General features: G+C 41.2%; 6 protein-coding genes and 1 non-coding gene across 9 annotated transcripts in view; 3 read left to right on the top strand and 4 right to left on the bottom strand.

Moving 5' to 3' along the window:
* Positions 1-5,088: 5,088 nt before the first annotated feature.
* On the top strand, positions 5,089-9,083 carry LOC111217173 (endosialin-like). Its single transcript, XM_022738928.1, has 2 exons — positions 5,089-5,977; positions 7,288-9,083. Exons 1-2 carry the CDS (start codon positions 5,542-5,544, stop codon positions 9,033-9,035), a joined length of 2,184 nt encoding a protein of 727 aa, XP_022594649.1. The 5' UTR covers positions 5,089-5,541; the 3' UTR covers positions 9,036-9,083.
* A 1,162-nt stretch (positions 9,084-10,245) lies between these two features.
* On the top strand, positions 10,246-22,482 carry dpp3 (dipeptidyl peptidase 3). Of its 2 annotated transcripts, none has more exons than XM_022738911.1 (19): positions 10,246-10,492; positions 12,307-12,465; positions 12,636-12,780; positions 12,904-12,993; positions 13,202-13,339; positions 13,748-13,822; positions 14,051-14,141; positions 14,403-14,533; positions 14,876-15,006; positions 15,390-15,448; positions 16,693-16,887; positions 17,048-17,160; positions 17,266-17,358; positions 17,673-17,735; positions 17,912-18,036; positions 18,669-18,789; positions 19,737-19,916; positions 20,491-20,653; positions 21,604-22,482. In XM_022738911.1, exons 1-19 carry the CDS (start codon positions 10,350-10,352, stop codon positions 21,744-21,746), a joined length of 2,358 nt encoding a protein of 785 aa, XP_022594632.1. In that variant the 5' UTR covers positions 10,246-10,349; the 3' UTR covers positions 21,747-22,482. The 2 variants fall into 2 exon arrangements, with proteins under 2 accessions (XP_022594632.1, XP_022594633.1); XM_022738912.1 differs by lacking the exon at positions 10,246-10,492 and adding an exon at positions 10,725-10,780.
* On the bottom strand, positions 10,384-10,465 carry trnas-gcu. Its single transcript has one exon. It is a non-coding gene; the product is annotated as a tRNA-Ser (tRNA).
* A 91-nt stretch (positions 22,483-22,573) lies between the features above and the next one.
* LOC111217165 (ras and Rab interactor 1-like) lies at positions 22,574-27,552 on the bottom strand. The gene is made up of 6 exons (XM_022738913.1): positions 27,428-27,552; positions 25,955-26,158; positions 25,695-25,809; positions 24,936-25,008; positions 24,631-24,722; positions 22,574-24,212 (listed from the first exon to the last, which is right to left on the bottom strand). The coding sequence occupies exons 2-6, from the start codon at positions 26,156-26,158 to the stop codon at positions 22,954-22,956; spliced, it is 1,743 nt and encodes a 580-aa protein (XP_022594634.1). The 5' UTR covers positions 27,428-27,552; the 3' UTR covers positions 22,574-22,953.
* Positions 27,553-27,999: 447 nt separating this feature from the next.
* Positions 28,000-36,339, top strand: LOC111217171 (RNA-binding protein 4-like). Of its 2 annotated transcripts, none has more exons than XM_022738922.1 (8): positions 28,000-28,076; positions 28,730-28,909; positions 29,904-30,088; positions 30,390-30,572; positions 30,693-30,802; positions 31,060-31,353; positions 31,449-31,672; positions 31,958-36,339. In XM_022738922.1, exons 2-8 carry the CDS (start codon positions 28,749-28,751, stop codon positions 32,445-32,447), a joined length of 1,647 nt encoding a protein of 548 aa, XP_022594643.1. In that variant the 5' UTR covers positions 28,000-28,076; positions 28,730-28,748; the 3' UTR covers positions 32,448-36,339. The 2 variants fall into 2 exon arrangements, with proteins under 2 accessions (XP_022594643.1, XP_022594644.1); XM_022738923.1 differs by having other exon boundaries at positions 31,449-31,654.
* A 4,081-nt stretch (positions 36,340-40,420) lies between these two features.
* On the bottom strand, positions 40,421-63,711 carry LOC111217105 (phosphatidylinositol-binding clathrin assembly protein-like). Its single transcript, XM_022738823.1, has 18 exons — positions 63,539-63,711; positions 55,109-55,251; positions 53,269-53,344; positions 52,714-52,816; positions 51,919-52,012; positions 51,718-51,829; positions 51,088-51,194; positions 47,750-47,835; positions 47,143-47,245; positions 46,455-46,588; positions 46,072-46,169; positions 45,712-45,825; positions 45,563-45,593; positions 45,245-45,386; positions 43,741-43,764; positions 43,281-43,337; positions 43,005-43,124; positions 40,421-41,189 (listed from the first exon to the last, which is right to left on the bottom strand). The coding sequence occupies exons 1-18, from the start codon at positions 63,666-63,668 to the stop codon at positions 41,175-41,177; spliced, it is 1,689 nt and encodes a 562-aa protein (XP_022594544.1). The 5' UTR covers positions 63,669-63,711; the 3' UTR covers positions 40,421-41,174.
* A 4,648-nt stretch (positions 63,712-68,359) lies between these two features.
* The window catches only part of LOC111217183 (ras-related protein Rab-32-like), an 18,768-nt gene continuing 17,075 nt past the window's right edge, over positions 68,360-70,052 (bottom strand). Inside the window, exon 4 of the mRNA XM_022738945.1 lies at positions 68,360-68,522. Coding sequence (XP_022594666.1) covers positions 68,361-68,522 — 162 coding nt within the window. The 3' untranslated portion in view covers position 68,360. The remainder of the gene's footprint in view (positions 68,523-70,052) is intronic.

The following is a 70,052-nucleotide window of genomic DNA, read 5'->3' on the forward strand; positions in this document are numbered from 1 at the left end:
CTTCTCACTGTTAATGCATTTACCATTACACACACACACACACACGCACACGCACACGCAAATGGCTCTCTCCTTGGAGAAATATGAGTGTATCATGAAAGATTCTACAAAAGAAGTGTAGTATGTATGCGTGCGTCTGTGTGTGCATGTGCATGGCTGTGTCTATGGAAAAGCTGAGCCTATCATCTGGTAAAGGAATAATCTGTCAGGAATTATCCTCTCCCAGCGCTCTCTCCATCTCTCTTTCTGCCTCTCAGCAGTTTTTTTTTTTTTTTTTTTTTTTTTCAAACCTTGACAACCAGGGTTTCTGTTTGTCTGAGGTTTGTTTACACGTATATGATTCTTTCATATATTAGTGTCACTCCAGCTTTTACTTGTCATGTTGCTTTTTCTTTTCTTTTTTTTTTTTCTCCAAAGCTGAAAAATGTTTTGTGGACAGCTAGAGCTTAGTCACTGCAGTTTCCATCTGCAGCCATGTTTGTTTTAAACTTGACTCCATACCGAAAAATTCAGTAGCAGCTGTTCACACAGTGGTATTTATTTCCCCTTTTTCCATTGTATAACAGATTAAAGAATGTCATGTGAGTATTCTTATAAATGAGAATCTCTAAATGAAGAAACTAATGAGATTTCCCGCATCCTGCCCATGCACTGAGGGGTTGTTATTCTGCAATCTGAAAATCTGAGTTGTTTTTCTGAAACTGCTCAGTAGATAATGGTATGGGGCTGTGTTTGTACTGGGCAGCTCCCAGTTGTGAGCGTGAGTGAGAATGAACATGAAGGAAGGAGAAAATGGCTGAAAAGCATATTACCTGGTCAAATAAAGGTTAACTTGTAAATCTCTTGTCATCATAGCTATTTAGAAAGCTGTGATGCAGGGTTACCAACAAGCTTACATCTGAAGTGTCCAAACATTTTTAGTTGATGGGCTTCAGGAACTGTAGATCTCAGCTGGCAGGAGTTTACTCTCTCTGGATTGAACAATTAGACAGCGATCCCCAGTCTGCTCAGATGTTTGTGGTGAAGATTTGTTGACAGTCTGGGTGTGGAAGGAGGGCATTCATGTCTGCTATGAAAGATGAAACATATGGACCTTGTAGAAGAAGTGGATAAAAGTATCGTCTTTTTCCTCCAGTCCACAGAAATCACCAGGAATGCCTACACTCCATTATTTAACCACAAGGCCGCAGCTAATTGCTTCAGTGTGTGCATGTGCATGTGTGTGCGCGTTTCAATGTGTGTGTGTGTGTGTGTGTGTGTGTGTGTGTGTGTGTGTGTGTGTGTGTGTGTGTGTGTGTGTGTGTGTGTGTGTGTGTGTGTGTGTGTGTGACATAAGACACCAGTGGTTGGGAAAAATGAACAACTGACGTGTCCTGCTGTATTTGATATGGCACAAATGCTTCAATAGGCCTGAATGGGGCGAGTTTATGCTTCACTGACCCAAGACAGTGAGGAAACAACAATTTAGTTTCCTTGACATCACTGGGGAAGTTTGCTGACCTTGGGGCCAGCAACAGTCCTACTTATTTTAAGAGAAGAAGAAAAGGTTTTCTTTTAATCATCTTAAGCAAAAGCAGGGAAAAGTATGACACTTGTAAAATGAATTACTTTCCAGGCTGTTTGTCCTTTTGTGAGTTGGCCTATTTACATCCACGCACTTGCATGCAGGAGCAGAAATATATATTTCCATATATGCAATTGGAAAATAATGTCTTACAGTTTATATTTTGTGGAATACATAAAATAACATGATTTATTAGTTTGCCAATGGTTGTTTTTTGTTTATAGGGTAAATATATTTCCATTCATTTAACACATTTGTTCAACAAAACATTTACTAATAAATCCATGTGCACTCATGACACAAAGCTAAGGTGTTAAAATACATACAAATAAATACGTGGTTCTATTTTTTTCTACCAGTGCTCCCTGCGCACAGCTGGAAGTTACCCAGTACAAACACAGTCTGATCTGTTGGGTGTTAAGGGCTCCTCAGTAGTGCTAAGGGAGATCAGGAGTCAGGGAGGGGCAAGTGCTTCTCTTTCTCTTTCCCCACCCAGATTTATCCTGCTGGTCCGATTTTAGCTTAAAGTTACGGTCTCACAGAGCTGCTGCTAGCACGGCTGCAGGCACTTAGGTCGCATTTTAAACGCTGTATCCAACAATTTCTGTTACTTGAGCGACAATCCAACATTTGCACAAACGTTGGCCTGGTGCACAGAGGTGACAGAGCAGACAAAGTTTGTTTGCGAGCTCTCGTCTTCTTTTGCGCTACTATTTCTGAATACTGCCCAGGATTGACTGTCTGCATGTTTGCTGTTATCTCCACATTTAAATGGTTATTGCTGGCTTTTCACTCTGCCTTCCAGCGTGGCCATCTGTAAACATGTAAACACTTCCTTTCCAGCATGGTTGAGCAACACAACTTTGCCCTGAAAAAATGTGTCATCGATCCAGATACCAAAGGTTTAGTGGCCACCAAAGAACATCAAATCAAGAACAGCTACTGGGCTGCGTGAGTGGTTGAAGTGTGATGGAGAGGCCAAAGAGCTGGAGTGTACAGTTCAGCTGCTTGGAAGCTAGAAGTTGAGAAAGAATTAGAGCCAGTAACGATATGTGGCAAGTGGCTAGGAGTCAAGGAGGTAGAAGGTAGTCTGTGACCAGGGAGGTGGAGAATATAAAATCAAGAAATCTGTATGTTCCATTAGAGGTCTTTGGGTTGGAGATAGAGCAGCTTGGAGGTACTGTAAGTAGATTAATGCGAAAGGGGGGAATTGGGGAGAGCAGGACTATGGAAAGGAGAAGTTTTGTCTGTTCTATCAATTACATTTCTGGAATGTGCTTCTGGGGGCGTGGCTGTCTGAGCAGGAGGAGGAGTTAACCGGGCTGAATGATAGAATAAACAGACCGAGAGTTGAGGGTTTGGGGTAAAAAGCAGGCGTTCTGGGGGGAGAGATTGCTGACTCGGGAGCCCGGCTAATGAGACTTAAAGAAGAGGGGGAGAGGAGTAACAAGGAGATAAGAAGAGGGAGGAGAGCAACAAGAAAAGAGAGGAGGGACGTGAGGGATGAAAGAATAACAAGGAGAGGAAGAGAGGAGAGGAGGATGGGGGTAGTCCAAGAAAAAGAAAAGCAAAGGAAGACCAGAAGAGGATGAGGGATGAGGAGGAGGAGGAGGAGGAGGAGGAGGGGGAAGGAGGTGGGGAACAAGACCAAAAGGCTCTTTAGGTTCTCCAGGATCCTGAGGTTTGATGTTTGTTCTCCCTCTGGTTCCGATAGTTGTTACATAACTGGAAAAGACTGCCGAACAGTTAGACTGTATATATTCTGTCTGCCAAAACCAACACGCCACAGCCAGCCGACTCATCTGCTGTACACAGGGAGAACACAGGCTTGGACACACTCACTGGCTGTGGCTAATAACTGATTCAACGACATATACAGCATGACTTTTCCATCCCATCATCCGTGTATTAAAGAGGCTACGGCCGCTGAAATGTTGCTGTCATTTTTAAGGCTGCGTTGAACAGCAGCGGTCCTGGAGGAAAGTTGCAGCTTATAATAACGACACTAAGCTGCCTCAATTGTGCTGTCACACTTTCCAAAGAGAGGAAACGTGATGAGCATTGATGTGAACTTCTATTGTTTGCCCAAGCACTTTTCCACTCATGTTGCTCGGGATTGTTCAACAGTTCAGCTTGTTTGTGTGCGGTAGACCTTCATTTACAGTCTCTCGCCCACTTGTTTGTCACGGGCAAATTCAAATCTGTGACATTCCTGTTTGAACCCCCAAATCACACTAATTGGCTACGTTTAATATATATAGTTATGAGGAAAATGAAAAAGATCATATTTTTTTCTTTTTCTTTCATTGACTTTGCACAAGACGTACCATTCATGGCGGACAGATCATGTGACGGCAGTGGAGGTACCCCTAGTCTACACCCCTGCTCCCCAGCTACCGAGAGGTCAGGCTGATGCACATCTGGCATTTCCTGTTTCCTCTCCTCCTCATGCCCCCGAGTGGTAGCCACACACACACACACACTGAAGAACACTCATGCATACAATTAGACATCTGTGCCCATACAAAGTTATTGTATACCAGTGTAAGAATGAACGCACGCACACACATACACATGCACACAAACACATTTATGCAGGGTCCAACAGGTATTCCTGTTCCATACTCAAATATTTCCATTGGGCTGTAAAAAACTTCCAGCTGGTATAGACTTGGTAGAAAGACAAAAAGAAAGAAGGGGGGCGGTTGAGAGAAAAAGAGGAAACAGAGTGGGTGATGTAAAGACAGGGATGAAGAAAGGATGAGATTAAAAAATAGAGACACAAAAACAATGAGAGCAGAACAAGAGAGACAGACAGAGAGACAGAAGGTGGAGGAGAAAAAAGAAGAAGAGGGGGGAGACAATCTTTGCATCTCACAGAGCTGACAAACACTTTCCACTCCTGTGGATGCTGTGCAGCATGCTTGAAGGCTGTGTGTGTGTGTGTGTGTGTGTGTGTGTGTGTGTGTGTGTGTGTCTGTGTGTCTGTGTGTCTGTGTGTGTCTGTGTGTGTCTGTGTGTCTGTGTGTCTGCAGCCATAGGCAAGATGGGGGGACAGAATGGTGCCGTATGGTTTTCATAACTCTCTGAGGGTTTTCAATTCTGCCGCCCCCCCAACACATACACACACACACACACACACACACACCACCACCACCACCACCACCACCACCCCACCACTCCAACCCCTCAACCCCTCCAGCCTTCCCTTATACACTCGCACACTTTACCAGCCCCCTCTTCCAAAAACACACAATTCTTTTTCCTCTACGTAGCCTCCCCCCCCTTTCCACCCTCCCCCATCTTTCTCTCTTTCTGAGGTTCAGTCACAGAGCCAACTTTGCAGAGGCAAGAAAGCCCCAGCAGGATCAGATACAGGAGAAGGTTTTTGTCACTGAAATTCATCAGATTCATGATGGACTGTATTTAACACTTTTGGAGTTAACTGAAGGGCAGATTGCTCCATTCAACAAATTTTGAGGTCTGGACTCCACTGGTACTTCACTGGACTTTATTTTGGACCTGTATTGGGCTCAGCTGGACTTTCTAAGAGATTCCACTGGACTGCATTGGCTTATTTTAGTTTTATATAGTATCTTGTGAACTCCCTAACCCTAACCCTGATAGTTTGCTGATGAATGGAGTTTGATCGACTTTGCATTGTAGGGTTATTTGTCTAAAGGCTTGGGCAATCTGAGGTAAATTAAGGTAATTAGATGTCAGTTTTGGACTCGTCTGCTTCAGATTACTTTGAATAAAAGGTCATTTAGACCAGATTATTTATTTAAAGACACAAACAGGATAGAAAAATTCAAGGGCGGCAAGTTGCACTTTGTTAATTTAATTGAAGTGGGAGAAATTGGGTCAGGTTTGTTTGCATAGGAGGTCAGAGAAGACAGTTACCTTCCTCGATTTGGTTATTTATTTTGATAGACAGGTTGGGATACTCATTTGAATGTTGGCCTAGTTTAAAACTCATGTCTTGGTGGAGGATGCAAAAGACCATCAGGAACAGTAGCAGCTGCAGCAGCATGAGTCTCCCGTGTGTCCTGTGGCTGCTCATGGTCTGTCTGGCTCCTGGAAGCCAAGGCCAAAGGCTGAGGGAGACAGAGGCGGAGCAGCCGGCGGCCAGGCTTCAGCTGGCGGAGAAAGATGCACTCTGCCACCCGGAGGGATGCTACACTGTCTTCCTGCAGAAGAGAACCTTCAGGGAGGCTGGGCGGAGCTGTCGGGAGCGAGGTGGGACCCTGGCAACGATGCATACCCACGAGGCAGCGGGTGTGGTCCATGAGCTCCTGTCGGCCATCGAGGCACAGGGGAGCAGGTTAAGGTTTCGCCTGTGGATTGGGCTGCACAGACCTCCGCGCCAGTGTTCGTCCACCCGGCCACTCAGAGGATTCGTCTGGGTCACAGGCAAAGTCTCACCTTTTTCACATTTCATCCTTCACTGTTCCTAATATTGACTTCCATCACTATATCAACCATTTTATTGGATTTTTTAATAAGTGGGCTCAAATAAAATGTTCCTAAAATAGAAAAAACTACCTAATGGTACATTTTGTCTTACAATTAAGCATTTAGGTTTCTGACTATGATCTAATGGAAAATCTATGGGCCAGCATTACAGAGGCTAGATGTGGTCAGAAATTCATTACTTAGTTAATTACCTTCTCGACTAAATTGGTTCTGGAACTATTTCTAGCCAAAAATGTAACCTCTCTGTCAGACTTCGGTACCCGGGCCAGCCCCCAGAGCTCTGCACTGGATGGTTATTACATTAACTGCTTTTGTTTCACAGAGACGGAGCTGGCGCGACAGTGGAAGTTCAACCCCCTTTTGACCTCACTGCTACCCCTCAACCTGATTTAGTCATTACACAAACCTCGCCTGTTAAAAACCAGATGGGTTTTTTTTATCACTCAGTGTGTCTGCCTCTGTCTTCACTTAGAAAAGACATTCAATTTACAAGAGTTATGTGGTCAACTTACCTGTTTTTATCCTCTATCATCATTTAAATTATTGGTTTACCCAGAAAAAAAAACTTGCCATGCAGATAGTTTTGGTATACATTGCTGATATTTCTACCATTACACAAGTACAATGCAAGTGAATGGAAGTTTGTATGTGGTGCTCACAAGTTTGACTAATTACATTCACAATATTCAGCAGTGGTGTGTCTTTCAAGAAAAACTTCCATTATAACCTTGGATAATCCATTGTGAGTTTTGTGGGTCAAGTGTGTTAATACAGTGAATGATGATAGAGATACGCTCAATTTGCTGCAAAAAAAAGTGTAGTGTTAACTATGGGGCTAAATGCCATGTACATTGTGTGGTCTGCCAAAAGTTCAACAAAAGAGCAACTCGACACTTATTGCACCTTCACATTTTCTCTACTCTCACCAATGGAAGCAATAGAGGGACTATAAAATAATAATGCTACAAAATAACTGGCATTTTAAAGCCCATATATGCAGGCAAGTCCTAGTGGCAATATCAAAAAAGCCAATGCATCTGACAGCAATGTATACTACTACACGCCCACCCCCAAATGAATGAAACCCTGTGTAATGAATGAAGTTTTATTCTACACATGACAGAACATTAAAAAAGCAAATAAAAAATCAGAAGAGACATTTCAGACAGTTAAAAATAAAAGAGGAGAACTAAAAAGACTCACTTTGTACTTTTACTGACCTGGTCCTTGTCTTTATTTTCAAATAGGAGACCAGGATGGCCAGTTCACCAACTGGCTTCGTGAAGACACCCCTGGGACTTGCGCGGCCCCTCGCTGTGCGGCCATGACTGTCTACACCTCGGAGAGCGGCCGGGAGAGCAGCGATAACTTCCGGTGGATCGATGGCTCCTGCGCGGTGCCGTTGGATGGTTACGTTTGCCAGTACAACTACAAAGGAATGTGTCCACCACTGGAGGACGAGGGTAGAGGCCCAGCTGTTTACACCACCCCGTTTCACCTTGTCAGTGCCCTGCTGACCCATGTGCCCTATGGGTCTGTAGCTGCTGTACCATGTCCTGCAGACAGCTCGGACCCAGATGCTCCTGCTGAGCAGACTGTACTGTGCATGGAGAGAGACGACGAGACAGTGGGCTGGTCCAGGGATGCCCCCCTCTGCTCGTCCGGTTCAACTTCACAGAACCAGGACTGGTGCAGCGAGGACCATGGATGCGAGCAGTTCTGCCAGAACACAGACACAGACTACTACTGTTACTGCTCCGAGGGCTTCACGATAGATGAGGATGGGTACAGCTGCAAGCCTGACCCTCTCAGCCAAACTGACCCCCCTGAGTTATCCTCCGACTCCGCCGGTCCCACTGACCAGCCCCACATCAATCAGGTCTGTGTGGATATGGGTTGTGAGTATAACTGTGTGGAGACATCTCGGGGCATGCGCTGCACATGCCCCCCAGGCTACCAAATGGGCCCAGATGGCCGCAGATGTTCTGATGTAGACGAATGTCAACAACAACCATGCCCGCAACTCTGTGTCAACATCCCAGGCACCTTCCACTGCACCTGCCACTCTGGGTACCAGCCAGATGATGAGGGCGAGTGCGTGGACATCGACGAGTGCCTCGATGAGGGCAGCTGTGAAGGCACTTGTGAAAACACCGTGGGGTCCTTCAAATGCCTGTGTAACCCTGGGTACGAGTCGGGCACTGACGGAAAGTGTGTAGATGTAGATGAGTGCGTGGGGGAGTCGCCCTGCGAGCAGCAGTGTCTGAATTATATGGGTGGGTACCAATGCTACTGTGACAATGGCTATGACCTGCAGTCAGATGGACTTAGCTGCCTGCCTTCGCCAGATGATGAAGAATACTCCACCCTGACCCCTGACCCCAGTGACTCCGCTCACATACCTGATGTGGACCCTAACCATGACATGCCCTGGTCCACCTCATTCACCCCTGACCCGAACTTTGAAGCTGACACTAACTTTGACGTTGACTGGCTTACGGAAGCCCCTGAGGGACTCTCTCCTGACATGGCTCATGGGCGAGACAATTATCTGAACCAATGGGATGACCTGTCACCAAAGCAATATCAGACAGCCCCATCCCCAACTCAAAAATATAACACGGGCAACGAAATTGATAATGAGGCTAAGACAGGAGGTAGGGAAGTTAGTGGTGGGGTGGAAGCTGAGACTGCAAACGGGTCAGCCACCGGGACTGGGGAGGGGGAGGGGTCTAAGATGGAGAGTACAGAGGACGTCAGCGGCACAGCGGACGTAGAAGATGGCTCTGCTGAGGGCAAACGGAAACACGACAAGAGCTGGCTGCTGGTGGCCCTGCTGGTGCCGCTGTGTGTGTTCCTCGTAGTGATGCTGGCTCTGGGGATCGTCTACTGCACCAGCTGTGCTGTGGACAAGAGCCTGAGCTTCTCAGACTGCTATCGCTGGATACTCCCCACAACGCCTCCTGACAGGAGGGACGGCAAAGCCCAAGCATGAACCCTAAAATAAACAAACGTACACACACACACACACACACACACACACACACACACACAGATGTGTTGAACGCCCAGATGTCTGTTAACATTTCTCTTGTGATGGAGGACTAGTCACTGAAACTACCATTTGGATGGAGTACAGCTGACTGGCTCTCATCAAGGAAAACTTAATACTTCCTGTTGCACACCCTTTGTAAATAATTCACTCTCTCATCATGTTTTTAAAATTCAATAAAACCAATAAACTGATGAAATGCTGTGTGGTTTGTTAGCCTATCTAAGTTATAAAAGGAAATAGTGCCTAACTAGGGCGATGAACAAATAGAAGTGTGTGTGGAAAGAATGCGTGGCTATGATTTTATGGCTCCGTGTGTGTAAAAACAAATTAAAGACTTGATTTTCCTAAGCCAAATTTTCACTTTCAATAACAATAAAAAAAGGGGGTGGAGTAGAAAGAGGAGGACAAATGCACTTCAATTTTGCATACTGTTGCACGCCAATTTTGATAGCTTTAGAATTTAGAGTCTGGTCTGTAGTGAGTCATTCTCCTTTCTGTCTAGTCTTCAGGACATACTATTAAAAATCATGACAGTAGTAAAACAAGGCACTGAGGTCACATTCAGAGAGAAAGGACATAGGGAAGAAATGCTGATGGGAGAAATCTGACAAACCTAACACTGTGAAATGGGCTTGTCTATAAGGTCCAAATCGACAGGCATTGAAAGAGTCTGCTCTGTAAATGAATGTACAGTAGGTAACCACATGCCACCTTTTACAGAGGTGAGATCTGTCAGCTCAGGCTAACTAACATGAACCATATTTCAGAGAGAAACTGTAGCCAGGATCTCTGATGCTATTGTGTTTTACTAACAGGTGTTTCTATTATATTATTCTACCCCATTTATGTCAATGAGAGTGGGCTAATTAACAGAAACCCTTCTCTATATAATGCATTACTGATCAACAGCACAACAGACTAAAAATTGAATCAACACTTGAATCAAAACTGTTTCAACAAAAATTGGAAATTATAACCTTCATAAAGTTTAACCTAGGTGTACTTAAACTGCCAACTGAGTGTGCTGTAGGGGTCGACTAACTCCAGAAGATGGCAGAAATGCAACACTATAAGGATGGCAGCTGCCATTAAACCTCAGAGAGGAAGAAGTGGAGGAAGTAGGGGGCGGAGACAGTTCAGACTAGAAGGGGATAAAAGTTGCTGTCCTACCACGTTCCTGGCAGCGTGACCGTGATATGATTTATCTCTCTTATTTATGTTCACATCCGACGTACAGTGTTTCAAGGGTGGAAGATGTGGAGACGTGTCCGATTGTGGAAAATGTTACCGACGAGGATGGGATTCGAACCCACGCGTGCAGAGCACAATGGATTAGCAGTCCATCGCCTTAACCACTCGGCCACCTCGTCATGTGCCCGTCATAGGAGGAGACTTAGGTAATTATACAAGTCTATCAGAGCATTTCCATTGTACATCTTTTTGTGTCTGGTCTAGTGGAGTCTACAGCACCAATATTAGAGCTCATATATGTCACATTTACTCTTGGTCATATCCGTTGGGAAGCATATCGTACAGTACGGCAATGCTACTCGTTAAAATTTCTATCTACAACAAAATACAGGCTGTGATTGGTTGAGGGGCGGTTCTAACGTTGAATGAATACAGGAAGTGTACAGCGTGAGACTGCAATTTGACGTTCGCTGGAGCTGTTTGAAGAAAATACGGTAACAAGCTGCTGAGTTGATATACCTATTAAAATGCGTTGAATAGTAGCAAATCATTTACAAAAATAGGTCGCATAATATTTGCCGCCTAATGTTTTCCTTACAGAAGTTATGGCAGTGTGTTTAAATGCTCTAAGCACTAGGCATCGGCTTAGCATGCACGCTAGGAGCTAACGGTAACCCCGAGTTAGCTGTTTGCAGTAGCCTGAAGTCCAAACGTTTTTTTAGTATTTATTTTATTATGTGGTTTTAGTGTTGTCCTGCTGTTAGTTGACTGCTAATTTTAAAGGTGCACACAAACGTGTTACTCTCGGCATATAAGTCCTTGTCTTTAACTTTTTACTATTATTGGTTTTAGTGGAAAGTGAAAGAGAAAACTGGATTCTGTGAATTACTGTTAACTGGTTCTTCTTAAATCTGTGCCACGGTCAGCTATCTAAATAGATCAAGGTTCAGGATCAGCAACTTTTATTTCCATTGGACAGATGTAATTTGAATAAGCTCTTAATAGATATGTTACCTTTGTCTGCGTCCCAAGCTTAACTCTAGCTGTTAACTTACCTCATTGTGCTGTAACAATATCCTAACAGTATCACTACTTCAGTCATTGCAGTTTCTTCCTCTGCTTCTTCAGAGCTATCAAGTGTTTTATGAGATCCCAAAACACAATAAACAGCAGAATCCATCCAATGAATCAGTAATTTTGTTTTAACTAAAAGTTGTAGGTTAGTGGATAGACACTAACATAATAGTCAATAATTTTGGTAATCAGTTTATAATGACATGAAGATCTGGTCCTTCTCTGTGTTTTCAAGTAATTCTATATTGAATATTTTTAGGGTTTGGGGCTGTTAGTTGTACAAAACAACTAGACTTCTGGTAAATGTTGATGGTTATTCACTAGTTTTTATTGATTCAATGATCGTATCATATATTACTATTCTTTTATCCACCCATTTGCAGTATATCAATGAGAGTGTGCTAAATAACAGGGACACCTTTCTTCATAATGCACTACAGTTCAACAGCACCTCAAACAGCTGGACAGTTGAATCAACACCTCTCTAAATCAGTTTCAACAAAAACCTAACATTATAATCTTCATGAAGGGAGTATCTGTTGCAGGGCTGTTGTATTAGACTGCATTAGGTTAAACTCAGTGCACCTAACTAACTAACACCAACTACTGAATGTGCAAATCTGCTGCCATTTATATAATATTACAGTCATGATATGTGTATGTTTACACAGTACACTGGCTGCTTGACAGGTGTGCAAATACTTCCCAGGGCTCACTGTGTTAAAAAACCAAAAGCCAATGCAATTGGTTCTAACTTGCAATTTCTCTTTTGTGATCTTTTTCTCTTATACTCCACTTGTCTCATTACTGTCTTTGGTCTTTCCTCTCTCCCTCCTCTCTCATTTCTTTGTCCTCTACCTTTCATTCTCATCTCACTTCCATACTTCCTTTCTTCTACCTCATTTACTCCTCTCTTTCTCATTCTTTTCTTTCTCTCTTAATTCAGTTCCTTATCGTCAGTGCTGAACCTCAGACTAAAGATGGTGGACTCTCAGTACTACCTCCCAAATGACATTGGGGTCTCTGCACTTGACTGTGGTGAAGCCTTCCGTCTGCTTTCACCTCAGGAGAAGATGTATGCCCACTACCTGTCACGTGCCGCCTGGTATGTTACTAATCTCAGGATGTAGCAAGCTCAAAGCAACACTACTGAAATCAATAGAGGTCTTAAATGTTGAAAGTAATATCTTGCCTGTATTAAAGAGTACAGACTTTAGACTTAGTTTATTAAGGAACTGAAACCCTGCTGACTAAAAAAAACATTGGCTGTCTTAGGTATGGTGGTCTGGCAGTGCTGCTGCAGACATCCCCCGAATCTGCAGACATCTTTGTCTTGCTGCAGAGAATCTTCAGGAAGCAGACGCCTTCACAGCTGGCACAGGTCGCTACAGCAGCTGGACTCAGCTCTGAGGAGTACCAGGTATCGATCTCTTATGGCCTGTGGCTTTTTATTGCCGCCAAGTACAAACATATAAAGCTGTTCATTATGCCACACACTAAAAAAATTATTTTTATCATATTTATTTTTGTGTGTGAAATTCAGGCCTTCTTGGTGTATGCAGCAGGTCTGTATGCCAACATGGGAAACTACAAGTCTTTCGGAGACACCAAGTTTATCCCAAATCTACCTAAGGTAAGAAGATCTGCTGTGTCTGGTGTCAGCTTCTGTTGAATCAACACTTCTTTAACACATCATCAATAAAAACATGTCGGTATGAGCTTCAGTGTACTGAATACACCGGCATGTGAGTGTATTATAAGGTGTTTATGATCTGTAATGCTCCTTTACCACCGCTGCAATATATTTTTAAGCTCTCTGCATCTGTGGTATATCCACACAGGACAAGCTGAAGGCTCTGGTCTGGGCCAGCCAGGCGTTTCAGGAGCAGTCTGCTGAGATGGAGGCTCTGTGGGACAGCTGCTCGTGTCTTCTCTACTCCCTGGAAGACAGACAAAAACAGCTGGGGCTGGGCGACAAGGTGGGAGTTCAGTGAATTCAAGTCAGCTTGGACCAAAACTATTTTGCCTGGTAATATTTGATGAAAGATCTATTGTGTTGTCAAGACTGGATAGATCTGGCAAATGAAATTCTGCATATTAAGCACTGGTTTGGTCTCTTTATCAGCTGTTTGAATCCAAAAGGTCTCAGGATTTTTTTCTTCCTCTCCGCTTCCCCTTTTCTCATTTTTGAGATGTTACTCATGTTAAATATTTTTAAAAGTAGCAGATCCGATAGTCGACAGGCTAGCGTCTTTAGCCTCCCTGCCAACACCACTGATGTGCCCTTAAGGAAGCCACTGAACCCCAAACTTCCAGGTGACCCACCACTGTGACCCCTATGAGAAAACTCATGGCTCATGAAGTATTTTTGCTTCTCTTTTCTTTAGGGAATTACCACCTACTTCTCAGGAAACTGCTGTCTGGAGGATGCTGAGCTGGCTCAGAAGTTCCTTGACTCAAAAGTAAGCTGAATTCACACCTAAAATGAATATAATTCTTGTCTGTTACTCCAATAACCTAAAACATTTTTTTCTATTATGTCCTTGACTGTGACATGTCATTCTCCTCCTTCCTCCTCCTAAATTTATATATTTCAGATTCCTCTCTTTTCTCCATTTTGGTGGCTCAACCTGTCTTTCTCGTTCTCGTATTTCAGTCTAAAATTGGCTTGTCTTGTGGTTTGTCTCTAGAAACTGTCTGCCTACAACACCCGTCTGTTTAAGAAGGACAATGGAGGGAAAGCCTGCTATGAGGTGCGCCTGGCCTCAGCTGTGCAGAAAGGTCAGAACTGCAGTGAAGTAAATTAAGTTTTACAAGAGAATTGGAATAATATGTATAAACATTTACAACATTCACCAATCATGTTGCACTTGTGAATATTTGAATGTGAAAAATGTATCACAGAGCATGACTTCACATGTTATGCTGAAGACATTGTAGCTCGTGACCTCAAGTGCATAATGATGAGAGCTCAGTTTATGTAACTTAAGTTGTTGATGATGCTTCACAGTCAATGATAAAATAAACTCTACTGCTTCGCAGATTGTGCAGTGGACGGAGAGTGCGAGACATGCTGCGGCAGCTTCAACTTTGAAGACAAAGAGTTCACTGTGAAGAGAGGAGACTATGCTCCTCTGATGGAGAAAGTCTGCCATAACCTCCAACAAGCACAGGTGCGATGGCGAGGAATCCGATGGGGTCATGCAGTCGATGTTTAGTCTATATTCACCCAGATGTTGAGCAGCATTACTGCAACAAAATCACTACAATATGAAGTTGATAGAGCCATATGAGTTTCTCAGTTTTTGCTGTGGATTACAATAAACTATGGTTGTTACGTTTTTTTGGCGTTGATAAACTATCAGTAAGATTAATGGTAGGTGAGAATACAAAGATAGTTATACTGTATCTTTAGGAGTGTAGAAGCGAATGAATGAGTTGATAACATAAAACAAATCTTCCTGCCACCGTTCCACTTTTGAAATTCTTGTCCTGTTTCCAAATAATCAACACAGGCCTACGCTGCCAACGAGAACCAGAGAAAGATGATTGAAGAGTACAGGCGCAGCTTCAACCTTGGCTCAGTTGAAGCCCATAAAGAGGGCTCACGCTATTGGATCAAAGACAAAGGACCAATTGTTGAGAGGTGAGCCCGCAGTATACGTCTATTAAACATTTGGGCTGTCCACAATGAAGGTTGTTCCATTATCCTGTATCTGCTTAATTCCAAATGTATTTTGGAAATCAAAACACAGAACTCACAACTTGTTGATTTCCTCACACTTAGTGTTACCTGATTTAAGACAAAGAAAAGAAATCTGTCTTTTGTTACAGCACCTTTCACTTCCTCGTTGATCTTGGTTTAAATCCTTGATATTTCTTGGATGTTCACTCCCTTATCAAGTTCATTCTGGCCTTTGCACTGACTCTTAAATACTACTCCATTGTATTAATCACCAAACTCTTTCTTTTTCTGCTCTTACTTCCTCATTACTCCTCCACTCCCTCCTCCCTCTCTCCCTCTCTCAGTTATATAGGTTTCATAGAGAGCTACAGAGACCCATTTGGCTCCAGAGGAGAGTTTGAAGGTAACTACCACTGTGATCAAGAATAGTGACACCCTGGGCCTCCTTAGGTTTTATTGGTGTAATACAGTGCTGGAGACTATTGGGGGGAAATTAACATTATGACTGAGCTACTAAAACTGTTACTCTACTAGATATACAGTGACTGGGTAGAGTATTCAGACCCCTTCACTTTTTGCATATTTTGGCAATTTTATTCATTTGAAATTAAATCTACAACACAATCTGCACTCAATAACCCATAGGGACAAAGTGAAAACACATTTTTAGATTTATTTGCAAATTAAGTAGAAATCAAAAGCTAAGATCTCCCATTTATAAAAGTATTCAGAACCTTTAAGTCAGTATTTTGTTGAAGTCCCTTTGGCAGCAATTACAGCTCTGAGTCTCTACAAGCTTTGCACACATGGATTTGGGCAGTTTATCCCATTCTTCCTGGCAAAATCTCGCAAGCTCTGTCTGATTGGATGTGATTGTTGTGCTGAAAGGTGAACTGTCGCCCCAGTCTTAGGTTGCGTGCAGCTTTTTTTTCAAGGACCTCTCTGTATTTGGCTGCATTCATTCTTCCCTAATTCTGACCAGTCTCCCTGTAGCTGAGAAGCAGCCCACCCCCCCTGAACCCCACATAGCATGACACTGCCACCACCATGCTTCACCGTAGGGGTGGTATTAGCCAGGTGTTGAGCAGGGCCTGATGTTTGCCAGACATAATCTTTGGAGTTCTTCCAAAAGAGTTGGAGCTGTATCTCATGAGACCAGAGAATCTCATGCTTTGAGTCCTTTAAATGCTGTTTGGCAAGCTCCAAGTGGGCTGTCATATGCTTTTTATTCAAAGCGGCTCCACCATTAAAGAAAGTGCAAGAAAGACTGAACTCAATAACAAAACAAATACACTTATGTGGCTCTGTGAATCATAGCAAAGCTAATGTTACCCACCTGTCAGTACTCGGGATGACCCTAAATTACACTGTTTTGGTACTCGGCCATAAATTCAGGCTAGAGTCCATGGTCAACATGCTGTTGTTAATGTAACTTTACTTACCTTCAAAGAAGACAGCTCATGAAAAAGGGAAAGAAAGGTGATGTATGTATACATAATTTAATTTTCAGGACAGTTCATATGACTCTCATCTGTTATTTATCTAATGGACAGGACAGTTTTTCTTTGAGATTAGTCATTGTTTTAGTGTTTTTTATTTTTGGTGTCAAATCACTATTTAACTCTGGTCTTGTTGTGTCGCCTCTAGGTTTTGTTGCGGTGGTGAACAAGGCGATGAGCGAGCGCTTTGCCAAGCTGGTGAGCTCGGCAGAAGTCCTGCTTCCTGAGCTGCCTTGGCCCAGGGAGTTTGAGAAGGACACTTTCCTTAAACCTGACTTCACCTCACTGGATGTTCTCACCTTTGCTGGGAGTGGAATACCAGCTGGCATCAATATCCCCAACTGTGCGTACACCGAGATGTCTGACACTGTTGAATAGCATCAAGTTTACACTCTTTCACTTGGTTTTAAGTTTTGATTTTTTTTGTGCATTTTTAAAGCGCAATTCGCACTGAATTTCAGCATTACACTTGAAAAACAGTGTTTGTGTGTTTTTGTGTCTAGACGATGACATCAGACAGTCGGAGGGCTTTAAAAACGTGTCACTAGGCAACGTGCTGGCTGTAGCCTATGCTACACAAAAAGAAAAACTCACCTTCTTGGAGGAGGGTGACAAGGTATACACACACAGCTTCCCAATTTTCTTACACACCAGCTCTTGTCTGTCTCACACACTCTCATAATTTTACATTCTCCTGTGTGTTTGTGTGTTTTTGCTCTAGGATTTGTTCATCAAGTGGAAGGGCCCATCGTTTGAGGTGCAGGTTGGACTTCATGAGCTGTTGGGCCATGGAAGCGGAAAGCTGTTTGTCCAGGTCAGTCAAACATATGGTATTAATATATTGTAATATATCACACAACTTTCATTGTATAGGAATATTATAATTATAATTGATTGTGTAGTATGTTATTCCTGCCTATGTGTTGTGGTGCAGTTAATCTGATATGATCTGTTGCCCTTATCTTCCTATATTATGTTAAGGAAAGAAATGAAGGATTTAGATTTTATTGATTTCTCCCTGTTAAAATGTTTAATTTACTGATGCTGGATTGAAAAATCACCAGTGAAGAAATAATTTTATTGTTGTCGTTTTTATTTACCCTGTGTGTCCTCTGTCTCTTTCTACAGGACGACAAGGGCAAGTTCAACTTTGACCAGAGCAAGGTGATCAACCCAGAGACCGGAGAAAAGGTGAGTGTGTTTGTGTGTTTGTTTGTGTGTGTGTGTGTGTGTGTGTGTGTGTGTGTGTGTGTGTGTGTATCCCTACCTGCTTCCTGCCAGGATCAAAACTAATGCTAACTTTTAATTCTGCATCCAGCTGGTGAACAAGACATACCGGTGACTGAAGGTGTGAATGTGTCTTTCAGGTCTCCAGTTGGTATCGGGGCAGCGAGACATGGGACAGTAAATTCTCCACGATTGCCTCCTCCTATGAAGAATGCCGCGCCGAGTGTGTCGGACTCTATCTGTGTCTCAACAAACCAGTGCTCAGGTATATCTTGTATTGCTTGTTATTGATATGTGAATTTCACATAGATGTAGATGAATTAAGGCTTTCAGCTCTGTGGTTTGGTGGCTGGGTGGGGATTGACTTTTGTGAGGCTTGGTTTCAAGAGTTTGAAGTAGGCAGAAACAGCAACTGTACTGATGCCGACATTAGCTGCTGAAGAGCACATGTCTCATTTCTCGCTCCCAGTTTCAGAATGAGGACAAAGGGGATTTTTTTTTTTTTTTTTTTTTTTTTTTTTTTTTTGTTTAATCCCAGGCGTCATCAACCCATTTATGTTTGAGCTTTTGCCAGCAGACAGAGCTGTTGATGCTCATGCTCTTTTTGCACAGTGACATTCAATTACTCTTGTCTGATCTATGTTAATGCTGTGAGTAATGTGTAGCTTTGGTAAACCTGAGTGTTATTTATGATGGTAGATTTGACTGGAATGCCTCAAAATGAACAAAGTGTTGCTGTAATTTGCTATTGGATGTAATTTTTTGAATGCGAGACACCTCGATAGGAAAAATTAAAATTGTATAGATATAGACTAGAGAAGTATGCAATTTTTAATACACATTTTACACAGTCTCATCCTTTCATCCTTTTACTGTGTGTGTGTGTGTGTGTGATAGTATTTTTGGCCATGAAGACCAGGATGCAGAGGATGTGGTGTACATCAACTGGCTCAGTATGGTCAGAGCTGGACTGTTGGGCCTGGAGTTCTACACACCTGAGAGCAAGAGCTGGAGACAGGTAAGCTGTCTGCTCACGTGCTTCTCTCCATACTACGCTGTCTTTCCTCTCTTATCTGTAGTTATGTAGGGCCTGTAGTTATCAAACTTATAAGAATTACATTTAAAGCACTTTTAAGTATGAAAAGGGACTTCCTCCAACTCTCAAGTGATCACATAATCGAATGTCTGATGGTCTACTCCTTCTCTGAGCGTACATCCGATATGTACATTCTTTAAAAAATAGTTATTCTGCAAAAATAATGTTATTCTGCAAGAATATATATAATCTTTTTTCTTCTTCTTTTCTTTAAATCTTCAGGAATAATTAACACAGGAATATAACGGCGAACTATATAAGGAAATCTATATTTATCAAGTATAAATATGTATGGAATAAAGTATGATGGTTATTCTTGTTGTTTGCACCATTGTTAAATGTGAAATAAAAGTGGTGCAACATCATATCAAATGTTCAAATGCAAATATTGGACTAAAACTACTCTACCTCATTTATACTGCTTCAGCTAATGTATTATTTTTACTACACTTAATCAGTTTAAGAAAGTTCTGGATATCTCTCTAAATTTAAGAGCATCTTTAATTCAAGACATTGGATAAATGGTTTTTATTCTGTTTTTTTAAGTTTTATTTTACATGTAAGTCCAAGATTTAACTTTCAGCAGCTTGTTAAATAGGGACCCTGTTTTGCAGTGTGTAATGATGAATCATAAGTTTCATTTATATAGAACTTCAGAGATACATAGTGTTGGATGAATAGTGTTTACAAGACGAGTCAACATACAGACCATTAACCATCTGTTTCTGACAACCTGACTAGCTCAGTCCGATGTGTCTGCGTTGTTTTATAATTCAGCTTATAGTAAGTATGTCTCAGTGTTAACATGAGTGTCAGGAGGTGTATACAGTGTATGTCATGCGTATGTGTGTGTGTTTTGTCTGTCTCAGGCTCACATGCAGGCTCGTTTCGTGATCCTGCGCGTTCTGCTGGAGGCCGGGGAGGGCCTGGTGGGCCTGGAGGAAGTCACGGGACAGGACGGCAAGCCCGACGCTCGCATCACACTGGACCGGAGCAAGATCCACACTGTGGGCAAGAACGCCATCCACAGGTTCCTTTGTAAACTGCAGGTATGTCTCTACTTGTCCAATTGCACAGACGGCAGAAAAAGAAACGCGTTGGCCTTAAAAAAAAAAAAAAAAAAAAAAAGAGAGATTCACTGAAGCTTTATTGCCCTAATACAACACTGATCATGCCCTTTTATAAATGTTGGCACAGAAACGATTAGCCAATTAATCCATTAGTCAATTGATCCTTTTTGATAATTGACAAATCCTCTACATAATCTAAAAAATACTGTTTGTAGCATTAGAAATGTGAATGCTGTTTTTTTTTTGTCTTTAACTCTTTTTTTGATGTTTTATAGACAAAACAATTATGATTAAATCAGGAAATTTTTTTTTTCATTTATTTTTTCCGTCCACTAATGTTACTCTTCCAACTCTTTTAAAAATATGAATGGCAATAGCTAATGTTGAGAGTGAGATCTGTGTTTCTAATGGACTAGTCATCGTAGATCAGCAGAACTGGATCAGAACCACTTTGAAAATCTAATCCACCTCTTGAGTGACATTATGAATCAAGTGATGTGAATATAATTGTTAATCATCTCTCTGTATGACAACCCTGTTGATTATTCTGTAGGTCTTTAAGTCGACAGCGGATGTGGAAGGAGGCAGGGCTCTCTACGACGGCTACTCCACTGTCAGCGACAGCGGCGCTCACAACTTCTTGCGTCTCCGGGAGACGGTGCTGCTGAGGAAGGAAGCTCGAAAGATGTTTGTCCAGGCCAACACCAGAGTCAGTGGTACGTACCTTTAGCTGTTGTTATGGAGGTTTACTCATGTTCATTAACACTGATTCACACATACAAACGCATGTACTCATATCTGTATTTATTCTGCCATTGAATTTGACTGCACCTGTGATATTGCTGTGGTTTTCACTAATTCACTGGGAATTCATTTGCCCAGCTGATTCTATTTTGTTGAAAATAGGTCTGACTATTTTCAAACATAGGCCTCCAGGAGAGACTGAAAATGTTGTACCTTTATCTCGACATTTAAATGATTATTACATCTCTCTTTGCTTTGTCCGCTGACTTTATACCCACCTCACATTTCCGTCTAGATGTTACAGACTAATGTACTGTCTTCAGAGATCGAGAAGTTGTTCTTCTAGTATTTTTTTTTTTATCACAATGTTCAGTACTTTATCACACTACCAGACTACAAACTGTAGCATCACTCTGACACACTCTTTACAGTTTGTGATCGCAGTTTAATACCTTCTTGAGAAACGCGACATCACGTCTTTTGTTCGAGGTCAGGTGCAATGCAAATTTGCTGAACGGAAAAGTAATGTGACCATATCTTTAGAGTGTGACCTTTGGGAATTGCTTTAACCACTTTTTCCTTTAAATATGGTCTGAATAAAATAAAACATATAAACTGCCTCTTTTCCAGCATAACACGCCCCCCTGTCCTCTAAAACTTTTATTTGAAAGACTACAGGAATAAATTCTCACAAATTGGTGCTCCAAGAACAAATGGTGTCAGTTCACTCGATTGTAATCTCTTAAGTACGTTTATATTATCACTATCTCATCAATACTTGATAACTAGCTATGTTAACTGATAGCATTTAAGATTGTTCAAAACGTTGTAGCGACAGGTTGAGATTGTACATATGCAGAAGCAGTTGTAGCCTCTTGAGTTAAGTGTTCAGTTTGTGTCTAACTCTGTGTGTGGTTTCCAGGGGACAGTGTAGAGCTGGTGGAATATGAAGGCAGCGCGGCAGGTTTGATCTGCTCCTTCACTGAGCGCTTCCAAGATGACGCAGAGAAGGTGGAGGCCAACCTGCTGGAGCTGAGCAAAAGAGACACCCAGTGCTGGTGTTGATGGACATGTGCTCCACAGGCTTCAAAAATACCAGCTGAAATCAGACCTTTTTTTTTTTTTTTTTTTAGCCATATGTGATAGCAAAGTGATACTTAATGGATGTTAAACCACAAAACTGCAAAGTGATTCCAATCCTTTTAGAGGACAAGAGACTAAATTAAAGTTTCATACTTCAAATAAAGCCATAGGACAAGAACACATCTGCCAAAGACATCAGCCACAGTTTTTCCAGCCACGACTCGGAATCTTAAAGCATCAGGTCTGTCTTTGATAACTGGATCAAATACAAATAAATAAGCTCATTAGTCTTACACCATCACTCTTTTAAATGCATTTAGGAAACATATTTTTCTAACGAGAAGTATTGAAAACTGTCCATTAATCCAATGCTGGCAGACGGTTAAAATGCTTCTTGGGTATAAAGGCCTGTCAACTTATTGCAGGTAGTTTTCACTTTTTAATCACAGCAAGGTCAAAAATTGGCTTCACGGATCTTCGTGTCTTTTGTCTGTACTCGAACTTTTGGCTTAAAAAAATATTCCATCTTTACAGCTTGTCCAACACATTAAATGTTTGTCCCTTCTTGGTGTTGATGATTATTTGAAAGCTTAAGACAGCATAATGTTAACTGCAAGGCACAATAATAGGTTATGCTAATTTTTGCCAGTTTTGGTTAAAGAAGTAATAGATGACTGAATAAAAATATTGCTGTGTCTGGAAGCCCTAAAAAAAAAAATGAAAAGAAAAATTCAACTGTGGTGTTGAATCTGCACAAATAAAATTTGTTTAATAAGATCATAGTTGTATTTTTTCTACCAGAACCATAGAACAGTTGTTGTCTTGTTTCGTTTTAATGAAATTCACTCACAAGCTGAGATTGACTTTCAGTATATTTTAAGAAGATAACAAATAGCCCCGAAGATTCAGCTTGGACCTATTTTAAAATGACACGTTTAGTTGAAGGATGAAGGTGACTGAAGTTTTGTCTTTGTACTGAAAAACATTTAATACAAAGTATTTTTATCTTCTCTAAAAATGTCTTTGTACGCTGCTGCACTGGGATGCTGTCAACATTATCTACTCTAATTCTACATAGTGCTTCATGATATCATGTAATGCAATTCATATTTTTGTTTGCTAGAGGCTTGTACCGTTACTCCGGTTGTGGGGTGAGTGAGATAGAGTCTCTGCTGCCCCCTCAGGACTGCTAAAGGAACTGCAGTTGTCTGTCATTAAGAGAAGCAGCATTCATCTGTAAAACCAGACCCTCCTCCTCCCCCTTTTCGTGCAGCTCCTCATCAGTTTCACCGTCTTCATCCTTATTTTCATTTGCACCTGCTGCCTCTCCCTCAGCGTCTCTGTCTGATCTTTGCTTATCTGGTCTTGAAGGGGTAGCAGGTGTGTGATAAGCCTCCTCTGCCAGCTGAGAGATGGGTGAAGAGGTGAAGGGAGACGGCAAGAAGGGGACCTTTGGAGAAGGAGATGGGGACTGATAAGGTGAAAGAGACGGTGAAGCGCTGGGTGAGTCATGCGGAGAGAGAGAAAAGGGGACCTTGGGAGAAAGAGATGGGGATTGATAAGGGGAGAGAGAGGGAGAAATGCCAGGAGAGCTGTGAGGAGAGAGGGATGGAGATACTTTAGGGAAAAGTGGAGGCGCCATGGGAGAAACAGCTGGGGAGAGGTAAGGAGAGAGTGACGGATATTGGGAGAAATTGATCATTGGAGAGGGCTGCATGTAGTCGGAGTCATCTGGGAGATTCTCCATTACTGCTGGCAGCTGAGCTGTAGCCTCCTGAGTTTGGCCCTGATCCTGCATCTCGGGCTGGAAGTGAGGAGCAGCTGATGGAGGCTGCATTTGGGCCTCGCTGGGAGTGTCTGGTGTCTGTGACAGAGGTTGGGTGTCCAGAGCTGTGGGATCACTCTGAGTGGCTTGACTTGGGTTCTCACCGTGTAAAAGGCCTGGGCCTTTAGTGGGTTGGGCGGCTCTTTGTCCCTGTTTCTGGACTTTGCATCTCCTCTTAGTTTTAGGCATTAGAGGCGGTGGAGGTGGCGGAGCAAGAGGGGGTGACAGTAGTGTCGATGACTCTGTGGAAACCCGAACCTTGAGGCTGCGTTTGAACATGCGCCGTCTGGACAAAGCGTTCTGAGACTGCAGGAAAAGAGGGTTGATGAAACACAGCGCGCCCAGGCCGGAGCCACAGTCCAACTCTCTGGGGGTGCGCGTCGCGATGGGACAAAACTCGTGGAACAGAGTGGGGTTGGGATGTGATTGTTTGGTTGTAGTGTCTGATTCAAGCACCATTTTGATCTGATGGTCTGAGTCGGGCTGGGGAGCTGATTCAGAGCTTTTCTGTGGTGGAGCAGTGGGCGGGGCCGGGGTTACAGTGTCTGGCTTCTCCTCATTCTCCTTCTGGGGCTTAGGTGCCTCCCGTGGCCCACGGACATTTAAGTGGGAACTCCAAAATTCTAGAAAACAATATAGATATTTTTTCATTTTAGTGACACTGATTTTCACTTAATAGGTTATTTCTTATATAGTGTCTTGACCTGAAAAGGATGTAACTTACTGGGTAAGTTTTTTAAAATGTAATGTGTTGTTTTCTGTTTGATATTTCATTTGAAAAAGTAATTAAAAAAAGGTTGGTTTTTTTTTTTGGCATACTGTATGCACTGTCGATTATATTACAATCACTAAAATAACATCACTAAAACTTTCAACAAGCTGTCTACTCATGTGCTTATGTTTGTTACCCAGCAGCTGGGTGGTAATTACTGTATGTGTAGTGTGTGTAAGCCTTGTGTAAATACACCCTTGAAGGCTCAGGTTTTCCAGGTTGTGATTACAAAATCAGGTGTGAGGAAACAAGGAAGTGCATACACTAACCTATTCCCATATGTGAGATGGACTCGAGTTCCTTGTGGGATGTTGCCTTTGCAATGGCTTCAGGAAGCTCCAGAGGGAAAGGTAACACATCTCTGACACACACATACAACACATGATAAAAACACTAACATCTGTTCTTGCAGATCAATATATATTTACAATGAATGCAGAGAGAGATGTAAAAATTTGATTATAACACAAAAGAAGTGGAAAACAAAAATTGTAGAGAAAGAAAACTGAAAGAGATTATGGAAAAAGAGATCACAAAGGAGGCACAAATGAGAATGAGGAGGATTAAATTTTACCTGCTGACACAATAGAAGGAAATTAGTCTTGGGAGATCTGGAAAGCTGATGGCTGAAGTCTCCAGAGTCAGAGCTGGGGGTGAGAACAATTCAAAGGTGCAGGGATTTGTGGAGAGGGAGATGGGTAGTTAGTAATTAAATTTGACTTTAAACAGGGACACAGTGGCTGTTTCATTCCCTGTGATCTGCAAGCTAGTTGTATGTGTCATATGTAGCATTGCAGCAGTAGTTTGCATTATTTATTCTAGTATAACTACACACTGGGTATATTTCTACAAACCATTTTATATAGCTTACAATAACTTTTTTACTTGATTCCCTGAATTCCAGACACCCATTGGTTTCTATTCAATTCCAATCATTTTAGAATGTATATAAAGTTTCAGAGACATGTATTGTATGCGTGCAAGTAAGCTACTGTAAAGCGTACGTGAATAAGGTTCACTAGACTGAAATAATTCCAGTACAACAAAACAAAAGCTCCGTTGACCTCCTTGTTTTGCTGGGATAACTAAATGAAAGTGGTCTCCTGTTTCATGCATTTTCAATAAGTATATATAGTATATGATACCAATTAAACAAGTCTGGCAGAATGTACCATTTTAACCATATAGTGCACAATAGTCTATAAGTTTTAACATGTACATTTCTGTTCCAAAGAGGGCAGATTTCATCTTGAGAGTTTGGGGTGAGACACAGAATTCAGAATTCACACATAGTATTAAAACTCATGAGGGTTCAGGAGTGTTAGGCTCTTACTGCAGTGTTCCTCCCTGATGCCAAACTGCTGAACGAAGGACGGCACGCTGTCATCTGCCAAACGGACACACAGCACATTCCTCTGGGATGTGCGAGACTTTCGCACCAGGAATGTCTGCAGGACAACACAACTGATGACTGAGTGCAAGTGAGTGTGTGTAGGTAGGACATGGAGAGGGAGAAGGTAAGAGAGATAAACACGGTGTGTACACATTCTGCTTGTGATTTTCTTAAATGTGTACTGAATGTGTGTATCTAACCCCAGGAGGCTCTCTCTGGAGTATGTGCAGTGCAGTGGCGGGGTTGATCGATATCTGGAGCCACACAGGAACTGTGAGCAGGAGGCGGTCCAGTACGCTGATGCTTCTCAGAGAGCCTCGTCCCCTTTGATGCCCCAAGGACTTGCGCACTGATGGCTTGGCAGGCTCCGGGAAGTCATACAGAGGTTCTTCTTGCTGTGCCATCTACACACACATGCACATGCCCAACAAAAATACACACATTGTTGTTAATTGTCCTGCAACTGATCATGCACCCCCTATGCTAAAGGTGGTTATTATACAAACAGATGAAAAATTAAAGGAAAAACCAACATAAAGTGTCATAGTTAGGTGTTGGAGCACCACGTGCTGCTAGAACAGCTTCAATGCTCCTTGGTATCTGGTATCATTTTCTGACTCATCAAACCATTCAATGAATCATTTGACCATATCACTTTTTTTTCCACATCTCTGTAGACCAGTGCTTATAGGTTTTGCACAACTGAACTCTCAAAAGTGGTTTAATCTTTGTAATGAGGGGTTTATGCACTGCAACCCTACTATAATATCCCTTTCTATATAATTGTCGACGCAGTCTGATCACGTCTTGTATTGACATGTTTTTCCTTACATATCGCACTAAAGCACGAGCATCAAATGTGCGCAGTCAACCGCAATTTCCAGCCCTATTTACTGATGTTTTTCTTACAGATGTAAATGCTGATGTCACTGTTTCTATTGAAACTCAAACCACTTGAGCGGTCTTTGTGACTGAAGCTCTTTTCCTCTTTCCATCTTGGTACAAAATCACAATCAACTGGGCCTGCTCAGGATTGTTATACAGGCCACAGAGCATGATTGGATGTAAGCTGCTTAACTGTAACATGCAGTGCAACTATGTGGAAGCATCTGCATCTGTTATGTTTCTCCACTCATTCATTCAGGTTTTTCTTTAATATGTCATTCGTCTGTATATCTGAGTGGTCACATTCAGAACAGGAAGATGGGTAGGATTACTGCAGGCACACACAGACACACACCTGTGTTATAAATCTGCCTGGATTGGGACAGCAAGTCCAGACTTGGTATAGTGCAGCAGCCTAGACATATCTTAGAGGCTATAGGAAACAAACTTAAAATATAACCACACAGACAGGACACACAAACGCCACAAAATGCATTAAAGTAAACATTAAATATTAATAAACATAAATGCAACCGGCATCGTTACATTGATTTAAGGGTATTGTTATGAATATGCCTTCCACCCTATCAAAGCTGCCTTCTCACTGCAGTCTACATGTCAACATCTGTCTGGATCCGCAGCGTGCATTCCTGTGAAACTTTCCTTGTAAATTTCCTCTTCAAACTATGTTACACAGCTTCTTCCTGCTGTGAAATCACACAACTTGTCAGATCAAATCGTGTGTACTATACGATTCTCACTTTAACATTACCAGGCTCGTTGTTTACCTCTTTGCTCTGGCTCTTCTTTTAATATCCTCCGGCTCCACTTTATGATGACTGCATGCTCCTTATTCTTCCATGATCCAAGTCTACTACGATGAAAAGTGAACTTCTCCTTCCATGCGGCCTGTCATAACGTGTGGTCCCAGGTCTAGACTGGAGACGTCTCCCCTCTGAGGCTCCTCCTCCCCTCCCACCTAATCTTACCTGGAAACATATATGTCACAGTACTTTAAGTTATGGACTAGAGCTAAACTAGATTCAACTTTAAACTAAATAGACCGGCAGTAAGTTTAACGGAAGAGCACTACTGTTATTATGATGAGCGTTATTATTATGGGTAATAATAATATGGGTACACAGTGTTGCTGCAGTGGCATATTTAGCCATAATATTAGCAAACTAACCAGACACGATCTTTGTGAAACTGTGAATCTCTTAGTTAAATAGCCATATACCCAATCCAAAACATAATAATAACAAAAAATATATGTGTATGCAATGAGAGGCATACATTTTGTGATTTTGTGAGCCTGTGTCAAGAATCATTTTGTGCAAAACTTGACGAAAGTGCGCCCCAGTGGCAGACACTGCTTCTTCAGAAACCGGAGGCGGATGTGAGGTTTGAAATACTCCAGCTCCGGGACCGCGTTGGGTAAGTAGTCTGTGTACTGTGCTGGCATAATTAATGCTTTCTCCTCCTTTTTAAGCAAAACTTGAAACGCGATATGATTCGTTTATATACTTTAAGATAGCTCCCACGAGTGGTAAGCATCTAGCTTAAGTAAACGCTTTCATCTACTACGATAAAACCACTACGTTAGCGTTAGCGTTAGCTGCCTAGCTTAGCTAACGCTAGCTACATCATTAATGCTGTCGTTTAACAAGATGGCCAGTAGTTTTTAGCTAACTGTTGGTCATGCAACTGAGCTCACATCATTTGACATAATCAATTTATGTTACTGTTTATACATCGTATGTCCATCATTAGCTAACCTAGCGGGCTCACAAACTGCCCTTAACTTGACTGGATACATTTTAGCCGCGAAAGTTAACGGTTTAATTAGCTTAGCTAATAATAGTCGAATAGCTAACGGCAATACACCCCTTACCAGATGGCAATGTAATAACTTCATTTATAAATAATAACCCCATCTTATATCATCACTCCAGCTGAATAAAATCAGCTATGGTTAGTCTAGTCGTTATTTTTCCTTATCGTAAAAATCTTCTATTTATGTTCACGAACCAATTAACGTTAACGAAAGTATGTAACTTAACCGATGCGTCCTGTTTACTCTCTTGCAGATGCTTGGTTGATACAGAGATGAGCGGTGACAACGTGAAGTTGTTTGTGGGCAACCTTCCTTTAGATGCAACTCACGACGAGCTAAACAAGCTCTTTGCACCGTATGGAGAAATCAACACCTGCTCACTACTCAGACAGTATGCCTTTGTTACCCTGAAGGGAGAGGGGGCAGCAGACAGGTATTCAACTGTCCCGCCATAGTTTTTGATATGATGAATGAAATGCTCTTCTTACATATTTTAGTGGAGACATGTCATTTTTTAAATTGTTGTCAGGTAAACCAGTCCAAGCTGTCAGTTTTTAAGCTTATTCACTCCAATGATGAGTAGTATAAAAACATATGCACTACTATACTATACATGTAATATCTATACATACATGAAAAAAAGATGCTGTTGGATATGGTTATGAAAAATTACAGAAATGTACATCTGAGTATAATTTCACAATATTGCTTTGTTACAGTTGTTTGAAGCTACAAGTTTGTACAGTAAATACATAGTATGTATTGAAAGAAATAATATTTGATCTTTCCAATGTAGATGTTGGTGTTAAAGCAATAATCTGAAGTCCCAATGTAATCTCTTACATTCTTATTGAAGAGCCTGAATGTGACAGCTTGCTAAGGAACTCTTCCTTGTTTAATATTAGACTCTGATAGCAGGTATACCACTGAAAAAGTACACTTTACCTGAGGTGCGGAGGACAAAACCCAAAAACCTTATTTAGCTTTGAGCGCTCTCATGCATAATCAAAAGGCAACTAGAATTCTGATTAAAAACAGGGCTGACAGACCTTGATCCACACCAAAATTAGAAAAGTGTCATAAAGGTCTAAAGCTTGCATAATAGAACTGACAGGATGCAGCATCTGAGATACCAGAGGCTTTGTTTGGGCTAAAAACAGTAAGGACTGGGCCACTATACAATCAAACAATACTGTGAACTGCTGAGTCTTGGAGTTCTTAAGGATATTTGTAATTTAATTCAGGTAATTTCCATTGAAAATGAAATAACTCGTAAAAACAATGCAAGACTGGCAGCATTTAGTTTGTAATAGTTTTATATCTTTTATTCCATTAATTGTTTTATTCATTTTTAAGCGGCAGAAATGTCTGCTTTTACTGTTTGTGTTTTCTGATGATGGTAATAAAGATAATTCTTGTTCTTACAGGGCCATACGGCATCTTGATGGCAAAGAGTACAGAGGCAGGCCCCTGGTGGTCGAGGAATCCCGTGCACGGCCACCCAACTCCACTAAAGTATTTGTGGGGAATCTCAGTGCTACATGTTCAGCAGATGACTTGCACGGGCTGTTCTCAACTTTCGGAAGAGTTTTAGACTGTGATAAAGTCAAAGGTGCGTTAGAAAGCCTATCACCAGTACAGGTGGTAGAACAGTCTTTGTAGCTAGATTGGTAAATTTTTTAGAAATCTGGTTCTGTAATTAATTGAAATCAGCCATTTTGGTTGAGAATAGTATAAGGTAACAGTAGTATTGCCAGAATACAACTTTCTAAATACATTTTCCTGGTAGCACAATTTCATCTAGACAAAGCCTCAAGTTAAATGAAAGGTGACAGTTAAAATATGAGAGACATTTTATTTTGAAATCAGCCTAATGCTGACACTGATCTTGCTGCTCCCTGTTCACTCTACAGCCAGATTATGCTCAAATGTTGGCTACGCCTTTGTGCATATGGAGAGGAAGGAGGAAGCCATGGCAGCTATTGATGCTCTCAACGGGACCATGTTCAAGGGCCGTCAGTTGGCTGTGGAGCTGTCCAAAGCCCAACCTTTGATCAACCAGATTGTAACAGCCGGAAATTCAGGCAACCCTGCAGGTAGTGTAAAAGCCAGTGGAGATGAGGGATCCGCTTTGCAAATGTTTTGCATGTAATTGAATGCTTTAAATAGCTCGTGTCCATGTTCCCATTGTGTTTTCTGCTCCCTCCTCCTTGCAGGTGGCAGAGAGGGTCTTCTTCCCCGACCACCGCCATCACTAGAGCATCACCAGAGTCAAGCAGCTGTGCTAGCAGCAGCTGCAGCAGCTGCTGCAGGACTACCCATACAAGTAAGTTCATTCTTCTCTGCCATGATGGGAAACCTCTAACTAATGATCTCTGAAAAACGAGACAGTTGTGGAAAATGTATAACAGCTCATGAGTTTATAAACGGTGACTTATGTAGTGAACTTGTTATCAGTCAGATCCATCATTAAAAAAAAAATTCTCTCACACCTCCTAGGATATACTTGTATTGTTAAGATAGACCAAGTTTGATTATATTTCCAAATTTTTATATGCTGGTGTTTTCTGTCTGTCTTTACAGGTTCAACAAAGTGTCCATAATTCATTCTACAACACCACATCCTTTGACCCCACCTACGCTGCTCTGAAGGGCATTACAAGTGCTAAAGGTGCAGATGGGGTGATATACGGTGCTCTTGCCAGCCAGGTGTATGGATCTGTTGCTGACCAGGTGTACCACGACCTGGCCAATCACAATTCTGGACCCAGTGCTGCTGCTGCTGCTGCTGTTGAAGAAGTTGAACCACAGACTGGACCAGATCCAACCACGCTTTTTGAGGCAGCAAGAGCCAAGTTCTTTCAGGAGGGACAGAAGGTCTGTTAACATTTATTTCAAAATGTATAATGTTCTCCATGTATATTTTTGTGTTGCTAACAATGTTTTACATTTTATGTATATTTACTGACAAGGTTCTGGCAGAGCAACAGGCAGGTAGAAAGGCAGCATCATCAGAAAATGAGCGGGACCGCAGCCCAATCAGAGGAAATCGAGCCCCCCTCCTCCCCGACCCTGTTCCAGGTTCCTTTGCTCAGATACGACCCAAACGACGTGCCCTGCTGCCGACACCACCTGGAGCTCCTGAAGAACCAGCAGCTGCCACTACCACTCCTGAAGGGTCAGATCCTGTTGCTAGGTACACATTAACACATTGTAATAAAACATATAGGATGGAGGCAGAAGAAAAGTAATCATTTCAAACCTGCCTCCACTTATACACGTAATAACAACAGTCATAGTTTATTTACATGGTCCTTGCAAATATCAGTGATTACGAAATGCTTCACAAAGACATTAAATGAAACACATCCACTTGTTCATAATTTCACATGACATGTGATTCTTGGATTAACTTTGCTTTGTTTCTACTCTGCTTTCTTCTACTTCCCTCTCACCTCCTCAACTCTAACCTGCACTCCAGGTCTTACACAGAGTACTACCAGCAAATGCATCAATACCAACAGTATCAACAGTACCAACAACAGTACCAGTACCTCCAGTATGCCTACACCAATCCTCCTCCGCCACCTCCTCCGCCTCCACCAGCCACCACACAGGCCTCCACCACAGCCCCTGCACCCCCAGGGACATACACAGCACCCCCAACATATGCCGCATCGGGACCCTACGCAGCACCAGGAACATACGGCGCTTCGGGAAGTTATGACGCCTCATCAGGGAGCTACGACGCTTCATCTGGGAACTACGATGCCTCGTCGGGAAGCTACGATGCCTCGACGGGCTATGATGCATCTGGAGGCTACGGAGCATATGATTCATCGGGAGCTTACGCAGCAGCAGCGGGAAGCTACTCCACATCCACACCGTATGAGCAGACACCCGCACACGGGCAACCCATGCCCCAGCGCCATGATTACCCTTACCACACGCCAGAACCCCCTTATCGATAGTCCCATCCCCCACACACTCCTTCCAAACTGCAGATGTGTGTGTGTTTGTGGTTGTGCGTGCGTGTGTGTGTGTGCATGCGCGCGTGCGTGTGTATTTACATAAGGGACAGTTTAAAGAGGAAAATCAGAGAGGGAGCAAGGCTGTAATTTGAATGTGGGAATCTGCTTTAAATCTGAAGCATCTCCCCTTTTGTACATTTTAACCTAGTCTGTAACTAGCTTGCCTGTCAGCTAATGGACTTTAAGTGGGTGACTATCTGAGTTAACAAGTGGACACAGGTGGACATGAGTGGGACAGCTAATATCGGAATATTCAGTTTTCGGTTAGATGTTATAGAGGCACAGCTGGATCCTTGTTGAATGTTACGGAAGCTTAAATGTTTCTTTGGACAAAATTAGACTCAGAGGACAGGATTGGATTTCAGAGAAGCTTTTTGTTTGGTGATGGATCAAAGCCTCTTATGTACTCCACATAAAAACATGGAGGTTCCCTTGCAATGTTGCATAATAAAATGTGCAGTCCAACATTGATACTAAATTTAAACTGCATCATCACATTTTATGTGGGCACAAGACTAAAAATACCGCTCAATAACTAAATAACTAGTTGAGAGGTTATTTAAACGGATGAACTTTAGAGAAAATTATCCATCTTGCACTCTTGACTTGTTCACAGGATACAGAAAAACATCCTCTTGTCAGAACTTTTCTTTCTTTGTACGATGACCAATTTCAAATATACATTCGAGCCCACACACGTGTTGTTGTAGGATCACCCTTTGTGGAGTATGTAACAGGCCTTAGTTTGAACTCTGTTGCATCGATCCTCTTCTATTCAACAGCCTGTTTGCCCAGACATTTAACTGCAGACATTTCAGCAGTGCATCAGACTGATTTTGTTGCCTTTTTGCTGAAGACCCTTCACCTGGTAAAGATGAATGAGAATGTGTGTTAATTGACTGGATTGTCTTATGAATATGTCACTGAGCTAACAGGTCTTTAAAGCTAATGAAGCAATTCACACTCATATTGGTGTTGTATCATTTTTTGACCCTTTCAGCTTTTTGGGTCATGGAAATCTTTGATGTGGCAAAAATCACAAATCGATTAGTTGGAATTGTAGAAAAATCAGATTATGTTGCAGCCCACTTAACTTTGTATCAAAATGTGATTTTGTGGTTGCCTGCTGGCATAAAAGGTTTTCTTGGGCCTGCCTGTTTTTGGTGTGTGCCTCCACAGTAAATTTCTGGTACACACAGGCATCTTGTTTGATTGGGAGAGTTAGTTTAACTTAAGATAGATATTACCAGTCCATGACTGTGCATGCTGAAGTTTTATACTTAGGAGGGATAGCCAAGAACTTTTGAAATGACTTTGATAACAACAGGGTAAAAACACTGAATGGATATTTTCAGCAATTAAATTGAAGTAGGTTACTTGGATGTTCTCTTGGAGCAGTTTGATATAATTTACCTTGCTTGTTTTTTTCTCGTTCAGGCTCTTGAAGTTGGCACAAACACAAGTACCACTCTGACGAGTTTAATATATCCTGTCAGAGTTTTTGGTCCAAGGTCAGTGTTTGCCTCTCAAACATGAGAAAGGAATCAAAGCAATTTTGTAATCATTCACATTCATTTCTGTCTATTTCAGTTTTGTGTTGAATTGCTGTTAGATCATTCTGTGCGAAAACCAAGTTAAATAATACTTAATACTTGGTTGAAACAAAGAACCCAGCCTGAAGAAGAGGACTTGTGTTGTTGTTGGTTTTGTATGTACATATTTGAATTTATAAAAGCCAGAGGAATTGCAGCAAATATTGTTTGGCTAATGATGTTCAAAGAATCTGAGCTTTAGGGATACTTCATTTTCCAATTGGTTTTTGATTTTCTATTATTAGTTTTGTTCCAGTTGCGGCTGCTTTTGTGCTTCAGCACATTTTGGAAATCACTGGCGATCTAGAGGGAAAGTTGAGCTAATTTTCATACTAGAAAATGTAAAATTTGGTACTTCTGTAAATACTTGAAACCTTATTTTAAACTGAAAAAGTAATGTCAACCAACATTTGGTAAGAACATTGACTGTTAATATTAAGATGAAGTGATTGTTTCTTCCTGAACAGCGGAAGATAGCGAGTATGGACGAGATGAAATAGGACTATTGAGCTGTTCTAACCAGGCTGTAAAAAAAAAAAAAAAAGGCAGACACTTTTGAATTGCTGAAAAGAAGTACTGTCATGAGTGTTGTTGAGCCACTGTGGCATAGGGTATGAACTGAACACGCTGGATACAAGCTGAAGTGCAGATTCTAGAAATTAAAAAAAAAAAAAAGGAAAAAAGAAATCATTCGAGCTGAGAGCGGGTACAAGTGCATCTTTCCTAAATGCAGTGCAGTGGTGTGTTGGTGATGTTGCATAGCATAGGGTTATTGACTGAGTGGACATGAGGTGACAGTCTTGGTGCTGCAGTTGAACATGAAGGTTGTTTTGGATTTAGTAAAGGCCGCTGATTTTTTTTTTTTTTTTTTTTTTTTTTTGTTTGTTTTGTTTTTTCCCCGAGCAGCAGTGAGAAGGGCTGGTGACCTTTCCTTTTCCCTCTTCTGATCTCAACAGAAACACAGTTCATTTTGACACATGGCTAGGATCACTTGCTTTCTCTGCATTCATATCACACCTAGACAGTTGTCCAATCCCACACTTATACCTATATGTATTTTGCATTTTACTCATGTAAAGCAGACTACATGTGCAAATGATACTAATGCACACCTGATTCCACCTGAATTTTATATGACTTACAGTAGTTGTTCCGTTCGTGATTGAACCACACACCAGTTACTCATCCTATTTCTTATTCGCCACCTGCATTGGTAGTGCTGTGCTAGGTTTAAGTGACACATAGCCTCTCTACTTTTCCACATTATTCCACCTTCTCCATGTGATCTGTTAGTTGCATGCCTTGTTGTTGCTGCTGCTCCAGCCACCTTCTTCCTCTTGCTGATTATTGCAGCTAGAGTGGGAGGGAGCCAAACTGAGCCCTTGCCCTGGACGTACGCCACACGCAGCTGTAGCGTGGGATGGGGAAAACAGCAGCGTTAGGCCTGAAACTGCTGTGGACGATGGGGTGTCCCCCCACTAAGGTAAACACTCAGACCACACACTCCTGCCCCGCCCCGAAACACGCGTTTACACTCACAAACACACTCATACACACATACAGATACACCTTTGGCCATACCTTCTATTCCTCACCTGTCGTCAGGGATTTTTTTTTGTCAGGATTTCAGATTTTTTTGGAAATGGATCTCTCATCTATTTTTAAAGGGAGATTACCTTTTTTTTCATGCTTTCGATTTTCCTGATCATATCCCTACACCCCCCACCCCCACCCCTCATCCCCCCAAGTATACTCTGCTCATACATTCCAGTTCCCAACATACTGACTGCTCACACACCATCTTTTGAGGACATGTACACCATCATTTAGTCTAAAACTGAACCCTTTCTGAAGCAGGCACATTGTTGTTAGTACATCCCGTATCTAACAGCCTGTCACTCAAGAGTACCAGGCAATCACAGCCAGAGCTGGACGTGGGACATTTAGGTAGGATGCGTTGTTTTAGTTTTTGTAAATGTGCCCCTGGGGCCACTTTGGGGTTAAGTGCCTTGCTTAAGAGCACATCTGTAGGCCCTCCATTTCAGAGTTGAATAACCTGGCTCAGGATCGGTTGCTGGTTCAACGCTCGACTCCCCCTCTCCCCCCAAACAGCGATTTTTGATGCCACATTCAACTTGTATGAATGACAATGAACACAAATATTATCATTTTGTTTTAAATTACATTTTGTCCTATGTTCTTTGAAATGTTTAATTATCAATAAATGAATTTCAACTGAACTTTAGCTTCTTTGTGTGAATAATTAACAATGTGAGTTTCCCTCTCAGAACTTGGCAAATGATGAATCAGTGCTTAGGTGCTGGATAATTACTGTTATCATTCATTTTAACGTGTTTGTGGAGGAGGCATCAAATAACTCTATTAGAGCTCAGCATCAGATGACGTTTTATTCCATTTTCTTCCAAAAACATCAACCTATGCTTTTCAAATAAAAACCAATAATTTGATAACAATCCAAACCTGTTGATAATTCAATCACTTTGATATACAAAAAAAGAAAATGAGAAGAAATTGAGGGTATGGAACCTCACTCCCTGCTAACAAGACTTTTGCATGGACACTGCTGAGTTTCATGGCCTCAACAACAATGAACAGTTTACAGATGGACACTAGAGTAATGAATGAGTGTGGTGAATACATTATACACAATAATGAGAGTATACTGAGGTAATGTGATGAGTAGACCTACAGTATGTATGTAAATGGTCAAAGGGTGGAGCATGAAACTGCATAGACATCATTCACAGATCACTGGCCTAACAGCATGAAAATGCAGTTTCTGCTCTGGTAACATGTATATCTGGTTTCCAGCTGCCAGATTAGTCCATGAAGTAGCTTCAGTGATGAATACAAAGGTCTATTTTGTGAGGATCCCTGTTGAATATTTGCAGACACTTGAGTCAGGAGATGATGATGTCTTGGGAGTCTTCCATTATGGAAAATACAAGACTACAAATAACCCATTATTGTAAGTACCTCTTGACTTATGTTCACCTCCTGTGTCATTCTTTTTTGTCAAGTTAAGAGTACAGCACACACAATGCTTTGTGTACAAAGTATTGTGTGCGCGGACTATTTGCGTATATACTGGGGCAGAAATTTTTTGCCTTTTATTGGACTTTTTTGCAGAGGCAAGGAAAACTGAATATTAGAGATAAATAACTTTCTAGTAAGCGCATCTATTGAAGCAGGTCTTCTCAAACTGCCAATGCTAAATCCCAGATTAAATACTATAATTATTAGTTTGCCTTTAAGTGATTATGCTGTGTCTCTTACATTGATTTAGCAGGGTAGAGGAAAAGTAAGGATAGGTATATTCTTGATAATTAAACTATGGCTACAAAAAAATATAGTCTGCAGAGACATGATTGACAGATGGAAATGTTGCCCATCTGCACTCAAACAGTAGGGTTGAAAACAATGTAGCTGATTTCAAAACCCCCTGTTCAGGTCTTAACACATTCTGGCCTGGTTTTCTGAAATCGTCTCAAAATAAAGTTGAAGCTCCTATTGAATCCAAGCCTGGTTTCAGGAAACCAGTCTGTGCTTTAAAGAATGACTGGGAACTAATAAGTCCATTTGATTGCAACAGACAGGACAAGACTTAGCAAACACATTAAAAACACCACACAATGTGGACCAGACCAAACACATATTACAGTACTTTGACTTTCAATCACTATCTCCCATGATGCTGCTGGCGTAGTATGAAAAAGGAGCGAGCATTCAAACACACGTATTGAAAATAGCAACGCTTTAATAAAGAGCGATTTTACAAGACTGCAATGTCTAGCTAGCTAGGTGATAACTGGCATTGACATCCATGGTGTTTTACAAAGATGCAGTTATGGTAACTGGGTTTGAAGTTTGATGGGTTACTTGCAAGTTGCATTTCTGCATGCGAGGCAGCCTTCAAACAGTTACAGACCCTTCATTGTAAAACAGTTGATTATGAATGTCAATGAACGTTCATGTCAAGAGGTAAGTAAAAAATCTCATGGAGAAATTTCCTTAACATTTTCCAAACACACCGGTAAGTGAGAGTTCACACAATGGTCATGCTTTTACCGGGCACACAAGCCAATAAAAAGACGACACTTAATCATGCAAAAAAAGACAGTTTTTTTGTCTCTAAAAATAAAAGAACAAAAAAATCCTTTTGAGTTCTGATATCATCCATCCATTATGACCTTGAATAAGAAGAAGCTGCGCTTTGATGATGACTTTGGTGCAAAAAAATGTTCCTGTTTCGAAGAGGACAGACCCTGTCCTGTCCACTTCCTTGATGAAGACACTCTTGGTATAGACCAGTTGTGATAGTTTACCCTTGACACCCCCCACCCCCATCCCCCAAACCCCTTCCTCCTCGAGATGGACACAAACATCACAAACATCAACCCCACCCACCCCCACCCATCCCTGGATGAAGACACCTTCAAAATACAACCATTCAAACACAGATACAGCAATAAATTGTCCCACGTACAGTAACGTCATCCAATGGGGCTTCAATCACTTTACAGAGAGAGCACGTCTAAAAACACATGAACGGCATTACCTATATACAGAGGACACAGTAACAGTCAGAGGTTGGCCCAGGATGGATTGAGCTGCGTCGTGGGAATGAAGTGCACAATGAAAAGAGCATTCAGCTGACGGAGAAAGACAAACCACTGGAACGAGGAATAATGGGGGAGAATGAAACAACAATTTTCCAAAGGAGATATCCAAGTCAGCTGGCATCTTATTTAGAAACCTCAGAGAATATCTGTCTGCTTGGTGACGATTTCTAACACAGAAGTCTCTCTCCGCTGGTAGTAGAGTCATAGCTGCAGGTACAGAGGGAGATTGGTTTTTCACAAAGCCAGCAGTTAACAGTTCCAGGGTGGATTGTAACGATGCACCACCGTACAATTGCAATTCTCTTGACGATTTTGTTAGAAATCACCACCCTGCACAGCTCCAGCTGTCTGGAGAGGTTTGCCTCAGATTCACTTTGAGGTTCCAGGTCCGATGACTTGGGGCTTTTTTGCGTTTTTCAGCAGATGAGTGATCCTAGAGCCACCTTAAATTGATGTTGCGTTGTACAGACTGACACACAGTCACAATAACACTCACTGCTAAGTTAGTACACGCTACCAGCTCGCTAGAGACCTTTCATCTCTTACCGAGGAACATGACCCTGTTTATCTCTATGGGAAGGCATGTGCACACAAACACACGTACAGTACATGTACATAGAACAGACACAATCAATAGAAAACGACTTCATCCCCAATCGATTATTGCCCCTTTCAACTGTACATCCCAGCAATGGTTTTAGGTTTTTGTGCAGCAGAGCATTGTCCCCTCTTCGAAGGTTTGTGCTATATATATATATATATTTTTATATATATATATCGTCTGTCTGTGGGTCTAACTTGACCTTGGATCTGCGAGGAAAGCCACATTAACATTTTACGTCTCATTAAAGCCTGCCCGCCTCTAGCTGTCTGAATTAATCTATATGTCGTCACTGCAGGCATTATTAGGGTCGTGATCGACAGACAGTCGCTTTCCGACAGTCTGGTCCTCATTGGACTCCTCTGACTGACCTTTAGCTATCCTGTCCACAAATGTTAACACTACATTAACAAACCTATCACTGTGTTAGCAATGTCTTTTATTCCTCCAAGTGGAGGTGAGACATCTGCTGTGGTAATTACCCTTATCCAGGACTTCATAAGAGACTAATTTTGGACAGGACGAATGCTCAGGACAGGGAGGACATCATACACTTGGGAGCTAGACCATTTCTGATTGGCAAGACTGAGAATCGCCTCCTTAGTAATATCCAGTCACGTCTCTATCTGGCTCTCAGTGCATTTTTCACTACTTTTAGAGCAGTACGGGTATAAAAGAACGAGTTAAATAGAAAAAAACCCAAAAGAAAACGTAATTCTGTACAGAAACCTGATGTGGACACACAAGAGGTACAACACTACAGCAGGAAACATCTTCTAAACAGGCTACAGATGGGTGGAAAAGACGGTAACAGGGTTGCATGATATTGCACAGCTGTAGAGGAGGAAAAAAGAACAAAAATACAGTGTGTACAGCACATCCCCAAGTAGCAAAGTTAGTGTAAGAGGTTTGTTTACATCCAAATGCAATGCCTGGGTGTGGCTCAGTGCTTTCATCAGTTAGTTCCAGTGCAGTAACACATTGGTACCTGGCAACACTAATGACATCAGATACCAAAAGAGAAACATACAGTACATACCCTACACAGCTACGTCCATCCACACACACACACACAAACACACACACATACACACACACACACACACACACACACAAGCGTGCCCGCTAATTATCGTTCCACGTCGGATTCTTGATGTGAAGTTGGCAATTCAGAACAAATGGAGCTCATAAAAAGACTCAAACGGTAATGTTGATGCAGCACGCTGCCAATCTGAACAAGATGCTAAAATCACCTACACAGACATACACCCTTGGCAAAGTTCACATTGAGTAAAGTGCCAGCAAACGATCCAATCAGAGAAAGAGACGTGCGTCCTCCCGAGTTTGATTCAGTTGTGGGATGAAGAGGGAAGTGGGTAAGTTTTTATACAGGAAATTATCTGGATGAGGAGGTCAGGAAGTGGCGATAGAGCTTTTGCACTTCCATAGAGCTGTCAGTCTTTCTAGTGTCATCACAGGTCGTATTCGCCATCTGAATTGGCAAATCAAACAGAGGATGAGTGGGACTGATGCGGAGCCTCTGGCGCCCCAGCATTATAGATTCAAAGACAGAGAGATCAGTAGCCACATGGGGAGAGGAGAGGAGATTAGAGGGTCAGTCGACACAGAAACAGACATCAGCATTTCATCCTTTATCCGTCCTCTGGTCCTCTCTCCTTCTTCCTCTCCCCTCCCTTTTCCTCTCTGTCCTCGTCTTTCTTCTTCCTGCACTGGATTTGGTTCTGGATTTGTTTTCTTGGACTCTTTCTCTCCATCTCTTTCCTCTTGCCTTTTCTCTCTCAGCTTTGCTGCCATGGTTACAACATCATCCCTACATGAAGTGCATCTGCAGAGGACAGGGTGAGAATGGAGAGTAATTTAGTTCAACAAAACACCTCATCAAGTGATCAGGCATCTATTGACAAGCATATTACCTGCCGCAGTGCCAAGAAAACAGCTTCTCAGGGGCGTGAGTGCTAAGTAAGCAATTATATTACTCTGTTATGTTTTGAATAATTGGTCAAAATCCACTTGTTTACTCTACTGAGAGTCTTGCGGCTGCACCAACTGGTGATTACTCACAGGGAAAAGCTTTTTTTTCACACTTGCTGGTCAATTTTAAAATTATCTGGCATGATTCATGCTGCTTCGACAGGGGTCCACAGCTTGAGCGCTTTTTATCAATCATTACAAATAGCTATATATGAATATATCAATTGTTCCAGAGGACTTGCAGACATGAAGTATAGATGTAATATTAGTGTTAAAGGAAAATTCCACAATTTGTTGTTCTTGTGCTCTTTTTTTTTTATACCAATTTAGGATATGCAATACATCCCAGCCATTTTCAGATTGAATAAATTAATTTAGTCTTATTTGCTCTTATTGTTCTGCACCTTGTCTATTTCTGCTTTAGCTGGAAATTTCCTCCATTTCCCAGAAGTGTTCAGCAGCCCAGAGATAACTAGTTATAACACTACTTCTTCCATTTGAGCTACACATTCCAAAACATAAAAGCAAGAGAAGCCCAATATTCAGTCAAATTTCAGTTTCAGTTGTTTCTTTCTTTTCTGTTCTTGTTTTATATTGTCTACTAAGCATGGCTCGATTTACTGAAAGCTAAACTGATTTCCTGAAAGGAGATAGGCAAGAGCCTCATGTTTATGTGGGTGTTAAACAGAAAGCTTCAGGTCGAACATAGGGGTTTCTGTCATAACATAACACACGGCTCCTTTGTAAGTTAATATTTTAAAGTTTTCTCTGCTGCTGTTTTTTTTGCCGTGGAGCAGGTGGTGGTGATTGTTGCTTGACAAGAGCTTCAGCCATCGTCGTCTTTATAATACAACAGGTTATAATATGTCCTCTGAGCAGCGCTACGTCTTCGTGGCAGATTAGAGGCTACAGTGACTCGCTATCGGAAAGTGGCGAGACGGGCCGGGGATAGCTGGTTAGCGTGCTAACTTCAGTAGAAGAAAAGACGTGATAGAGACCAGAGTCAACACTGATGTGGCTTTCCACCACTGGAGACAGCTCTTGGTGAGTAAAGGAATGTTTGATGTTGAACTCACAGTGTTTCTTTCAGACTGCTGTTAAGTAAACAGCTGTTAATGCTTACGCTGGCTATGTAGCACTAGCAAAACTTAAAAATAGCTCCTTCAAAAAAATATCATTGTTTCCTTTCCTTCCTTCCTTTCTTTCTTTTTTTAACTTTCTTGCAGAGAATTATATGTGGAGATTGATACCAGTCTTATGTCTGTATACCAAATATAAAGATACAGCCAGCAAGCAGTTAGATTATTTTAGCATAAAGACTGGAAAAAAGATAGTCTGGCTCAATCTGAAGGAAACAAAGTCCACCTGCTTGCACCTCTAAAGCTCACTAACTAACATTTTACATCTCATTCGTTCAATCAATACAAAAACCTTATCTTTATTATTCAGATACTAGCGTGGTATTGCTATTCTTACCTAACTCATGGCAAGAGAGCAAATTAAGCGTTTCCTGAAAATGTCAAACTGTTCCTTTAAGCTACATACTACAGAATTCAGTCAAGTTTCAAAATGGGCCATATTCCCCAAAATAATAGCACTAAAACTACTGCTTTAACTACATGGCAAAGGAACTAATGTGTGTGTGTGTGTGTGTGTGTGTGTGTGTTACCTGTGTCCCCGGGATGGGTCCAAAGGGATTGGTAGGTCTCAGGACAGGCTGGTTGTACATGACAGGCTGTGGGGGCATCATGGGAACGCCCCCCATCTGATGACTCATCTGAGGAGGGAGCTGGTGAGACGACAGGTCAGTGCAGGTGAGGAGCAAGAAGGAGGTGGGGAATAAACAGGATAATGTGGATTTAGATTTAGACCGGTGTCGGCAGCATATTAATGAAAGATTTGTGAATGTACGACTGAGATTAGTCTAGAAGCTGTTGTCCTTTACCATTCCATACACAGGCACTTGGGGTGTCGTCATAGGAAAAGCCACTGGTGCTGGAGCCTGTGCAGAAAAACACAAATGATCACCTTCTAGCCAATACAGTATTTACCTAAAAATCAGTTACATACATAATCCTGATACTGTCAGCCACACGTCTAACCTGTCAAAGATATCCCCCAAATAAAGACAGAAATATTTTTACTTTCTCAAACATTTGCATTTGTTTGCATCTACCAAGACACCTAATCCTAAGTAACAAAGAGAGTTGCAACATTTAATAACGATGAGTTGAGGTAGTGGATTTGCATCCTGTAATAACCGCTTGGGATGAAACAACAATCCCAAGGCAGCACAACAAGCAAAAGAGTTCATTTTGTGTTAATAAAAGCAAAGCAAAGGAACAGGATGAAATCAGGTGCAAAAACAGGAGAGAGGGGGAGGTGAAGTGAAAAGAAGTACTTACATAGCCAGTATAGATCATCCCGTTCTGTGGAGGGTTACAGAAAAGAAGAAAGACTAGTTTTTAACACGTCTGCATACAACAATAAAAACCATGTCTGTGCCTATTCTCCAAATGGGTAGAGAAGATAAACCAGACCTTTGCCCATTCCTCATGGTCCAATCACTTCTACTTTCTATTCAAGTCGTGCCACCGGCTTTCCGAGCCATTTGCTCAATAAATGAGCGGTTTGAGTTGAGAGGTCAATCAGTCGAAAATTAAAAGATGAAACCAGATTGAATAGAAGAGACGTGTAGATAATTAGAGCAGAGCACTAAAGGACAGAGTCTCATTTGGGAGCTCCTTCAAAAGCCCTAGCTGCAGCACAAAGATACATTAGGCCATATACACAGTCCAAAAGTCTGAAAGTGGTCTCACACTGTGTAGGTGTATATGATGATTTTCAATCCAGAGTGAGATATATCCTTTTTAGAAATTGACTTCACTGACAAAATGATGGATTGCACCGAATACAATTATTTTTCAAAAGATTTCTGTGAGTAAGTGCTTCACTGACAAAAACACCAATTTACAGACTTGCTTCTCTATAATATAGACAGTTAAATGTTAGGTTGATTTTGTTTTGAAGTTTCTATTTTGTTACTGCCAGAAATCTCACTGTGCTGCTGGTGTGTTCGCATTTTTATTTCATAAGATTTGTGCAGTTTACATGGAATGAAATTCACTACATAAGGTGATTTATTTTCTCGTAACATTAGAGCTAAAACAATTAATCCATTAGAAAATGAGTTATTGACTGTTTTCATAATCAAATAATCATTTAAAGAATTTTTCATGCAAAAAAAAAAAAAAAAAGCCACATATTTTCCCAATATTTTCAGCTTTTCTCACTTTATATACAAAGTGATGAATTGGTTAATTGAAAAAAATAACTGTCAGGAGAATCAATAAAAGTAAGTTGCAGCCATACATGACAAGGCAAGGGAAGGAAAATCCGTTTAAATGGTGTGCAGGTGGCATATGAGGCGGCGGGTATAACAGAGGAAGGTAGTGCTAAACTTTAATTCCATCTTTCACAGCTTTTACTAGTTTGCAGAGACACTACAGTAGCTTTTTCCATCTGGATTCCACTGCAACAAACCGTGTGAAATATGTGCTTGTTTACACTGCTCATAGTACACACGGTTCTTTTATAGCTGCACACAGCCATCAGTTCCAGTTGACATAAGCGGCATGTGCTCTTTTGTGTGCTGGACTGAAATGGTGCAAAAAAAAAAAAAGTCAAGCCCAGTAGGCATAAATCAGCACTGCACTGGTCAGGTTTTGGAGGAAACCCAATGACTATAATGTCACTTGTCCCACTCATGACTAACAGGAGAATGAGGGAACTGTCAATCAAGTCTGTACATGCTCATGTTTAATCAGCCAACGTGAGTCAAAACACCAGAGAGGGGATGACATCCCCTACACACCCATCACGACCACATGAATGTAGCTTTTGATTTACCATCTGAGGGACGGGCATGGGTGCAGGTGCCATGGGATGGGTGGTGTGAGTCCAGTTGGTGCTGGTGCACATGGCCTTTGACTGCCAGCCACTTCCTCCTGTTGGCTTTTTCTCTACCAGCTGACTCCACTGGAGCTCCGGCCTGATGCACGCAGACACACACACACACACACACACACACACACACACACACACACACACACACACACACATAGAGTATTTTACTAGGACAACAGATGATGCAAAATGGAAATCATGATCATATGACAAAACTGGATAGACAGCAGTCTTTTGCTGAAGTCAGGAAAAGCCACTCACTTTTTAGCTGGCGTCCCCCCAAACTGCAAGTCTGAGAGAAGAGGAAAAGACAATAACAAACATAACATCAGCTGAAAGGAAGCAGGAATAACGGGAAAGAAAAATGGAGGTGATGACTGAATATTTGGACAGAGATGCTGTGTACTCACTACCAACTAGGTTGGCTAATGAAGAGTCCAAATCATTGGGCAGCATTTTCCCAGAGTGCAACGGGGCTCCTGGGCTGTGAATTTGAGTGGGCGGGGCTGGCTTCAGCAGGTCACCTGACATCCGAAGGTTACCATGGTAACATGAAAGGAGAAAAGAGGGGAAATGAGTCAAGAGCATGAAGCAACTAGGCGTTACTGTCACAGCTTATCCAGCCCTGAGGTGTGTGTGTGTGTGTGTGTGTGTGTGTGTGTGTGTGTGTGTGTGACTGCGTGAGTGGGCATTTATTTGCACGCTTCGTTGTGCGTTTGCATGATTATATGTGTGTGTGTTTGTTTGTTTGGTTGTGTATGCGGTCCTACCTCCCCAGGCATTGTTATTGTTGGGCACAGTGTGTGTGGTCTGGATGGGGGTGAAGTTTGGCTGCAGGGTGAACAGCTCACTGGTCAGGTTTGGCACACTACAGGAAGCAAAAGGGAGAGGAGAGCACAGTTGTGTTTCTCATTTAATTTTTATGCAACCAGAAAAGTCCATTTAAAAAAAAAAAAAGTTATTTACTGTGACAGATAAAAAGCAAGAAGTCTCTTGTTGAAGAACTGGGATAAAGGGATAAAATGATACAACGAAACTGAAAGGTACTGTTCGCAGACAAATCAGGAAACAAGAAAAGAGTCTTTCTACAATATAAAAAAGCCTTTTCCCCGTAGAATTTTTCTGTTTACACTGCATGGGACTACGGACTCACTGGTTGTTGACGGGTACGATGGGTGAGTTGGAGAAGAGATCTGCTGCCCCTCCGCTGCTGTTGGCACTGCCCACTGACTGGGTGCTGGGTGACACATTGGGCGTCTGAATGTCTATCGCCTTGTGACCGTCCTCCTGCGTGGAAAACATCAACAGAAAATGATTGAGCTTGTTGAAGAATGTTAACCTCCTCTGGAAAAACAAAAAGAGGAAGTCAAATATCTCTCATATTAAGTAGTGCAGCTGTTATAACTATTTCCATTCCCCGTGTCCTCGTTATTTGAATGAAAAATACACTGCAGAAGGTGTTTTAGACTTCAGTTCATTTCTATTCTCTGTGCAGCTGTGTATGCTGTGGGCCAGCAGCCAGGTACAGACAATGTATTTCACTGTACAGCAGGATTAATGCTCTTGTTCATTCAACTTCAACAACGGTGTGGGGGACAAAAAAAAAAAAAAAAGACTTGAGGGTACAGTTGTGTGTACACAGCTCACACAATTTCAGTGTGTTTCCTCACATACAAGCAGATGATTTGCAAAAAAGGTATCTGCACTGGGAATAATCACAATGTGGTTTCATTCAGTACAGTATTGTTTATATGTGATATTAGCTCTCCACGCCTCTCTACATTATGTGTGTGTGGGTGTTTTTTTTTTAAATGTCTAAAAATGTCTCGCAAATGTCTCGCCTTGTGTTGCTGCAGTCTGTTGTCGTCTGACTTGTCGTCCATGCGGCTGAGAGAGATCCCAGTGCTGGAGAGAGTGGACACTGCACTGGACAAGGTGCTGGATCTGAGGGTGAGACACACATACATACACACACACACACACACACACACACACACACACACACACACACACACACACACCCACACACACACACACACACACACACATGTCAGGAGATCACTCAAGTCAGTAGGATTCCCCCATTTGGGGAACATGAATGTTTGTGGCGATCCATCTCATCCTCGAAAGATTTGAGTCTGGATCAGTTACACCACAGTCTGAGCGATGGCAGTGTCGGCCTGTCTGTCCGCCACTTTGCTTCACACTTTAATATATCAACAAATATGAGATGCCATGAAATTTTGGGCATTCTTCAGATGATGAAGTCTAATGACTTTGGTGACGCCCTGATTTAACTTCCAGCAGCGCCACGAAGTCCCCATTTTTGGTTTTAAGTGAAAGGTCTCGAGTTATAGCAGTAGTAGTGGTAGAAGTACTACTATAATATTAACATTAATATTATATAGTGCAGCAGATCTTAGGAGCTTCTTTCTAATCTGATCTTACCTGCTGGCTGTGGAGAGGTCCTTCAGCTTCCTTCCCTCCAAAGAGGCTAGATGCTGCTCCAGAGCCTCAAGGAGAGAGCTGGGAGCCTGAGGTTGGAGGGGGGGGGTAAAGGGGTGGGAAGGTGAGGGGGTAATATTAGAACCACAGCCAAGCAGACAAAGTGGGACACACTGTTTTCTCTCACTCCCCCTCTCGTCACCCCCCTCATTTGATCTCACACACTTGGATACGCGCACACACAAAGCAGCAGCGAAATTAAGACATCACTTTCAGATTCGTCTTCTATTCTACGACAGCTCTTTGTACTTTTTTTTTTTTTTTTTTTTTTTTTTTTTTTGCATTTGGTTTCATCAGGTTTGGTTGACCAGCATGCACACATCAGCCCCGGATCATGCAAGCGAGTCCACAGCGGGACTGACAGGTCAGGGCAGATTAGAGCATCATCACTGCAGGGCTCCAGAGGAGAAACACGACAACAAACACATCTCTGAACCATCTAACGAGCCCATGCAGACGCCAGCAGTGCACAAACGCTCTCATAACACACACGCATACACATAAAGAAAATCACAATCCAAAAATTAAAGAGTTAACCCGTGGATTCCACTTTAGGTTAAAAGTCTGATTAACGTTGCTTTCATTTGATTTTATTTGATTAAGTAGCAACTAAACAAAGGAGCTGAGAACCATATTTTTTTTAATCCCACTGGAAGCCAAGGAGATTAACTCAGTGAAATGTAAACGTCTGGTGAAAAACCAGGTATACACATTGAGCAGCTGGCCGGCACTCTTTACTGGAAAACAAAAAGGATGGATGGGTTCATTTTGACAACATGTGATACCACGGTTTTCACCCAGAGCCTCACATTTCAGCGCCAGAGAACACAATGCAAACACAACAAGCAAAGAAAAGATTTCTCATATACTTATTTTAAGGGGGAAAGAGAGTAAAATGCGAATTCTGGATATCCTTCTTCAGAGAAATCTAGAATATGCTAAAAGTTTAAAAGTAAAACAGACACATATCTAGAGCTCAGTATAGGCATGGGTCACTATGTTGTTGAATAAGGGCATATAAGGTCTTCATAAGCACTACAAACATGACATTCATTTTAAAAAAGGCAGCCCTTCTCTCTTTTTTGTTACATGATTGGTGATATTGTAAACATCCAATTATGTTTCCACTAAAAAAAATGATACGTTGCATTTGAGGCCTTTAGCATGATATGCAGTACTTATGATGGCATTATGTACACCTATCCAAGTCATATTTGCAGAAACCTACTTAATAGAAACCATTCGCTGCTCTCCCCACAGCTAATGCAAAGGGACATAATCTTTTCAGGAGAATGATTTGAACACTGCTTATGAGGGCAAAAAACCTATTCCATGAAGCTGTGCTGACTTATTTGTATGATAAGCCTTTGAATGAAGAGACAAGCCTTGATATTTACACTGGGGAAAAATTCAGACAGATACTAAGCCCCAGTCTTGGACATTTAAAATAGAAATATGCAAAAAAAAAAGAGGTTAAAAAAACTTTAGTCAGCTGCAGAAATGCTGTTTTCAAAATCTTAAAATCTTACCTCAGAGTAAAATTTGTTCTGCAAAGATTCAGATAGGAGAAAAAAATGAAATCCCTGCACTAATGCATTATGGGGAAAAAATGCTTCAAGGCTATTTGCAGGTCTTCATTTATTGTTTCCTCTCTATTCTAGACTCTGTTCAGACAGAAAAGGAGAAAAAGCGAAGGAGTTGAGGAGAGTGAAGAAGAGAGGAGGAGGACGGGGCAGCTGCAGTGTGGGCAGGTCTGTAGGGTGAGTAGGGAACGGGAGCGTTTAGAATGAAGCATTATGGGATTGACTTGACGGATTTATATACTGGTTGACTGACTGGTTGATTGACTGATTGAGATGAGATGTAGACTGACCTGTGTGAGATCGGGGCTGTCGCCCTGATCTATCCCAACTCGCTGTGTCACAAAAAAGGAGGGAGGGGTAGGGGAGGGAGGAGGGAGGCAAAATAAAAATAAACCCAATGTAATAATAAAACAAGGAGTAAACCAAAAAACCCAACAGACCACAGAGTAAAAAAAGGGAAGAGGCGTGTGAAGGAGAAAGAAGAGGAGGAAGAGGAGGAGGAGGAGGAGGAGGGAGAAAGAAGAATCAAACCCAAGCATTCATTACTTCATGCAGTGGCTGGAAAGGAAAACAAATAAAAGACAACAGAGGAGGAGGGGAGGAGGGCACATGCACACGCATACAAACACCTATATATACAGTATATGTACACGCACACACACTTATAAGTACACGCACACGCGCACACTGAGATCTGGAGACTGGTTTGAAATGAATGCTGAGCACACCGACTGACTGTACAGGCAGGGCAGAGAGGGCAGACAACAGGTCACATGACTGTGCGAGGTAAGAAACATCCAAAAGGAAGACACTCAACTAATGTTGACTTTGAACAGAAAGAGAAGGGAGGGACACAGATGACACACAAACAGACAAACACACATTTTGTTAGACAGGTAAAATGAATGGGTCCTTAAAGTCAACGTTAGTCTGTAGTTTTTTTTTTTTTTTTTTCTTTTCTTTGGATCGAGATCCCCAAACCTTCTTCCAAATGGGAAACGAAACCAAGCAGTGAGAAAGCCTTTGAAGATGGCGCACGGGATAATGCTACGCAGTGGATAAAACTGTTGATATTCACTGTGAAGCCTAGCAAGGACTGCAACTGTTAATTGGATAGCAGCCATAATAAAGAAAGAAAACCATACTCTTTAAGAAAAGGGAGGGAATAAAAATAAGAGGAAGAGGAGACAGAGATAGAGATAGAAGAGCTTGCTTGGGCATGCAGTGCAGGCATGTGAACAGGCAGCACGCGAGGGGTCCCTCAACTGGAAGCTCTACATGAGTGGCTCTCTGATTGGCTGAAACTCAGCCATTAATCACTGTCTCGGAGTAACCCCCTCCCCAGGTCAGGGTAAGAGAAGGACAGAAACAGGAGAAAATCTAGATGCAAAAAAAGACTTGGAAGATTAGGCAAGAAGCCCCCCGGACGCTGATCTACGGTCAGTTTTAGCTTGGAAAATATCGACCGTAAATCAGATCCGAAGGGTAACAGACGTCTGGAGCAACTCTCAACAGGTTAGAGTGGAGTTTAAATTAGATAATTAGAAAAGGATATTTATATATTCACATAGAAAACAAGTTTAGAGGAAGAGGCTGTTGAGTTTTGCTCCAGACAGATATATTCCCGCCCTCTCCAGGGGTGTTTAACTCTGTTTCCTCCTCCTGAGGATGAGGACCAGCAGGACGAACAGACATTACCTCTGCCACTTTGAGAAACTCAGACAGTTTGGTCATCCTGTTGAGGAAGGTCTTGTAGATCTCCAAAGCTTCTTTGCACTGGTTCTTCTTCATGTCAAAGTATTTCTCTGTGTATCAGAAGACCACAATCAGCGTAAGAGCATCACTATTTATTCACCAAAAAAAAAAGAGGGAAATGTTCACTTTATCTTGATGATCGGCGACAAATACTTTATAAATATTTAATTTAACACACTGAGATGCTACATGATAATGTTAAAAAGTGAATACAATAAAAAAAAACTGCTAAAAAAACTGTTATTGATTTATCCTGATATGCCTGGATCTGGTGATGAAATAAATTCTACATAGACTCCCAGTCACTATATAAATCGAGTAAATTAAGTAATTAATCATTTAATGAACTTCACAGCAAAGAGTCTGATGGTCTGTTCCTCCTCGCTGGCTTAACAATTAATGGGAGGAAAGAAGGTGATCTTTATAGTCTTTAATTGAACTTTGAGAGATAGTAGCAGGAAAAATTGATTTCCCCCTAAAGAAGGATTGAGTGGAGTCACAGTCTTGTGATCTCGACATCAGGGGGACATTACGCCATAAATACATCCCTGACCTCATTAGAGATGAGCCTACCCAGCATGTTGATGACCCCTTCATTATAGGCAGCAAACAACCGTATGGAGTCTTTAAAGAGCAACATGAAAGCTGTGTTGATCACTCCATTGGTCAGCTCGTTGGAGTTAGGCTGGGGGAGGGACAGACAGTGGGAAAATGCTGTGTGAGATCAGATCCAGATACAGGTTTTCAGAAACCAGTATCAGTCACATGTTTTACCTGGAAATCCAGCAGTGCATCCAGCTGGTTCTGAATGATAGGCAGAGTCTTAATCAGCTTCTCCGTGTTCATGGTGCGCATCACACCCTCAGCCCTGGCAACACACAAGAGCACATGCGCACAAACACAAATGCGACACACACACACGCACAGGACTTTAAAACAAGCCTTTAAACACAAAAGGGTGAAATAATAATACAGAAATAAACACATCTTTAAGAAAGATATGTAACTTTTGAAATTAATGACGACACATTCTTCTTCCTGCTAATTAAAATGGGGAATTTATAACCATTGCTCAGGGGTTTGTAGGTGGTTACTGGTTCACTTCACTTACTTCATGACTCTTTTCTATTTGCGCTAATGTAACATTACCTATTAGCATTTTTTTGTTTTTACCTTTATCCCATAACCGCCACTTGTGGCCATAGTGGCTGCTGGTCAGTAAAAGCTACACAGACTCACTTTAAGGAAAAATACTGAATCTATTTGTTACATAGTAGCATCAAATCACATCACATCAAATCAAGTTTATTTATAAAGCACATTGACTAATATGCTGTAGAATAAAATACAAAGAAAACATGTGACATAAAGAGATAATGTTTGTGATGTCTTAACTAGCCCATACAAGTAGTAGTAGTAGAGCCTGAAAATATAAATACAATTGTTCCAACTATTATCATCCTTTTTGGTTAAAATAACCCATAATTCCCCAATGTATACATGACATGTATGTCAGTAGTGTGTGTGTGTGTGTGTGTGTGTGTGTGTGTGTGTGTGTGTGTTTGTTACCCTCTCTTCATCTTGGTGAAGTCCACCGCTGCTAGTCTGTAAGACATGGCTTTTTCATTCAGGTAGCGGCTGTAGCGTCTGATGAAAGTTGACATGTTATACCCTGGAGGAGGGAGGGGGGCAGAGAGGGGGCGCTGCAGTTAGTAACTGATCACTTTGTCCTATTTTCAAATCAGGTTAAGAACCCATAATCCTTTTCATATGAAGTGTACTAACTTCTTTATGAGCAATCTGCTTTTCCCAATGTGTCAAACAGGCCCTGGCACCACATTACTTCAAGATTTATTTATTTATTCATTTTCACTTTTGAAAACGTTTAATTACAAAGTCACTGAGCATGTTTTTTTTTTTTTCATTTTCAGCAGCTTGTTGTAACAAATAAAGAGCGTATTTGTCTGTAGCCCTGCGATTCTGGTCTCTGGCTTTCCCCTTGAAATAGGCTCTGAAATTGGCTTATTGATAGTGTTACAGAGCCGCGGAGAGTGCGACATAAAGTCATTTTGTTGGACGTACAGCACTGCTGAGTTTACAAACAGCCAAATGGCATTAAATCACCTTGTAGTGCAGCCTTATCTAGAAAGTTGTTGAGGTTGAAGAGTGTGTTTCTGGAGGCAAGGTACTGCATCAATCTCTGACGGAAAAAAAAGAGAGAACAGAAGGGGTTAGTGTCTTATCTGCTACTTCTCCCCGACAATATCAAGTCATGTCCATGCTGACACACTGGCAGTGTGTATGCCATGCCAAGTGAAGAGTTCATTTGAAGCTTTACAAGTCTTTCACAGAAGCTTGTTGACTGAAAGTAATGAAATGGACACTGGAAAACTGGGCTTGACGCCGATTGCATAAGCAGAGTTACAGCTAATCACATGCTTCACAACAACCAGACGTTTGCAGAAAATCAAATGCCCAATACTGATAATGGAGCATCTGAAGAATGGAAGTTCTGCTTGTACATTTTACAATAACAATCCTTCACTGAAACCATCCATCTTTGACCTGATCTGTCAGTGTTCATCTGCAACATTATTTTTGTTTGGTTTCCTAGTTGGAATATCAAGTGCTGACTTTCCAGGTGAGTTTTGGTTCATCCTGCCCCAGTATTAAAAAGAAATTCTAACCAGTAAAGTTACAATATGCCCCTCCTATCAAATTCTTTCTTTAATTGATATCCCATTCGCATAGAGCAATCAGTAATCCCATTCCAGTGTCCTGTTTTGTAAGGAAATACATCACATTAAGGACATAAAGTCATGGTCACGTCATGGTGCTTTAAACCATATATTTTTTCTGATCAGGTTGAAAATGCCAAAGCCAGTTTAGGCATCCCAGACAAATGTTCAAAACACCATGTCACAACTTGTGTCACTAAAAGCTTTGTTGCTTTTACACACTTTGAGTGGGTCGTCATGCCCGCTGTAATTGCCGCCACAGCCTCTCTTTCTAGTTTGAGACGCTCATCATTTAACATGTTTGATGTTTTTGGTTGTTGCTCTCGTGGTACGAGCAGTGGAGAGAGGCAATTTGCCACACTGGCCATTGAAATGTCAGCGGGGATACTTCATCAGTCCATGTTGGACACATGGAAGATACGGCTTCAAAGAAAACTCGCTGCAAGAGTTGGAGAGAAATTGCCGCAACCTGGTGAGCGAAATGTCAGTGTCTGGATAGATCGATGACCCGTGCGTCGGCGTCTCTCTCTCTCATGTTTGTGTGTGTGGAGACATAGTTGTGCAGAGCATTGAATTGTCCAGGAAATGTCTTTGTTTCATCCACTCATTGACCCCATTTTAAAGTGTTTTAATGGTAGTTTGTCATCTAGTGTAGGGATGCAGTAACAACAAGTAACAACAGCTAATTCATTATTGATCCATCCGCTTATCGTTTTCACCACAAATAGATAAATTGTTCATTTTATGAAATAATTAATGCATAATAAAATAAATAAAAGAATTCCCATCACAAGTTCGACCAAAGATATTCAATTTACAGTGATGTAAACAGAGAAGAAAGCAGCAAATCCTCAAATTGAGTAGTAAATAAAGTAAATGTTTGGCATTATTTTGTTGATAAATAACTTGATAAGATTTCTATCCAAACACCGATTGAATAGTTAACTGATAAACAGTCTAACACTGTTACCACTAACTAAACAAAGCTATCTAGGAACAGATCTTATACCTGTTCACCTTAAAACTTTAAATGTGAGGGGGAAGTACTTGTTGCCTAATAGTTGTGTATGACTATCCAAAAAAAAAATTGTTCTCTTTTTGTTTTGATCACAGTAAAACAAGCGTGCTATGTCCAAACGATAAACTATTTTCTCATGGAAATATCATTTGAAAAATTGCCGTTTTTGTCCTTTCTGGGCTTCCATACATCGGTGCGTTCAGCTCACCTCGTTGCCGTACATCATGAGGTGGTGTGTGGTGATGAGCGCTTTGAAAACCACTATCCAGCTGTTGCTGGCTGTGCGCTCCAGCAGTGTGTCTGCCAGGTGGGGGATGCTGACGTTCATCTCATTGGTGCAGTGGATCAGGTCTGGAGGATAGAAAAAAAAAACAGTATGAATGATCCTGAAAAAAAGAAGTAAATAAATAAATAAATGATTAGTAGAACAAGAATCATAGATAAAGGTGTTAGAGATCATTTGTTAAATTGCAGGTTTTACCACTGTGTCCACAAACTCCTGTTCACGTACATTAAGTCAGTGTGAATAAAAGCACCAGCCACGTGCCAAAACCATCATTTATAACCTTAGCGAGCTCATGAAGTCATATTGACTGGTGCATTATTTTTTGACTCACTCAATATCAGCACACAAATCAATGAACAAATGACAGATGAATTAGAACCAGGGCTACTATATCAAAAAATCCATTCACTGGCTGTAATCCAGCAGCTCTACCTACCTACTCCACCAAAATGTCAACAAAACATCCAATCAGAAGAAAGTTACATTACAAGGTCAATTCTAATCCAGCACAATCAGCACAGGAGATGCATCATTTTTAAAAGAAAGCATCAAATGAATAAACTGATTATGAATAATGAATCTGAATTTTCCTCCAGAGCATCTTTGTGAGCGGTGATGGACTAAATCTGACTTGACCCCAACATTTACCCTCTCAGACTCACACCCAGAGTGTAAATTGCCTGTTCAAAGCAAATGTGCAAATGTGAAACACATTTTAAAAGAGAATTAGCTCAGTGATCTGCTGTGTGTCGGATCCAGAGGTCTGACAAATGGCAGGTGGACTATGTGTTTTTAAAATTAAAAAACTAACATGCAAACAGGATAGTTTCTTTTAAAGGCAGAGAAATAAGTCTCCACTTTTATATTTACAACAATATCTCCCCAAAATAGTGAATTACAGATGACAGGTGATTCAGAATTCAGCAGTAAATGTACAACTGGGACATATTGTAGGAACAATGCCCTAAATTCCTTAAGGATTTTGGCTAAAGATCAAGATCAAAATGTAAAGTATGTTCAGCATCTGTTTAATCTCAAAGGTTTACTGACTCCTAGTAAAAGAACCAAGCTTTAAATAGCACAAATAGGCTCCTTCTTATGTGCCCTGTTGCTATATATTGTATACTGCATATTCTGCAAATCAATAAATGAGAAATTATTCCGCTTGTGATTCAAGAAGTGAAGTTACAGAAAGTTATTTCCCTGGATAAACCAATTACAGTTATCTCAATATTTTTGCTCAGTAGTATTGGCAAGACTGAGATAGGAATAGGATTACAGGTAATATTGGTGCAAACCACATGTCATTTAGTGAAGGAACATTAAAATAGAAAATAGAAATAAGAAAATAATAAATGTCAAAGTTGATAAAGTCAGATGAAAAAAAAATCAAGATGGGGGGAAATTTTAGTTGAATTTGACAACAGATGGTCAAGAAAAGCACACCACCAACAAAGGCAATATACAATGCAATACTATAATGATACAAGTAAAGGAACTAAAATAAAAAAGCAGTGATGCAGCCAGTGAAACCTCGGGGGAGTGAGTGGAAGTGAACTTGCATTCAAAGACAGACAGAGAAAGAAGCTGTGGGCAGAGTTACTGAGAGAAAACTTCTTTCTGAGGCAAATCCTCAGTCTGTTTCTTTCACGGGATCAGAGGTTATCAGGGTTTATTTGAAAGCTGTGTGATGTTTTCTGCGCCCATTGAAACGCTGGATACCACAGAGTCCCGGCTGATACCACAGTTACATGCTTAATGAATGTCAAAGGCACCCAAAGCACCAGCAATTCACTGCAGCTAATGTTTCAATCCTGCTCATCTTTTCTCCGTGTTATTTTTGAGCATGAAAGCGACACGGCCGGTAATAACTGCAACAATATTGATTATACTCTTTATCGACTCGCGCAGCTTTGAATGCCATGAATTATCACTGCAGTCAGACTGTCAGAGTCTCCCTCTACAGCATTAATGTCATGACATTTGGTCCCTTGATTTAAGGCCAAATATTAGTCAAGGGTCTGAGTACATCCAATATCTGAAAGTGGAAACGTGTAGAAAACAATGAACAAAATGATTCCTAAACACATTTTGAAAAAATATCCATGTAGAGCAACACTAACATCAAAATTGATATTTACATCACTATAAAGCATATTTACACCTGACTGTACATATAAGTCGCCACAAACCCAGAATCACCACTTTATATATTTCGATTTTTATTCTGAATTTGTGTTTTTCAAAGTCCCGTCTCATAATTAAATCTCCGGGCATGAATATAGCAATCACGTGTTGTAATGGTGGCGGTCAGTCATGCTTTCACATCGTTAATGGTTTGTTTGTGTGTTTGTTTCCTTCAGGCTCAATAATTAATGGTACCACATTGATTCAAACTAATTAATGCTTCTTGTCAAAAGTGAACACACATAAATGCACTCGTAAAGTGGACATGCCACACACTTTTTCACCATGCTAGCAACATGGCGCTGCAGATAACAGTGCTGGTCCGTGGCTTTGGGCTAGACTGAAATATCTCATAAACTACTGGCTGGATTGCCGTGAAATTAAGACAGACATTCATTGTCTCCAGAGGATGAATCCTAAAGACTTTGGTGATCCTTAAACTGTTGCCCTGGTGGCACCAGAGGTTAAAATTTATGTGGTTGTGGTTGCTTTTACAGAGAACCGTGGAATGTTTCAGTGAAGTTAATTGAGAGCTAACTTGCTGGGTAAATTGGCTAGTCTCACGTCAGCTGCAATATTTTATTTATTGTCTCTTAAAATGCTCACCAACAGGAAATACTGTTTATCTTGGTGGAGATACTGATACTGATACTGATATGACCACTATAAAAGTACTAAAGGACGATGACAAAAGGGAATGCTAGCATGCTGACATTAGCATTTAGTACCACTTTGTGTAATGCTCACGGGGCCGTTAGCGTAGCTTGTTTAAAGCGGCTATTATCAACATTTTTATAATAAGAATGTATCAAATGACAGTGTTACAATGTGAAAAGGGGGTCGATCAAAGCTGCCATAAACCTACTGAGATTTACAACCTAAATCTGCAGCTCTCAGCTTTACTGAACTATGTAGCAAGTTCCAGCTCTTTTCAGTTTTAGTTTTCCTCTTTGGTTCACTCTCACGACTCTCGCAGCGACTCTTTCGATATCAGCATGCAGCTCTTTTCATCAGAAAAAGCTCCTAAAACCCACTGTACGTACTCACTGTATGTAACCTGCCTAGCACCACACAGCAGACAGACAGAGTTAGCAACTAGCTGGTGAACATATTGGAACTTTTAGCTGCTAAAGATCCAGATATTTCCCTCAGGAGTTGGTTGAGACCAAAAACAGAGCTAAAAGAGAGTGTAAATTGAACTTATATTCATCAGGTGGCCAGAAACATGACTCCAAATGAATGATAATGTTGCTGTGTTACTGCTGGATGTTTAATTAAGATGCTATTTGATATGTCAGTGTTGGCAAAAAAACATCAGTTATTGCAGGTTTAAATGTATTGTTTACTTTTAGCTGAATAATTGCAAAGCACATATGCTTCTACTTGAATACAATTGCACCTAAATAATAGAGCCCACCTCTATATATTCCTCTGTGTGATAATACATCATCCAGAATGTATTCTTTGACATGTGATGGTGTAGATAGCTAGAGGGATGTAATGAAGTATTGACTGTATGATTGCCAACTGGGATTATTGATAAACTGCAGTCCAACATCAATAACACAATTACAACTAAGCTTTAGGATATGAGTTTGAAAACATTTATACAAAGGATAATATGACAACATGGTGTCATCAAATTAAATTCAAGACATTTGTAATGCTAGTTAGGATAAAAAATACAAGATGAGTGTTTTAAAGTATGTGTGTCTGGAGGGAGTTCTCCTCATAAAGAGACTAACTGTAAAATGTAACACATTTTTTGTTCAAGACCTTGGCTTTATGCAAAGTGAGTCATTTTCAGGACCTGAAACAGAACTGCAAGACTACGCGATTATACTGACACATACAGTAGATGTGGGAGTAAATGTGTAGGGGTTTTCATTCATTCTCATTCATTTTGTGTTTTTCTGTCACGTCAGACCAAATGTGAATCATTTCAACTTCTTTTCAATGTCGTCTTTTACTTTATGTGAAAGTATGTGAAATGTGTGTGTGTGAAAGGACATAAATGTGGCTTCTTAGGAGCAAAAAGCTTGTGATTACCGTCAACACATTTTGTTGTTGCTTTTGCATACATTTATGGTACAACGCAATTATAGCCGTGACACGCAACCAAAATAATCATGTGCTGAATAACACAACAGACTGTGCTTTCAGGGCAGAAGGTCATTTTTAGGCATGATTACTATTCTATATCTGATAAATTTCTATTGCCACTCTCTACTATCTCAGCCATGCAGAATATTGCCTAGTGAAAGTGAAATCCCATTACTCTGTGTGTCATGCTCGTCATTCGCTATAGGTAGTAAATAATCAACATTGGCCGTTTATGTCACCAACCGGTCTGTCAAGGTCATGACACTATAGGGGGGAAAAAAAGAGACCTGGGTTTGCTCACTCTGAATAGCTTCAATGACTAGCATTGCATTTGATTTATCATGTGTTGTATTTGGACAAATGGCACAGCTATTCATCTTTTCTTTCCACTGTGCCTCGCAAGGATGGATCAATAACAAGCTGAGTGTATTTTAAAGGTACTTGAAATGTTGTCTGTATTTATCAGAGCTCTCAGATTAAGTAAACCAATCTAGAATCACTGCCCAGGTGTATTTTGGCGTCCTTTCTTTCTTTCTGATCTGAACAGAAAACTTGGATTAGTTCTGAGGGATGTGATTTTAAATCCCACTGATGGGCAACTTTGCCAGTAACCTCTGTTTCTTTATCTTTGTTTGTTTAATCCTATAGAGCCGGTGTGAAACCAGAATCTGTTACAGCAGTAAGAAAATCTCATTCAAAACCATCTGGACATTTGACAGTTAACTAACAATCCAGCGCTGGAACAAAGGCTTTTCACAACAGTATGTGATGTGGCTCGCTTTAATCTAATATAACTGATCATTTAACATTTCTATCAGAAATATTACAGCTAAAATTTTTGAAAACTGACTTAATACTGTAAGTGGTAGTAAATCTTCATGGGAGTTGTAGTTTTTTCTGACTTACGATGCCGTGATGTCACGTTCAGTGTAGCCTCTGATCCAATCGCTTCTGTACCTCAATGAAATCGCTCATTCAGCATTTCATTGATATAGTCTTTCTGAAAAAATGAAGTATGTTCCTGGGGTTTATTTTCCATATTCTAAGACAAATCAGCATCTATTACAGCAGTTTCTATCAGACATTGAAACCATTGTGAACAAAAACAGAAAAAACTATAGCTCCCATGAAAATTTACAACAGCATGCAATTTTTTTTTATCTGTATTAATTAAGCATCTAATCTCTGCTTTCTAAAAAACCTCCACACCGCTTGCTCTTCTGTCCTCCTATGTCTGAGCTAACCGCGACCCCCTTGACTCACTAATGGACTCGTTTCTTCTGTCAAGCCTGGGCCTTATGGGTGATACTGTTCATTAAATGTTGCTCAAACCAGACAGATGAAATAAACAACGATAGTAGATCATTTTTTTTAGGAAATGGCCATCTTTATCTAAACATATGAAGTGAGCCACACCACACTTGTGGGTTTTTGAATAAGGTCTTCTTGCTTCTGTAACAGAACCTAGAAGTTCTGGTTTCACTTTATTCTGCCACTGATTTTGTTCCACTTACTGGCACAGTAGTTCCTGCTGAGGGTTTTTACGCACTCTTCATTCCCTCAGAATACAGTGTTTGTCACTTTTTATGACCCTATTTTATGACCGTATTTAAAGCTGAACAAGAAAAGACCCAAAATTTGATGGTGGGTGCGCTGCACAAAGAGAGCGTGGTTCACACATATCTGAACTCTCAGACTTGACACTGACCCACAGTCTTGTACAGCTGAATCATCTGGAGCTCCTGAGAGCTGTAGACATCATTTGCTTTTTCTTTGCATTCTTGCATTCTTTATTCCCTTCCCCACCAAGGTCCTCCCAGACAGTTGTGGGATTAGTGCCACTGTCCTCCTGATTACAAACAAACTTCCTTCCTGCGCCCTTCCCCAACCTTAAGTGCAGCCTCTACTCTCAATTAAATGCCAGGGAGAGAACTGGATGTTATATCATGTCCTGGGTAGAGAGGAGAGGCCCTCTTAACAGGAAATAGAAAGTGTGTTATTGTGGAAGCTAGCTGTGTCTGTTAGAACAGCTGCATCTGAATGGCTCAAGTACAAAACACTCATTCAACTAAAAAAATCAATTCAAGCTTCCAGGGGGGTGAATTGAGCCAAGCCTACAGTTTCTGCTCTGGCATGGAGCTTTTTTATTCCACAAATCACCAGAATAAGAGTCGGATCAGAACAAAAAAAATGCCTCATGTAACCACTTCGACCAGAATAAATGGACACATTCTGAGAGAGATGTCATTGTCCTTGAGAGCGGAGGTATAAAATGTTTTACAGATTACATTTTATCATGTAAATGCTCAGAATTTCTGCTCTCATCCTTGAGTTGAGTGACATTCGCTAGTTTCTGAGAGGCTCTGACTCACGACAGGTGAGAGAGGTGGACGACCTTCTACCATTTAATAACTGCAGTAATATGTTCTTATAAAACTGCGGCTTCGGTAGTAAGCACAGGAATAAACCAATATCTTGATGCACTTTATCTGCCTTTAGCTTTACTTTAGTTGAAATCATCAATTGGCTTGGTTTTCTTCAGAGATTAAGTCAATAGTCATACTTCCACCTGTACCAGGGGTTTCCAGACTGCCCCTCTTGAGGATGGATCAACAACCAAAATGTAAAACATGAGCCTCACAAATGGCCACAGCAGTAACATCACTGAAATCCTGAATAATTAGCCTTTGGTGGTGGTCACCATCAAGATAAGGAGATTTGTGTGAAATCAAAGCAGCAGTAATTACCCAGTGTTGCAATTCAAGAGTCATTAAATGCCCCCCCCCCCTTTGTAAATGCACATATGAACTTGCTTCTGGACCTTTTAAACACCCCCCACTGGGTGTTTTCTGCTTTAGTGGCCCTTTTTTTTGTTGTTGTTGTTTCAGTCAAGGAAAGTGATACAGGCCTGATTTAGATGTATTGTGTTGAAGCGCCCAGTGGCACATCTTGTGAGGGAGCCCAGAATTCCCAGTGTCACCTCTGCCGTGGACATAACTGACTAATCCACTGCCAAACTTGCGGGCTGACTGGCTGGGTGTGTAGCTGGATGACTGACTCTCAGGCTGTTTGGCGACCTGCCTCGTTGTTCCTCTCTCTCTCTCTCTCTCTCTCTCTCTCTCTCTCACTGATTTATCCACGTTTCCTCTTGATTAGCCATCTTGCTATGTGCCCGTCTGTCTGTGTGTCTGTCTGTCTGGACTGACTGCCTGCTAGTCTGACTGGCAGCACCATTGATTACCCGTGCTCTCTATTGATCATGTCAAGTAATTATAGTGAGCCAGAAAAGCCACCTAACCTAATAATCACTGGCAAAAATCTGCATGTGAGGAATCTTCTTATGTTCATAATTGCTTCAGGTAATTAGCAGAATGTGGAGATAAAGAATCTGTACTGACACCAAAAAAAACAAAAAAACAAAAAAACAGCCTCATTGTAACACCCACCAGCAGAGCTACAGTACACACAGTATACTGTGTGACTCCCTGCCTTCAGCACCTCAGGACTGACAGCACTAACACATTCATTAATGATAATATTGCAGCAGAGGACATGACAGTGAACTTGAACGTGAGATTCTGCAAATGAAGAAAAAATGTTAGTGATGCTGCAGGAATAACGCATATTCATTTGGCTATGAAGTGTCTCCAGAGGATAATAGTGCTGCTGCTGATAGTGGCGTTAATAATGAATAGGCCTGTACACTGTAAAGCGGATGGTTGCAATATGATTAGCCTATACCAGAGTGGCCTATTTCCCCTGAATGACATGCACAGATAGTGCCTGGCTGTTTGCCCCTCGCCTTATATTAAAATTTACTGCTCGCTTTAATGGCCAGATACATTGTAGTGTATGCTTTGCGGCGTAAATCAAATTTTAGTCCAAGGGAATGTAATGGTGCCTAATTAAAGAGGATGCAAACCGGATGAGAGAGAGAGAGAGAGGGGGGAGCATAATAGATGCTGTTTATAAAAGCTATCCTTTGTGAGGAAAGATGCTGGTAGCTTGATGCATGCATGCAGGCTATCTATACCGTATGCAGTGATGGTATGCTTAACCTACAGTCAAGGTGTTTCTTCTTGGGTCCGCTGACTTCATGCGTCGTGGCCTTGCAGACGGCTTTGCTGATGGCAGACCCGGTCATGCTGTGCTGCGCGGCGGCGATCCGGTCCGTCAAAGACTGTCCCGACATGTTACGGAGGAGGAGGTGGTGGTGGTGGTAGTGGCGGAGGTGGCGGATGAGGAGGCAGGCGGAGTGATGGTCGAGTCCGGGTGGGGGGAAACGGGGAGGACGATCAAAATGTCTTTAGCGGCAGGGAGGAGGGTAGTGCCCTCTGCGAGAATTGGCCGTCTGAGGAGGAGGAGGAGGAGGACGAGGAGGAGGACAGCAGCGTACACCGACGAGGATCCGGTGGGAGAATTCATGCGGCGGCCAAATAAAACATAAGACGGTCACATCCAGGGAACCATTTAATATTCAGTCGAAGGCATCAGGATGGTCCAGCTGCAGAAATGATTTATCAACCTCTATATTTATATATATATATATATATATAGGCTATATATATATATAAAAAAGCTGGGAAAAAAATCAATGTATAATTAGCGCGGCCTGCATCAAAAAGCAGCACAGTAAAATAATATAAGACAATGTACAGTGAGCTGCAATGTATCCCTGAAATAGCCGCTGACAACGCTGAGATGCCGGCGGGATGCGCCTTTACGAGAGCTGAATCCGAAATAATCGAAAGACTACCGGTGATTAGTATCAAATCTATGCGGCATCCCCTATAACCGAAGACTCATTTTTCAAAGACGATATAAAACAGCATTGTCCTTTCCCCCTTTTTTTTTCTCCTCTTCTTCACCCGGTTTCTCCTCTGAATCTATGCAGAGCTCCGACCGCAAACACCTCTTTTGATCCACACAGCACCCCGCGCTGGTTGCATCTAACCTCAGCCGCTTTTATTTTATATCGCCTGTCTTTTTTAATCTTCTCACAAAAGGGTGTATTTCTGTGTTCAGGTTGCCGATAGGCCAATTCCGATTTTTTTCCCCCCTGTCAGTCAAACTTGTGTGTAAAATGGCAGTACATGAATCAGGTGACTGAGAAAGGAGGGCGATTGGGCCACTTCTCGGGTCCGGGGAGGGCATCTTAAAGCAGAAGGCTGCCCCGGGTTTGCAAGGCATCAGCTGGTTCATCACCTCGGTGCATGTGTGTGTAAGGCTCCGGAGTGTGATGTGCAAACTCTCCCTGATTACCTGCTGTCCAATGAAATGTAGACACATAGGGAGGAAAATCCATGATGTTATCAACACAACATGTTTGTGTGATGCTTGTTTCAACAGGATTCCTACTGTCTATCTATAATGACAGAAAATATCCCTGTTGTGGTCTATTTTATGGTTATCTTTATGATTTTACAGTAGTAATATTATGTTTTTCTTAATTACATCACAACATTCCTACGTCAATGTGACTGTAACCCCCCCCCCAACAAGCCTTTATCATTCCTGTGATGGTCACAGTTTGTTGACATTTCTTATAACCTCAATAATTTCCCAGGAATGTTCCAGTTTGATTAATTTAGTTCCACCAACTTTCCCAGTATAAGTCTAAATGTTCTCCCTAAACACACAAAAATACTCACATAACTAAAGCTAGTCCCTGCAGGGACTTTGGCTACAGCTCTGTTACTCAGTAGTGTATTAATATTGATTTCACTGCTCTTTATTTGGCATATTTTTGGGACATATGTCCAATATCCCTCAGAGGTAAGTTGCTTTTTTAAGTATATGTAACAGCAGGAGATATTGCTGTCAAGGACCGATTATTTTATAGTATTGATGATCGATCTGCTGATTATTTTTTCTATTACTTGTTTGGTCAGTTAAAAAAAACAAAAAAACACTGAAAAATGTCTATCACCATTTCCTAAAGCCCAGGGTGACATTTCCAGAAGTTTTATTTTGTCAGAGCAAGGGAGGATTATAAAAATGAGCGCAGATCGATTGATGAATTGTCTCAGCCCTCTTGCTCGCCTTGTGAATCACATGATTTCAGTATTTTTTCGGGTGACACGTGTTGATTTGAGCTGAGTGGATGTGACATGTCTTTTGATCCATGCAGAGAAGCTGAGTGGAAGCTGCTGAAGATATATGGTGCAGTGTACATGGCATCACAGATTATTTTTTTTATTTATTTTTTTATTGCATGTAGTCTGGTCCACAGAGAACGCAGTTACAAATGTGTTGCATTACAAGGCCAGGCTATTACACATCAAAGGCAGTGTAGTAAAATATAAAGCAGATGCCTAATTTGAAAACATGGAATATCAAACAACACTCGAGGCAGACTCAACAAAGGCTGTTCTGTCCTTGCTGTGCAGAAAAGAGTAGCGTATATCATGTTTTTGACTGGAAAGACATTGATTTTAGGGTTTTTAGAACATCTCGTACCAACAATAGAGCCAACAGTTTGACAGCGAGTCAAGTTATTCATATCTAGAGTAAAATATTCACCTTTTCAGGATGTTTATGTTAATTTTGGAATAAAAATGGGCATCACGGAGAGAAACCATACATACATGCATAATGCTACATCGTGGAAAAAGACAGAGTAGTGCTAGAAGAACCACAGACTTCATAAAGCGGTTTACACTTCACCACTGCTATTCCTAATTAAAGAAATTTTCAATTCACTTATAGCCTTTAGGTTTTATCAACTAATTAAACAGTCCATTTAATGGACATATCTGCTAAATTGCCTCCCCTCCATTATCTCTAAAACATTTATGTTTATTTCTGCCCTCAGAGGATTCTTGTGTGTTTTTCTCTGTAGCATGCAAGAACAGATTTTCCAGTCCGTCAGTTGTTGATCCAGTGTGAAAGAAAATGTCTTTATATATGAAAAGTCCAGTTATCAATACATAGAATGCATCCTTCAGATGCTGAGCATTAATGTTACACAAAAGGATTCCTCTTACATCACATTTGCAATGAAGTAAGGCTGTACTGTTCAGCAGATGGATAGTAGGCTATGACCTCTGTAATGACAGATAGGAGACTAGTAAACTGTCGGACACAAGTCAACACAAACTCAACAAGTCACTAGACAACATACATTTGTTCATTTCATGCCCAGCTTAGACTAAGTAGAACCAGTTAAACCTTGTCTCCCAGAAGAGCAAAAAAACCACGCGATATTAATCACAATTTGACAAACTCACCATGACGACTGTCTCTGAAGATTGAGGGGAGACAATCTGCAGACTGGGACAAAGACTCAGAGAAGGGGGGCACATTTGTAAAATTAGTAAAAATGTGCCAAGACTCATATTTCAAGCCTTGATTCTTTTGTCTCTTTGGGGACATTTTGTCTCTTTGTAGTCATTTTGTGTGTCTTTGCAGTTGTTTTGCGTCTCTTCATGGTGGTTTTATGTCTCTTAGTTGTCATTTGTTAACATTTCTTCTTGGAAAGTCTATCAGTCACTTTATAAAAGCATGTTTTCACTTTGGTTAGTGTTACTGAGTGTAGATTTTATTTTTTTTAAATCAATTTTATCCATTTTAAATTAATTCCATAACATAATACACTGTGCTACAAGTGAAGGTGTCTAAATCATTTCTGAAGCCTCTGTTTGTCAAAGAAAAGGATCCTGTGGTCCACTTTCCAGCTTTTTTTTCCTGAGATTTCAGCTGCATATTGTGGTCTTCTCACCAGGTGGTTTGCTCAGTAGTTTTCATGTGACCATGATAACCAATTGTTATGCTGTATATCTGTGTACTTTTTTTTGTCAAACTGTTTCAAAGGTCAAGAATGAGCAGACAAATCTGGTCAAATTGCAATGTAATCCTTCATTTTGAACCGGTAAACTGATTCTGCAGAGGTAATTTGTGAAATCTGTGACAGGTCACACTCAAATGTGGGGACTGTGTGGACAGAGACACTGTTTCAGTTTTGATGAAACTAATAGAAAATGGCTCTCAGGCCTTTGACAGCTTGTGGTACAGTCAGTTCCCTCACACTCAGCTAAACTCAAATGCAATTGAAGATGTTTTTAATGTAGGCGCACTTACATTAGCTCCACAATATGCAGATTCAAGAGACATCTTCAGAACTGCAGTTTCATCTGCGTTCAGATTTTTTAAAGATTTCATTTCTCTCCCTCACATCCTTTGACTTAATAGAGATGGCATGAAAGTGGGCTGAAGAAAAGTGCAAAGAATGTGAGAAGGCTTAATGTTTTTTATGTCTGTGTCCACACTGCAGAGAAAAATGCCAAAATTTGGATTTTTTCCACGTTATGTAAGAGTGAGAAAACCCATACCACTGGGAGCTGGTAGTTCAGCCAAATGTCAAGGTCACAGTGTCAGATATGTTCAAAGCAAGCAAAGAGAATCATGCAGAAACTGTACATATTAAATACTGTGAGTACCATTTTTTCTTGTGCAATTGTAACAACAAGATATTTTTAATACTTTTTCCAGAAAAAATAAGTCTGTACAAAGTCCATGGCAGAAAAGAAACAACGACTGAACCTGTGTTATTAGTTTTTATCTACAACTATAAAACTAAGAAGTTGCCACACATCTGACACATATCACATTTAATGCATATCTTCCAAGAATTTAAGGAATTTCAGACTTTTCTTTTACCATAAATTACAAACAAAACATACAAATTTTTAAGAATCTGCAAGAATCATGTCTGAAACGTCATTAAAACTCTATTTTGTGTGCCAGGTATCATATTGGCCTGCAGTGTGAACACAGCACATGCGCACCTTCTTTTTAACAATCAGTCCCTGAGCCAAACTTATCTCTGTGGCCGAGGCCTCACAGGTGTTAACTCCTTGGTTGTCTGCGACTGGTCTGTAAAGAGTCACCATTTCACACATGACGAGCAGTTGAGATGATCCTTTGCGGTGTTAGAGTATCCAGACAGGACGAGGGAGCCGGGGTCTCGTTCTACCACCGGGCTCTCCTCATTGTTCAGGATGTGCTCTACCAAGCAGCGTGCTGCCTCCTCGATGTTTGTGTTCTCCTGTGAGGGGGAAAAAAAACCACACACTCGTAAAGAGATCACACACTTTTTAGCCGCACTAATGGCACTGCTCTGAGAAAGGCGATGTTGGTCGGTCCGTCCACCACTGTGGTCCAGACTGGAGTCTATTAACAGCCATTGAATGCTTTGCCACATTCACATCGCTCAGAGGTCGAATCCTATTGACTTTGGTGAGCCCCTGACTTTTCATGTAGCGCCACCATGAGGTTGACAGAGTGAAATATCTTGACATCTATTAGTTGGGTTGCCGTGAAAGTAGGGATTTTCTTCAAATTTGGCACAAACATTCACTAGGACAAGGATGAGACTGATTAGACTTTGGTGGTCAAAGGTCAAAGGTCAAGGTCACTGTAACCTCACAAAACACGTTTTTCGCCACACCTCACAAATTAATTGGCTAATTATGAAACAATTTAACACAAATGTCAAAGAGGATGAAATGATGAGGGTCAAAGGTCAACTTCACAGTGACACCATGATGTTCTGCAAAAACACAGCAGTAATTCTAGTTTTACTTTTGTAATAAAACCATTAAAATGGCTGAGAGATAAAAATAAATACCGTTATTTATCTATCCTGTTAAAACACTGTAACAGCAGCACAACAGTCAGGCTGTTAGACCAAATGTCTGAGTTTCAGCAGTGTGATTTATTGCTTAAGAATTCTACTTTTCTTTAATAAGAGGTGCTGTGTGTTATTTGCTCTTTCAAAGGTCTCCCTTTAATACCATGACAGCAGCGAGCGAATGCTCTATGCTTGTATCTTCCCTCTCTTAACCTTTCGCTTTGCTTTGATGATGCTATGACAGCCAGGTAGACAGGAATGTGCTGTTTGCTGTGTCCTAATGTCAGTTTTCTCCCTCAGAAGCTACAAATGTTCACAGAGTGTCTCCTGTCTGTCATAATCACCGTCAGAATGGAAAATATAGAGTATGAAAAACACTTCTTTGTCTTTTCATTCTGGCTTTACACACCGAACTAAGGAGAAGCCTCGATGTCACACACTGTTTTAAACTCTCTGTAATTCTTTGTGTGCTGAGCTGTGTGACCTGTCTGCTGAGCTTCTGCATTCACCAGCTACACTACCATCTCCGACTTGCACTCTGGTGTGTAACTCATTAGACAGGCTCTGAATGAGAGGAAAAAGCAGAGGGCTAATTCACACTAGGCTGCAGACATTCCCCTGTTTGTTTCATTAAATAATGCTCTCTAACTTTAAGTATCTGCACTACAGAGTGGGCTTCTGCTCTAATAGCTTTGCTATTGTTTTAGAGTAGCAAATATGTAGTTCATCTGAATGTGTAAATTGTGTACAGGACAGATGACCAAGAACTATTTAATTTAGCTCTAAATTAATCTTTAGTCTTTTAGTCTTTAGTCTTTTGGTAAATCAACCAAGGCCTACAACCTTTTATCACTGGCCTACATTTGCATAGAAATCTCTTGTATATCAACTGATCAGTGGAAAATATATCTATGGCATCGATCTAACTCTGCAGCAGTAATTAAA

The sequence above is a fragment of the Seriola dumerili genome, unplaced genomic scaffold, assembly GCF_002260705.1.
Source record: "Seriola dumerili isolate Sdu_G_001 unplaced genomic scaffold, Sdu_1.0 BDQW01000040.1, whole genome shotgun sequence".
Lineage (NCBI taxonomy): Eukaryota > Metazoa > Chordata > Actinopteri > Carangiformes > Carangidae > Seriola > Seriola dumerili.

Coding starts and splice junctions, on each gene's coding strand:
- LOC111217173 (XM_022738928.1), top strand. CDS start 5,542: ATGTCTTGGTGGAGGATGCAAAAGACCATCAGGAACAGTAGCAGCTGC. Junction 5,978..7,287: donor AGGATTCGTCTGGGTCACAG/GCAAAGTCTCAC, acceptor ATTTTCAAATAG/GAGACCAGGATGGCCAGTTC.
- dpp3 (XM_022738911.1), top strand. CDS start 10,350: ATGTGGAGACGTGTCCGATTGTGGAAAATGTTACCGACGAGGATGGGA. Junction 12,466..12,635: donor TACCTGTCACGTGCCGCCTG/GTATGTTACTAA, acceptor TGGCTGTCTTAG/GTATGGTGGTCTGGCAGTGC. Junction 13,340..13,747: donor AGCTGGGGCTGGGCGACAAG/GTGGGAGTTCAG, acceptor TCTTTTCTTTAG/GGAATTACCACCTACTTCTC.
- LOC111217105 (XM_022738823.1), bottom strand. CDS start 63,668: ATGTCGGGACAGTCTTTGACGGACCGGATCGCCGCCGCGCAGCACAGC. Junction 52,817..53,268: donor AGATAAGGCTGCACTACAAG/GTGATTTAATGC, acceptor TCCCTCCTCCAG/GGTATAACATGTCAACTTTC. Junction 47,246..47,749: donor GACCTCTCCACAGCCAGCAG/GTAAGATCAGAT, acceptor TCTCACCCTCAG/ATCCAGCACCTTGTCCAGTG.
- LOC111217171 (XM_022738922.1), top strand. CDS start 28,749: ATGAGCGGTGACAACGTGAAGTTGTTTGTGGGCAACCTTCCTTTAGAT. Junction 30,089..30,389: donor AGACTGTGATAAAGTCAAAG/GTGCGTTAGAAA, acceptor TTCACTCTACAG/CCAGATTATGCTCAAATGTT. Junction 30,803..31,059: donor CTGCAGGACTACCCATACAA/GTAAGTTCATTC, acceptor CTGTCTTTACAG/GTTCAACAAAGTGTCCATAA.
- LOC111217165 (XM_022738913.1), bottom strand. CDS start 26,158: ATGGCACAGCAAGAAGAACCTCTGTATGACTTCCCGGAGCCTGCCAAG. Junction 25,810..25,954: donor TCCAGAGAGAGCCTCCTGGG/GTTAGATACACA, acceptor GTTGTCCTGCAG/ACATTCCTGGTGCGAAAGTC. Junction 24,213..24,630: donor CATCTCACATATGGGAATAG/GTTAGTGTATGC, acceptor ATTGTTTTCTAG/AATTTTGGAGTTCCCACTTA.